General features: G+C 43.3%; 1 protein-coding gene across 1 annotated transcript; it reads right to left on the reverse strand.

Moving 5' to 3' along the window:
- Nucleotides 1–2,534: 2,534 nt before the first annotated feature.
- Nucleotides 2,535–35,846, reverse strand: LOC117528045 (ras-related protein Rab-35-like). Its single transcript, XM_034190564.1, has 7 exons — nucleotides 35,452–35,846; nucleotides 31,694–32,302; nucleotides 26,859–26,909; nucleotides 6,302–6,425; nucleotides 5,837–5,961; nucleotides 3,462–3,586; nucleotides 2,535–3,311 (listed from the first exon to the last, which is right to left on the reverse strand). The coding sequence occupies exons 2-7, from the start codon at nucleotides 31,746–31,748 to the stop codon at nucleotides 3,168–3,170; spliced, it is 624 nt and encodes a 207-aa protein (XP_034046455.1). The 5' UTR covers nucleotides 31,749–32,302; nucleotides 35,452–35,846; the 3' UTR covers nucleotides 2,535–3,167.
- Nucleotides 35,847–60,337: the final 24,491 nt, after the last annotated feature.

Raw genomic sequence — 60,337 nt, forward strand, 5'->3', positions numbered from 1 at the left:
CGTAGCTTAAAGCAGATAACCCGTACGTTGGAGAGGAAATGGCGTCTCACTAATTTAGAAGATCTTCACTTAGCCTGGAAAAAGAGTCTGTTGCTCTATAAAAAAAGCCCTTCGTAAAGCTAGGACATCTTTCTACTCATCACTAATTGAAGAAAATAAGAACAACCCCAGGTTTCTTTTCAGCACTGTAGCCAGGCTGACAAAGAGTCAGAGCTCTATTGAGCTGAGTATTCCATTAACTTTAACTAGTAATGACTTCATGACTTTCTTTGCTAACAAAATTTTAACTATTAGAGAAAAAATTACTCATAACCATCCCAAAGACGTATCGTTATCTTTGGCTGCTTTCAGTGATGCCGGTATTTGGTTAGACTCTTTCTCTCCGATTGTTCTGAGTTATTTTCATTAGTTACTTCATCCAAACCATCAACATGTTTATTAGACCCCATTCCTACAAGGCTGCTCAAGGAAGCCCTACCATTATTTAATGCTTTGATCTTAAATATGATCAATCTATCTTTGTTAGTTGGCTATGTACCACAGGCTTTTAAGGTGGCAGTAATTAAACCATTACTTAAAAAGCCATCACTTGACCCAGCTATCTTAGCTAATTATAGGCCAATCTCCAACCTTCCTTTTCTCTCAAAAATTCTTGAAAGGGTAGTTGTAAAACAGCTAACTGATCATCTGCAGAGAAATGGTCTATTTGAAGAGTTTCAGTCAGGTTTTAGAATTCATCATAGTACAGAAACGGCATTAGTGAAGGTTACAAATGATCTTCTTATGGCCTCGGACAGTGGACTCATCTCTGTGCTTGTTCTGTTAGACCTCAGTGCTGCTTTTGATACTGTTGACCATAAAATTTTATTACAGAGATTAGAGCATGCCATAGGTATTAAAGGCACTGCACTGCGGTGGTTTGAATCATATTTGTCTAATAGATTACAATTTGTTCATGTAAATGGGGAATCTTCTTCACAGACTAAAGTTAATTATGGAGTTCCACAAGGTTCTGTGCTAGGACCAATTTTATTCACTTTATACATGCTTCCCTTAGGCAGTATTATTAGACGGTATTGCTTAAATTTTCATTGTTACGTAGATGATACCCAGCTTTATCTATCCATGAAGCCAGAGGACACACACCAATTAGCTAAACTGCAGGATTGTCTTACAGACATAAAGACATGGATGACCTCTAATTTCCTGCTTTTAAACTCAGATAAAACTGAAGTTATTGTACTTGGCCCCACAAATCTTAGAAACATGGTGTCTAACCAGATCCTTACTCTGGATGGCATTACCCTGACCTCTAGTAATACTGTGAGAAATCTTGGAGTCATTTTTGATCAGGATATGTCATTCAAAGCGCATATTAAATATGTAGGACTGCTTTTTTGCATTTACGCAATATCTCTAAAATCAGAAAGGTCTTGTCTCAGAGTGATGCTGAAAAACTAATTCATGCATTTATTTCCTCTAGGCTGGACTATTGTAATTCATTATTATCAGGTTGTCCTAAAAGTTCCCTAAAAAGCCTTCAGTTAATTCAAAATGCTGCAGCTAGAGTACTGACAGGGACTAGAAGGAGAGAGCATATCTCACCCATATTGGCCTCTCTTCATTGGCTTCCTGTTAATTCTAGAATTTAAAATTCTTCTTCTTACTTACAAGGTTTTGAATAATCAGGTCCCAATAGAGCGCTTCGCTCTCAGACTGCAGGCTTACTTGTAGTTCCTAGGGTTTGTAAGAGTAGAATGGGAGGCAGAGCCTTCAGCTTAGACTGCAGGCTTACTTGTAGTTCCTAGGGTTTGTAAGAGTAGAATGGGAGGCAGAGCCTTCAGCTTTCAGGCTCCTCTCCTGTGGAACCAGCTCCCAATTCAGATCAGGGAGACAGACACCCTCTCTACTTTTAAGATTAGGCTTAAAACTTTCCTTTTTGCTAAAGCTTATAGTTAGGGCTGGATCAGGTGACCCTGAACCATCCCTTAGTTATGCTGCTATAGACGTAGACTGCTGGGGGGTTCCCATGATGCACTGTTTCTTTCTTTTTGCTCTGTATGCACCACTCTGCATTTAATCATTAGTGATCGATCTCTGCTCCCCTCCACAGCATGTCTTTTTCCTGGTTCTCTCCCTCAGCCCCAACCAGTCCCAGCAGAAGACTGCCCCTCCCTGAGCCTGGTTCTGCTGGAGGTTTCTTCCTGTTAAAAGGGAGTTTTTCCTTCCCACTGTAGCCAAGTGCTTGCTCACAGGGGGTTGTTTTGACCGTTGGGGTTTTACATAATTATTGTATGGCCTTGCCTTACAATATAAAGCGCCGTGGGGCAACTGTTTGTTGTGATTTGGCGCTATATAAAGAAATTGATTGATATATATATATATTGGATTATTTCACCTGCTTTAACTCCACCATTGACTTTCAAAATAAAAACAAACACGCACAATAATAGTTTGTTCCCGCAACAGGGAGACGACTCGAGGTGGTAACTGGTTTAATTTGCAGTGATCACAGCTCGTCAATGAGAAAACACTTCAGTACAATCAGGATTTATTGCAATTTATTTGTTACATCAGTTTCATTACAAAAAAAGATAAAAGCACTCAGAACAAACATTTTGATCAGATTGTGATAAAGTTCCACCGACTCATTCTAATGACTGCAGTCATCACATGGTTTAGTGGTTACGGTTTAGTACGAGTTCCCTTCCACAGGTTTCACGCTGGAGTAAGAAAACACTAAAGATTGTCAGCTGTGACAGTGTGAATCACTGAAGTAACTTCAAAGGGACGCACGCGTGAATGAGCGCACCTTCTACGACTGCGTCACAGTGGGAGTGCGTCACACAAAAGGTCAGAGGTCACAGAAACCACAGTAGCTCATTCAAGCTGTACAAAATAAACAAGAGCGCCACCCTCAGGCCAAAATGTCCATGACTAGAACAGGCTTATTTAGTCAGACGTAAAATAAGCATCACACCAAATGGGCAAAAAAATAAATAAAAAAATCAGAATGGTCCTTTAGTTCATTGAGCAAGGCAACTTCAGGCACATTTACACTTAAACCTGCAGTCACTGTGTTGGGATCAGTGAAGCGCATATTTTCTGACATGCACACACACATATGGACTCTTTTGTTAAAGAGGCGGAGGTGGCACTGCGGCGTCTCAGCAGCATTTCTTTGCTTTCTTGCGGCGCCCTCGATCTCTCTGAACGTTGATATTGACTGTGTCTTTCTCTCGTTCCCTCTCAGCTCGGTTCTGACTCTGCTTCTTGGCCCGCAGCACCATGCGAGTGAAGGCCATGAACATCTAAAACAAAAATAAACAGAATTCTCTGATAGTTACGATCATCAGAGGTCACGGAGGAGCATGAACAGGCAAGTGATGCTGCACAGGTGTGTCAACAGAAGGCAAAAAGCTGATTTTAATGTCTCCACACAGCTACTGCTCTGATGTTACCTCTTCTACATTGATGTTCTCTTTAGCGCTGGTTTCAAACACCCGAACCCCAACAGACTCTCCAAAACGCAGAGCATCCTGGGTATCCACCTGCTTCCTGGAAGGGTCGTCGTTCTTGTTTCCCACTGAATGAAATAAATAGAATTATATAAGTATTTTTACTTGTGCACTGCAAGACTGAACAGTGACAGCTAACAAAGACTGGACAGTGCAGTGACGCCCTTAAAGATCTACAGCCCAACTGATGAAATAATAATTCTGCTTGGTTGTCCACAAATTGAAAATAAATAAAATAAACTTCCATGCAAGTATCAATCTTGCTTATTTTTTATTGTTGTATTTGTATCATGAGTGCTTTTTTTATTTTTACTTTTATTTTTTGCACACTAATAAAGTAATTCTGAGCTATTCATAGTGAGTTTTCTTCTCCCCTCCCCACTGCGGTCACTGAGTGCAGCAACCTGGATCTTCCGATCTCCGTTTCACGGACGGTGGGTACCAACAGAGATGGCACAAAACAAAACCAATCAGTCCTCTGATTCGCTGGCTTGTTTCCCGCTTGTGCTTCCTCAACATTCACAAACACACATGGTCAGCTGAAGGTGTTTGTGAAGTTTTCCTGCAGAAATAGTGCTTTAAAAACCTTTGTGTGATGCCAGATATTCCACCAATAGGAGCACCTTTTTTGTGATGGTTAACCAGACCAATGACGTCGAGAGTCTTGCACGTTGAATCATTAGGAGATTCCTGCTGAGTTTTACACAGGAAATCAGTGGAGACGAGGAGAAATCAGTCCGCGTGGCTACAACCGCCGAATTTCAATAAGCAAAATTATCAGAGAAAACAAAGACTGAACACCCTAAACATGAAAATCAGCATGATGGCACTGAGAATACAGTAAAACTCACATATAATGGATTCAGTTGAACCAGTGAATTTTATCTGTTTATAACTGAAATTTACCCTATGTATAAAACACACAAAATCCGTTATGAAATAACAGTGGCTTTTTCGGGATTAATTTGTCCCCCAAACGAGGTCCACTTTATATAATCATCAATCGTACAAACCAAAAGGTACGGTATGTACAATTTCCCTCCAGGAATTGGAGGTTATTTGAGCATTTTTATCTGAAGTGAAGTTGATCATATTTGCGGACTTTTCTGCCAAATGTATTTGATCCATGATCGAAATGTAATCGTGGGCGTACTGTAAAAACTTTAAAAATATGACGGGAGAGGAAAGAGTGAAAGCAGAAAAGTGTCCAATCACAGCATTTGCGGTCGCCGTCGTGCGTCAGGCTCCAGAGAGGGATCACAGCCCCGCAGAGGGCTCTGATCTAAAGCGGTTGTCTTTGGTTTGTCACACCCAGGGATGTGTGTGAAACTTAACACCATATTACAGTGTAGATAGCAAGCAGCATTTTGTTAATAATCAGCGGCCTTGAATTACGTTAGGCACCGGGTGTGAGCACAATTTGAAAAAAAATTAATGCTTAAAATTAACGCTTTTAATCAAGGAAATACGGTACCCACTTTCCTTGAAACTGCGAGTGTCAGTGCTGAACTTCATTTCGTACCTCTGTCACTGGGCACGTCCAGACACTGTCCGGTACATGAGGGGTTTTTAATGGAAATACATTACAATGGGACGGGACGTTTTCCGATGTGAGCAAAAATCCGTTATACAAAATCTGTTATATTCCTGTGTTTATTACATGGAAAACAATACAAAAGCATTGGGACTTTGCTTTTGTCCGTTGAGTGTGAGTATCCAGTTTATACGATGACGGTTTAGGTGAGTTTTACTGTTTGGCACTGTGCCACACTTCCACTGCTTAGGCAGAGACCTGGTTTGTCCCAGGAAGTACAGCAAAGGACAAGAAGACTGATGACAAAGTCTAAGCTGAAACCAAACAGGCAGAACTTCCCGTGAAAGCAAAACGAGCCGACGGCACATGTGAAGCGATGATGGCTACAGGAGGATCGCCAGCAAAGAAATCCAGCAGCATCTGCTGACATCTGTGGTTTCCATCAACAGTAACTCCCAAAGTGTCCATTAATTTACAGATATAGAAACTGAAGCTGAGCAGTCACAGCACAGACGCTGTCACTCTAAAGAATTATAATCCCAAAGATGCGATCAGAAGTTTGGTGCATGTTTCATGTCTCGTTACAAGGTCTGAGTTTGGTCTGCTGAAGGTTTCTTCCTGTCAACTGCACTTTGTTTTTCCTTCATCAGTGTCGATCTTTGTCATGATGAACCCCCTAACACACACACACACACACACACACACACATCCTCAGCCAGTCTTAACTTTTACTAGGTTTTGTTCACACTTGCTTCTTATCTTTTCTAGAATCTCGGTGACTCACCCAGGATTTTGCAGACGCTGTCACAGTTCTGGGATATTTCATTTAACCACCTCTTAACATTTACAAAGGACTCTGGATTGGTGACATCATAAACAATAATGACGCCGTGGGTGTTTCTGTAATACCTGGAGACATAAACAAACACAGTGAAGGACCACTGAGATCCTAATTAAATAAACTAGAAAGACCATGAGACAAAGTCAGAAATAGTCCTGAAAAGGGATGGTTACCGAAACAAGACAAGTAGTCTCTCTCTCACAGACAGACACACACACAGAACTGACGATGGCAGAGAGAATTATAAATGCTGAAAGGTGTGGCTGCACTTGTTAAAAAGTTTTTGATAAGTATTTTTAATCCGGCCTCATAAGCAGTACAGCCCAGGGCAGTAGTTCTGTTAAGATCTTGACGGTACCCATTCCTAACACTGAACATGAACCCAGCTGTGTTCTGTGGATTAGTTACGTTGAGGTGATGGTTCGGAACCTCTCTTGGCCCGCTGTGTCCCAAATCTGCAGTTTGACACGTTCCCCATCCAGATCCACAGTCCGGATCTTGAAGTCGACGCCAATGGTGGTGATGTAACTTCCTACAGGAGAACAGAGAACTGATCATGGTCCAGGAGAACACAGACACGTCTGACCTACTGAAGTACTGCACAGCCAACAGAAGACTCGTGCTCACGTCACGTTCACACTCGGGCACAAACCAATCACAACATGGCAGTACTTCCTAACATGACGTTAAAATACATTAAATCACACACTCTGGAATCAAGACAAGAAAAAAACAGCACTAAGGCCAAAAACACCCCATTAATCAGTCGTGCCCAGTGACACGTTGGCGTCCCTTTGGGCTCTTCCAGTTGCTGGGGTTCTGAACTCTGAGGCACCAGACAACACAGTCAAGATGTTGCAGCTGGCGATCCCTCAAAACATAACTGGAACGCTTCAAGTCTGCCTAATCAATCAATCAATCAACTTTTTTGTTATATAGCGCCAAATCACAACAAACAGTTGCCCCAAGGTGCTCTATATTGTAAGGCAAGGCCATACAATACTTATGAAAAACCCCAACGGTCAAAACGACCCCCTGTGAGCAAGCACTTGGCTACAGTGGGAAGGAAAAACTCCCTTTTAACAGGAAGAAACCTCCAGCAGAACCAGGCTCAGGGAGGGGCAGTCTTCTGCTGAGACTGGTTGGGGCTGAGGGAAAGAACCAGGAAAAAGACATGCTGTGAAGGGGGGCAGAGATCGATCACTAATGATTAAATGCAGAGTGATGCATACGGAGCAAAAAGAGAAAGAAACAGTGCATCATGGGAACCCCCCCCACAGTCTACGTCTAAAGCAGCATAACCAAGGGATGGTCCAGGGTCACCTGATCCAGCCCTAACTATAAGCCTTAGCGAAAAGGAAAGTTTTAAGCCTAATCTTAAAAGTAGAGAGGGTATCTGTCTCCCTGATCTGAATTGGGAGCTGGTTCCACAGGAGAGGAGCCTGAAAGCTGAAGGCTCTGCCTCCCATTCTACTCTTACAAACCCTAGGAACTACAAGTAAGCCTGCAGTCTGAGAGCGAAGCGCTCTAATGGGGTAATATGGTACTACGAGGTCCCTAAGATAAGATGGGACCTGATTATTCAAAACCTTATAAGTAAGAAGAAGAATTTTAAATTCTATTCTAGAATTAACAGGAAGCCAATGAAGAGAGGCCAACACGGGTGAGATATGCTCTCTCCTGCTAGTCCCCGTCAGTACTCTAGCTGCAGCATTCTGAACCAACTGAAGGCTTTTTAGGGAACTTTTAGGACAACCTGATAATAATGAATTACAATAGTCCAGCCTAGAGGAAATAAAGGCATGAATTAATTTTTCAGCATCACTCTGAGACAAGACCTTTCTGATTTTAGAGATATTGCGTAAATGCAAAAAGGCAGTCCTACATATTTGTTTAATATGCGCTTTGAATGACATATCCTGATCAAAAATGACTCCAAGATTTCTCTCAGTATTACTAGAGATCAGGGAAATGCCATCCAGAGTAACGATCTGGTTAGACACCATGCTTCTAAGATTTGTGGGGCCAAGTACAATAACTTCAGTTTTATCTGAGTTTAAAAGCAGGAAATTAGAGGTCATCCATGTCTTTATGTCTGTAAGACAATCCTGCAGTTTAGCTAATTGGTGTGTATCCTCTGGCTTCATGGATAGATAAAGCTGGGTATCATCTGCGTAACAATGAAAATTTAAGCAATACCGTCTAATAATACTGCCTAAGGGAAGCATGTATAAAGTGAATAAAATTGGTCCTAGCACAGAACCTTGTGGAACTCCATAATTAACTTTAGTCTGTGAAGAAGATTCCCCATTTACATGAACAAACTGTAATCTATTAGACAAATATGATTCAAACCACCGCAGCGCAGTGCCTTTAATACCTATGACATGCTCTAATCTCTGTAATAAAATTTTATGGTCAACAGTATCAAAAGCAGCACTGAGGTCCAACAAAACAAGCACAGAGATAAGTCCACTGTCCGAAGCCATAAGAAGATCATTTGTAACCTTCACTAATGCTGTTTCTGTACTATGATAAATTCTAAAACAAGCAACCATTTGTTTGACAGAAGTGATTCCAAAGGTATCCAACAGTACAGAGAGAGAGAGAGAGAGAGAGTACCAAAGATGTTGTCTTTGGTCATTGGTTGACTCCCACTTGAGGTCCTAGGTGATGGTAGTGCCGAGGAAGCGGTGACAGTCCACAGTGGTGATGGGGCTGTTGGTGAGGGCGAGGGAGGGCGGGGGGGGCTGTGGCTTTCCTGAAGTCCACGATCATCTCCACTGTTTTCTGGGCGTTGAGCTCCAAGTTGTTGCTGCTACACCAGGTCACCAGCCGGTCCACCTCCCTCCTGTAGGCAGACTCATCCCCATCCGAAATGAGTCCGATGAGGGTGGTGTCGTCGGCAAACTTGATGAGCTTTATGGAGTCGTGGCTGGAGGTGCAGCAGTTAGTGTACAGGGAGAAGAGCAGAGGGGAAAGGACACAGCCCTGTGGAGATCCTGTGCTGAGAGCCCGAGTGTTCGAGACATTCTTTCCCAGCCTCACATGCTGACTCCGGTCCGTCAGGAAGTCTGTGATCCACCTGCAGGTGGAGTCGGGCACGTGGAGCAGAGAAAGCTTGTCCTGGAGCAAAGCCGGAAGGATGGTGTTGAATGCAGAGCTGAAGTCCACAAACAGGATCCTAGCGTAGGTTCCTGGGGAGTCCAGGTGCTGCAGGATGGAGTGCAGGGCCAGGTTTATGGCGTCGTCTACAGACCTGTTGGCTCTGTAGACAAACTGCAGGGGGTCCAGGAGGGGGTTGGTGATGGACTTCAGGTGGGATAAAACAAGGCGTTCGAAGGTCTTCATGACTACAGACGTGAGAGCCACAGGCCTGTATTCATTAAGTCCAGTGATGCGTGGTTTCTTGGGGACTGGAACTATAATGGAGGACTTGAAGCAAACTGGAACATGGCATGACTCCAGGGAGGTGTTGAAGATCCCCGTGAAGACTGGGGCCAGTTCATCAACACAGTGTCTCAGGGTGGCAGGAGAGACACAGTCTGGGCCCGGGGCCTTACGTGGATTCAGCCTTTTGAAATGTCTTCTCACGTCCTCCTCTTGGACGGAGAGGGCAACGGGGGAGGTGTGAGTCCTTGTCTTCAAAGCGTGAATAGAAGACGTTCAGGTCGTTGGCCAGCTTCAGGTCATCAATAGAACGAGGTGCTTTCAACCCCCTCCACACAGAGGCCGAGTCGTTGGCAGAGAACCTTTGCTGCAGACGTGAACTGTACATGGATTTAGCCTTTGCCACCTCCTTGCTAAATCTGTACTTTTCACCTCTATAGCTGTCTCTGTCTCCTTCTCTGAAAGCCACCTCTTTCTGCTGACGGAGCTGCCGGAGTTTAGGTGTGAACCAGGGCTTCTCATTGTTATATCTCACCCTGGTGCGCTGTGGGATGATGCTGTCTTCACAGAAATGAATATATGACGTCACAGTGTCCGTGTAGTCATCTAGACTGTCTGTTGAAGCCTCAAACATATCCCAATCTGTAGTGCCCAAGCACACGCGTAGCTCCTCCACAGCTTCATTGCTCCACACTTTAGCTGTCCTCACAACAGGTTTAGAGAGTTTTAGTCCCTGTCTGTATGCGGGGATAAAGTGGACCATCACGTGATCTGAGAGTCCCAAAGCTGCACGGGCCACCGCTCGGTACGCACCACTCACTGTCGTGTAACAATGACCTAACGTGCTCCCTTCTCTGGTTGGGCATTTAACAAACTGTTTGTATTTTGTTAATTCCTGACTGAGATTCCCTTTGTTAAAATCACCGAGAATTATAACAAGAGAGTCTGGAAAGTCTCTCTCCAAGCTCATAATCTGATCCGCGAGCGCGCGCTCGGCCTAGTGCACGTCCTCGCTCGGTGGAATATACACAGAGCAAAGTATGAAAGAGTTAAACTCACGTGCAGAGTAGAACGGTCTGCAGTTTATGAGGAGATATTCCAGAGAGGGACAGCAGTGTTGGGAGATCACAGTCACATCGGAGCACCAGGCGTTGTTGATATAGAAGCAGAGTCCTCCACCTCTTGTTTTTCCACCCCAATCTCAGGGTGCTACTACACACTGGGAGCAGTAGGGGATTCAAGACCTTGCCCAAGGGCCCTTAGTGATTTTCCAGTCAGGCTGGGATTTGAACCAAGGATCTTCTGGTCTCAAGCCCAACACCTTAACGAATGGTCTAGTGGTGTAAGTGGTTTTACCACATACAGACATTTCTGATGATCACATCCAGGAAAATATTGAACAGCTGGATCTAAGTCTTTAGTCAGCAAACTCACAATCTGAGACAGTGACTCCTCGGTCGTCTTCCCAAGTGCTCCAATCACAATGTTGATTGATTCCATAAACTTCACAGCATTGTCTTCAAAGTCAAGGTCAGTAAACCGTCTCAATCACAGATAAGAGACGCCTAAACAGCTGGACTTCATGACGCAAACAAAAAAAATGAACAGTGTTGAATCCAAACACATGAAGACCAGAATTAACTGGGAAGAAGTAAGAGATTCCCCCGCAACTTACTGGAAAATCCCAACAGTTCTCAGGTGGTCAGACAGAACGGCCCAATCAAATGAATCAGTGTGTTAAAATTAACATGTGCCGTAAAGAACCAACCATACTTGCCGTTAACGATACTTAAACTAATACCATTTTCTGGAGTAAAGGTGCCCTGACACTTGCACGACTTTCATCCATGCACTTTGATGATCCCACCCGCTGGTTTCCCAGCTGTACGCCGTGCTTTGTTCCACTAGCTCCCACACGCTGTGCGCTGGATGTTGCGTATATAAAATAATTATTTTGTAACACATTTTCTCTGTAAGTTTCCTATTTAAAATGCCTCTAATCGCTTCCGGAATCACAGAGGAGCACTCCAGCTGCTGCTTTTCTCGTGTGTGCTTAATGAGGTGGAGAATGTATTTGGAGCTGTCTAAAAAGGTAATTATTTGTCATGTTTATATTGTAATGGCTTTTTAAAAACAGTTGCATGTTCTTTCCTTCTTGTGAACATCTGTAAAAGTACGCTTATGACAGATTTAACATCTCGTTATAATCATTCAGACAAGCTGCGCTGTGATGCGGTCCGCTGATGCAATCACTCGCAGTGTTTCTGAATTGTTTGCGTGAAGTTCACGTCATTAATGTGTGATGGAGATTTTGAATATTTCAAAATTTTCTTTGCGCATGAAGCTGCACAATTTACACTGGTTTACAATGAGTTTGAGACAAGTTTACTCTCGTGCACGGAGTAAACTTGTGCGTGGCTCAAAGTCGTGCAAGTGTCAGGGGGCCTTAAGTCACACTTGAGTAAAAGTTGCATATACCGGCACATTTTTGAAACAAATTTTACAAGAAACACTGTGGTTCGTCATGGAGTAATGACGACAGACGAACAGACATGGATCTTACAACAGATTAGAAGGGTGTTGGGCCCATCTGAAAAGACAACAGGGTCAGAGGGATGAGGAGGATATGCTCGGCCCAATGGACCTCAAAGGTCTGGTGTGTAGAACCACTTCAAGGAAAAGGTGAAGGAATTGTGTACTTTGGGACATACAAGTCGAACTGGAGTACAAGTCTCTCACACACACATATATATATATATATATATATATATATATATATATATATGTACACACACACACACACACACACACACACACACACACACACACACACACACACACACACACACACACACACACACACACACACACACACACAGTGTTGCCAGTTACTTTGAAAAAGTAATCCAATTACTGATTACTCCTTGAAAAAGTAACTTAGTTACTTTACTGATTACTCAATTAAAAAAGTAACTAAGTTAGATTACTAGTTACTTTTTTGGTTACTTTCCCCAGCTGCCGACAACAACCCTCTGCCACCTCAACATGACAATGATACCTGTTTTGCCAAAACTCACTTTATAGTCACCCTTTCTTGACTTCAATGAAAATAAATACTTGTTTTATAAAAAGTAAAACAAAGACCTCTTTCCTGACCTCATATTTAACTGTTGACAGCATTGTAACAGTAAAACTTTCTAACCTACATTGTTTATAAATTTAACTATTAAATTCATTCTAACATTTTTCTAACATTTAAATTCTCTCTAAACATTTTACTTGTTATTTTAAGTAGTATTAGTAGCTGTAGTAAAAAAGGGCTTCAAAACTGGACCTTTAATCTAGGGGTGTTGTGGGGGGCACATCCTTGCCCCACGCCCCCATCCCATCTGGATTCGCCCCTGCTTTGGCGTTTGAGCACAAAGAATGGATAACATTTATTTATGCAGAAAACAGGACCAGATTTACAGGTAAGAAAGTTTTATTGCGTTTTCACATCATGTGGTCCTCAGAAAGAGACTTTAGGTGCATTTAAGCGGAAAATAGAGTTAGTTGTTGACGCGTCGCGGAGGATCAGCTGTTTTTAGCAGCAGATACAGAGCAGCTCGGAGAACAAAAAGCATAAAAATGTCTTTGTAAAGCTCAGTGCAGGTGTGCTGTTGTCACCGCGCTTTAAGAGGTGAGGACGAGTCGTAGCTGCTGCTGCTGCAGCAAAAAAAACACAGATGAAAAGCTCACAGCTCGCTTAAAGTGGGCAGTTCAGTCGAACCCCGATCCCCTGCCCACGGACCAAGTTTAATGCTGCTATTGACCCACAATGCAAAAATAACAGTAACGCACAGTGACTTGGAGAAGTAACTTTAATCTGATTACTGATTTGTAAAGATTAACGCGTTAGATTACTCGTTACTAAAAAAGTGGTCAGATTAGAGTAACGCGTTACCGGCATCACTGTGTGTGTGTGTGTATATATACACATATATATATATATATACATACATACATACATACACACACACACACACACACACACACAAAAAAAACAAACAAACAAACAAAAAAAAAAACAGGACTTAGATGCTACAAACTACATTAAGTCCTTTATTGGCCCTGGGGTCCAATGGTTCCAGTGTTGATCAGCTGATCAGTGTGACCCAAATGAGAATTTACAACTCCACCTTGACGAGTCTTCAGTCCGTGTAACAAGGAAGATGTAAACATGTTAAAGTAACCCTCATTAAGCTCTTTTTAAAATAAATGAATTTCTCATTTTATTTTCTGCTGTGTTCTATGAAATTGTGATGATGTCTTAACTGAGCAAAGAAATAATTGAATAATCCAATAACAAATGTATTCACAGGGTTATCAAAGCACTGCAAGTACAACCCCTGGCAAAAATTATGGAATCACCAGCCTCAGAGGATGTTCATTCAGTTGTTTAATTTTGTAGAAAAAAAGCAGATCACAGACATGACACAAAACTAAAGTCATTTCAAATGGCAACTTTCTGGCTTTAAGAAACACTATAAGAAATCAGGAAAGAAAAATTGTGGCAGTCAGTAACGGTTACTTTTTTAGACCAAGCAGAGGGAAAAAAATGAGTCAGATCCTCAGAATCACTCAGTTCTGAGGAAAAAAATCATGGAATCATGAAAAACAAAAGAACGCTCCAACACATTACTAGTATTTTGTTGCACCACCTCTGGCTTTTATAACAGCTTGCAGTCTGAGGCATGGACTTAATGAGTGACAAACAGTACTCTTCATCAATCTGGCTCCAACTTTCTCTGATTGTTGTTGCCAGATCAGCTTTGCAGGTTGGAGCCTTGTCATGGACCATTTTCTTCAACTTCCACCAAAGATTTTCAATTGGATTAAGATCCGGACTATTTGCAGGCCATGACATTGACCCTATGTGTCTTTTTGCAAGGAATGTTTTCACAGTTTTTGCTCTATGGCAAGATGCATTATCATCTTGAAAAATGATTTCATCATCCCCAAACATCCTTTCAAATAATGGGATAAGAAAAGTGTCCAAAATATCAACGTAAACTTGTGCATTTATTGATGATGTAATGACAGCCATCTCCCCAGTGCCTTTACCTGACATGCAGCCCCATATCATCAATGACTGTGGAAATTTACATGTTCTCTTCAGACAGTCATCTTTATAAATCTCATTGGAATGGCACCAAACAAAAGTTCCAGCATCATCACCTTGCCCAATGCAGATTCGAGATTCATCACTGAGTATGACTTTCATCCAGTCATCCACAGTCCACGATTGCTTTTCCTTAGCCCATTGTAACCTTGTTTAGGTGTTAATGATGGCTTTCGTTTAGCTTTTCTGTATGTACAACTCCTGGCAATAATTATGGAATCACCGGCCTCGGAGGATGTTCATTCAGTTGTTTAATTTTGTAGAAAAAAAAGCAGATCACAGACATGACACAAAACTAAAGTCATTTCAAAAGGCAACTTTCTGGCTTTAAGAAACACTATAAGAAATCAGGAAAAAAAAATGTGGCAGTCAGTAACGGTTACTTTTTTAGACCAAGCAGAGGGGAAAAAAAAAAAAATATGGACTCACTCAATTCTGAGGAATAAATGATGGAATCACCCTGTAAAAATTTCATCCCCAAAACTAACACCTGCATCAAATCATATCTGCTCATTAGTCTGCATCTAAAAAGGAGTGATCACACCTTGGAGAGCTGTTGCACCAAATGGACTGACATGAATCAAGGCTCCAACACGAGAGATGTCAACTGAAACAAAGGAGAGGATTATCAAACTCTTAAAAGAGGGTAAATCATCACGCAATGTTGCAAAAGATGTTGGTTGTTCACAGTCAGCTGTGTCTAAACTCTGGACCAAATACAAACAACATGGGAAGGCTGTTAAAGGCAAACATACTGGTAGACCAAGGAAGACATCAAAGCGTCAAGACAGAAAACTTAAAGCAATATGTCTCAAAAATCGAAAATGCACAACAAAACAAATGAGGAACGAATGGGAGGAAACTGGAGTAAACGTCTGTGACCAAACTGTAACAAACCGCCTAAAGGAAATGGGATTTACAACCCCTGGCAAAAATTATGTGTCTACTGCATTTAACCCATCCTAATTGCCAGTTAGGAGCAGAAGTCGCCTTTAGGCGCCCGGGGACCAGCTCCAGATGTACTTCCCTGCCTAGGTCAACAGCAGGGCTGAGCAAACCATGACCGGCTCTTTACAGACAACCCACACATAACACACATGAGCCGGCTGTTAAGGATTTTATATATATATATATATATATGTTATCACTGTTAAACATTTGTACCTTCGTCTTCTTTCTCATGAGAACGGTGTTGTGCTGTTTTGCACCTGTCTTAACCAAGCCTGAGAATTCAATTTTGTTTTAGCACTCTGGGGTCAATCTGAGCTGGGAATGAAGGGCTGGATGTACTTATTATTATAATATAACTTTGTTTTCGCAGCCTCTTAACGACTGGGAGTAAGAGAACGTTTTGACTGTTGTGATGTGGTGCTTAGTGTGAAGGAGTGTGAAGGACAGGACACTTCAGGCAGATGCAGAACAGCTGATAACTGCAACAGACGAACGAGATGTGCTGACCTGTGTAAAAGAAAGTGTCCTTCCTTACAGCTGCACTTATTGACGTATGCGTTTATGTTACGGGAAGAAACTTGTCTTGCGTCATCACCCCCACCCTTAGGACAAGTTTTTTGTTTATGTGATGAGGGCATCTCTTAATAAAAAGAGCGGAAAAGCAGGCCAGACTTTAGTGTAGCCTTGGTGTACAGCCTGGCCGCACTCCGCGCGTAAAATTTGACTTTCTGTCTCACTGGTGTTTCTTGACTCTGTTTGTCTTGTTAAAGGTTTTAAAAATGTTTGGAGGAGAAAATACCCAACATTGACTGGGGGCTACGTCCGGGAGCTCAACAATACCGGAGGTGTCCAGCGGAGGTCGTCAAGTCCAGACGTAAATCCTTGGCCAAGGTCTGATCGATTGATCGTGTCTGCCATTGTCGGCCACCGTTGGCATCGTCTGGTTGACGAGATTTTCCCGAAGAAGACAGACAGGAAGTCGAGTCAGTGAGTAGAATTTCTTTGTAAACAGTACTGAGTGAGTGGTGATCAGATCACATAAACAGTTAAATTCCGCAAGCGATGATACAGAATCGTCTGTTAATGCAAAGCAGTTAAACTCTGTAAGGAGGGTGCGGACTCCTCTGTTTATATACGCGTACCGGTAGGGGATAAAAGTGATCACATAAAACAGTTAAACTCCGTAAGCGATGATACAGAATCGTCTGTTAATGAAACACAGTTAAACTCTGTAAGGAGGGCGGACTCCTCTACGGTTGCGAGGGACGCAAGTAGTTAAATTCCGGAAGGAGGATACAGACTCCTCTGTTTTAATACGTAAAGGAAATCCCGGGTAGAAATACGTGCACTGTAAAAAAGTAGTTAAATTTGGCAGGGACGGCGGAGTCCCCTAATGCAGGACATTAGTTAAATTTCACGGGAGGGCGAGCTCCCCTGGCATAAGAATACGCGTACGATTATTAAAAGTGTTTCTATGTGTAAATAGTGTTTTGTGTAAGTGTAAATAACTGTGTGAAAGTGTAATACTTTGGACAACGTTAGTGACAACCGTGCGTGTGGAAGCAGAGGCAAGTGATTCCGCTTCCTACGGGGAGGTGAAAGGAATCAACCACACGACGGCAAATTAATTGTCACGTCCAAAGAAAGTGTGAAAACTTCAGATTTAGAACACCCCAGGTGTGCCCCCGTCTGAAGTCCAAATTATAACAAGGGATAATAAAAATGGGGGGTAAGACGTCTATAAATAAGGAAAATTTATCAACTGACGACTGGAAATTTATGGAAGCAAAAAAAAATCCAAGACCAACAAAACATTGGAGACCTGGATTAATAAACATGACTTTGACGGACGACTGAACCTGATCAGTATACAGAAGCTAAAGAAGGAGTTAGAACAGCAACATAAAGGTGATGAGAAAAAGATGCAGAAAGTAGGGGCAGATTTAGTGGCATTTTGGGAGGAGGAAGCAGAGAACAGACAGAAGGGAGCAGAGAAGCGACGATTAGAGAAAGCAAGGAAAAAGAAAGCTGTAGGTAAGGCAGAAGAAGATGTGATAATTCAGCACAGAGAACCAGAACAGCCTCAACAATCACCGCTGGCTGGATCGTCGGTGACAACAACACCTTTATCTCCTCTACCAGAGGATGACGATGTACCGCCACCACAGTATGATTTAGCAGTAAAACCTAAGGTAAAAAGTGAAAAACCAGAAAAACCACAAACACGCAGTCAAGCGAAAGTGCCTACAGCCCCTCCCATGGTGGAACACAGTGACCAGGGAGGTGCCTATCCTATGATAGAAGTACCAAATCCTCGTGCAGGAATAGCAGGACAGCGATCAACCATGCTCGTATATCGAACATGGAATGCTGATGATATCAAAGCAGCAGTCGACATGATACCATCGCCACATGTCGATATCGAGGGATTTATGCAGGATGTAGAACACATTAGAAGTTCTTACCACCTTAGTGGACCTGAAGTCCAACAGGTGTGGATGAAAGCATGTGGCCCTAAAATGGAGTCAGATACGCGGAGACTGGAATCCTGCAGACCAGGATGGCGTACCATTGACACATGATGATCCAGTCTTGAAAACAAGAGTGGAAGCTATGATTACACGTGCAAAAGGAGTGTTAGGACCAAAGATAAATTATACTGAAATTACCAGGACAACTCAGAAAGAAGGAGAGCCATGGATAGAGTTTAGATGCAGATTTGAGAGTGTATTTAGAGTCCATAGTGGCATATTGCCAGGAACACCAGTGTATGAAAACAAATTGAAAAATATTTCACCTGTGAAGCTGACAATGACCGATTTGATTCATGATGGCAACTCAACAGCTGTCATAACAGTAACAGGTGCCACTGAAGATGTTTTAAAATTGAGATTCACAGGTATGCCATTACATGTGTCACTTTGTAAACCATATTTGACAGAATGGCAAGAATTGGGACTGACAGTCATAACAGCTTTGTCAGCCACTGATTGGAGCAGAGTTGGACCACGAACGGAGTTCAGTCCATCAACTAAATTGTATAAAGTGCCAGTTAATGTCTCATTGGTGCTGACAGCTGGAACACACATTAATGTGTCCACTTCACAATCCTGAGTGTTTCAGTTGAGTCCTGAAGAGGATGATCTTCTCTCTTCTGTACCATCAGGATTGTGGACAACAGGTCCTTCAGACGTAGGACTGATAAAAAATGCACAACCTGTAGTTATAAGACCAAAAACAGAATACAGACCATGTGTAAGACAGTATCCATTGAAACCTGATGCAATTGAAGGAATCAGGCCGGTAATAGAGAATTTATTAACAGCAGGAGTAATAGTGCCATGTCCAGATTCACCATGTAACACACCCATATTTCCTGTAAAAAAAGGCTCCGCCCTCAGTGGGATGGAGATAGATTCAAGATCTGCAGGCAGTAAATGCTGCTGTGATTAAAAGAGCACCATGTGTACCAGATCCGCACACACTGTTAAGCTCATTGAGATTAAATTCTAGTTGTTTTTCTGTAATAGATATCAGTAATGCATTTTTTTTTTTTTTTCTGTACCAGTACACCCAGATAGTCAATTCTGGTTTGCTTTTACCTTTAAAGGACAACGATATACATTTACCAGATTACCGCAGGGTTACGCAGACAGTCCAACTATTTATTCTCAAGTCATGTCAGCATGTTTAGCCAATTTTGTTCCACCGGCAGATAGCCAACTATTAGTGTATGTTGATGACATTCTGATTGCCTCTGACACACGAGAAAACTGCATAACTGACACAGTAGCATTATTATGTTTCTTATTTGATAATGGCCACAAAGTGAGTAAAAACAAAGTTCAGTTGTGTAGGGATAAAGTAAAATATTTAGGACATGAATTATCAGCCACAGGGCGTACGATCCTGTCTGACAGGAAGGAAGCAATTTTGCACGCTCCAAAACCACAAACCAAAAAGCAGATGATGTCATTTCTTGGATTGACAAATTACTGCAGGGCATGGATTCCCTGCTATGCAGAATTGACTAGTCCACTTTCTGATTTGATGTACAAGGATGATATTTCAATGTCAACCGTGTTGGAATGGAACAAAGAAGCTGAGGAAGCTTTTGTAAAAGTAAAACAAACATTAGTGTCATCCACAGTTTTGGCACTACCAGATTATAGTAAACCATTCATTCAAACAGCTGATTGTAAGAATGAGTCCATGACTAGTGTTTTGGTTCAAGTGTATGGCTCAAAATTGAGGCCAGTTGCCTACTACTCATCTACATTGGATGCAGTGGCAAGTGCTTTACCACCATGCGTACAGGCTGTTGTTGCAGCCTTTATGGCTGTTCAAAGTAGCAGTAATGTTGTTCTATTCCATCAGTTGACACTGGAAGTTCCACATGCAGTTTCTGCACTTCTGTTGCAGACAAAAATGAGCCTTTTGTCCCCAGCAAGACATCTTTCGTGCATGTCCTTGCTATTATCACAACCACACCTTACGGTAGAGCGATGTACGACATTGAATCCATCCACATTGATACCCTTACCTGAGGATGGTGAGCCGCACAATTGTCTTGATGTAGCTACGGTCTGTACGAAAGCACGCCCAGACCTCCAGGACACACCCATCCCAAACAGTACAATTGTGTATGTGGATGGTTCTTCCACTGACAAAGCTTATGGACAAACACAATCTGGATATGCTGTTGTCACAAATTCAGAAGTATTGGATTCTGCTTCATTGCCATCGTCATTTTCAGCACAAGCAGCTGAATTAGTTGCTTTAACTGCAGCTTGCTATCTGTTTAAAGGTACGGCTGTATCAATTTATACAGACAGCCAGTACGCTTTCAGCACAGTGCATGTGTTTGCAAAACTGTGGGAGGAGCGTGGAATGGTGACATCATCTGGAAAGCCAGTGACTCATGCCACTCTCCTAACTGCCCTACTGCAAGCTGTGAAGTTGCCTCAACAAATTGCTATATGCAAATGTGCGGCTCACACCAAAGGCTCTGACAGTGTTTCAAAAGGAAATGACGTTGCTGACAAAACCGCAAAGGCGGCAACAGCTCTTTCTATTTTTCTCCTATATGACACCCCTCTGGATATGACCACAAAAGAAACCCATATTGCCAAAAAATATGTTTAAATGGGCAGCTATTATGAGCCATGGCGTGACGCATGTCTCATCAGGGGGTATGATATCGCAATTGCAATCTATTTTTTGTCTTTATGGGTTCGATGCATATGCAAAACAGCATTGTAGAGCATGCATGGCATGTGCAAAACACAACTCACAAGGCAATTTGAGACCCCAAAGAGGCAAATTTCCAACACCACAATATCCCTTTCAAGTGATTCATATGGATTATATACAGCTGAGTAAACATGAAGGGAAGGAATTTTGTTTAGTCATAATTGATGCCTTCTCAAAATGGGTAGAATTGTTCCCTACAAAACATGCAGGTGCACTTACAGTGGCTAAGGCATTGTGCAAAGACATCATTCCATGATTTGGAATACCAGAAACAGTCTATTCAGATAATGGAGCGCATTTTGTTAATACAATAGTGCAATACATAGGAGAAGCGCTACAGGTCAATCTCAAAAATCATTGTGCTTATCAACCACACAGTGCCGGATTAGTGGAAAGGACAAAGGGCACATAAAAGGGCGCAATAAAAATAAGATTAAGGAAATGTATAGAAGAGACAAAACAAACCTGGATTGAATGTTGGACCTAGTAAAATTGTATATGAGAATAACACCAACACCATCAGGGTTAACACCATTTGAGATACTTTATGGACGACCATATCGTCTACCAATTTTGACATGGATACTAAAACAGCAGATGAGGAACAAACATTAGCAAATTTTATGAAAAAGACATTAACACAGAAAGAGATAACTTAAACACATTTACTGCCGAATAATTTTGATCTTCCACAGGACGGCCTTCCAGTAGTCTAGCCAGGAGACTGGGTGTTCATCAGAGTCCAGTCCTCGTTGGGAAGGTCTATACCAAGTGCTGTTAACAACACCAACTGCAGTAAAGATAGCGGAGAGATCAACGTGGATACATCACTGTAAGATACAGCGTGTGTTGGCGGCCTCCACAGTGGAAGGGGAAGTCTGGCTACAAAGGGAGTCTATTTAATTAGCAATAGATTGTCTCAATGCCAGTGAAGCAGGGAGATCCTTGCACTATTAGGTGAGGTGGTTAACAACACTGTATCCTAGCAATCATGACTGAACTACAGCAGACCCCGGAGCGGCGTGCTCAGCGCCGCCGCTGCCGGACTGTTGGTAGGGCAGCCGGTTGCGTTGTGATCTTAGTGTGTTTCGTGCTCCTCGGATTCCTGGCCTGGTGGAATGGAATTACGTTACTAATTGTTATGTTTGTTCACAGATACCTATATCCTCAACACACCCAGCTCTGACGGCTAAACCGTACCCTGCTAGGGTGACAGAATGTCTTATCATACGGATGCATAATCAAACTGTATTTCGGGGGCAGCAGTTCTCAGCAAATCTGATAAGATGTAACACCACTTGCCTCAGTGCAACCACTTATATGATAGGGATTTCAACAGAGGACGTACAAGCGTGCCCAAGTGCTGCTCCATTGACTAGACTGAAGGGAAATGCAAAAATATCATCACGTTAAATTGTCATCACAACGGCCATTCCCAATTTGCTTTTACGGGACAGGGAATAAAAATGTAGGTAAAATTAAGAAACGTCTGTGTACCCAAACGTATGTTTTATCAAATAATTTAAGCCTAACCAAAACATAATATGTGGATGGTACTTATCTTCATCACATTGGACGGGGATGTAATTATACAGGCTCCTGTCCATGGGGAACGGATGAATCATGTGCTTATGTTAGTAAGTTTTTGCTACCACCTATAAATGGTACTCCGGTGTATGATGACATCTATTGGCTTTATGGTTCCAGACTGTACATGAGTCTCCCACCAAATTGGGGTGGTGTGTGTGCACCTACCCAGGTGACTGACCATACATATGTGGTAGGACCTCCACAGAGAAGAATGGCAGCACCAGACGGAGGAGATTGATATACCCAGATGTGTTACCACATGATCACATGTGGGGCTCGGATGTACTAAAGGACCAAAAAATTGTGGTCTGTAGGAGATAAAATAGCACATTCATTGTTCCCCTGGATAGGAGTGGGAAAAAATTCATTAATGATTGAAACTCTGAATTATCGATTGGGTCTGTTCATGAATGTAACTAAAAAAATAGTAGCAGCTCAAAACACTGAAATAGATGCTTTACGTACCATGGTGATGCAAAATCGCATGGTTTTAGACTTGCTTACTGGTTCACAGGGAGGAGTTTGTGTTCTGCTGAACACAACATGCTGTACTTTCATCCCAGACTCCATTCATTCAGTGGATATGCAGGACGCATTGGAAGAGCTGAATAAACTTCGTGATGCAATGCATAAAGACACCCTAGCCGTGAACCGGTGGAATCCCTGGTCCTGGTTGACTTCAGGACCATGTTGGCAGTTACTATTGAAAATGGTGACACCAGATATTATAGTCCTAATTCTGATTGGACTTTGCATGTGTTGTGTGATCCCTTATATCAAAACAATGGTTGGCAAAATGGTGTCAAATACATTTGTACAGTGTAATCTGGCCTTCCAACAAACTATGCCAAAATATCAAGCATTGAAACAGTCAGACCTTAGTGGAGAAAACTGTAATGACTGTACTGAGAATTATGATGATATTGAAAAGCTCACAACTCCAGTTCAAGCTTGAACTGTTGACGTGATGAGTTAACACACTCTTAGCCTATGAAGCTTTAGCTGAAAAAGTAATAAGACAAGTGGTGTAGTCGAATAATACAGAAAAAACAGTTCATTTATACCAGTCAGTAGGAGTGATGTATGGTGGTGGTGTGGTGATAACAGAATCTTTGACAGACTGCCACGAAATGTGTCAGGTTATTGTGCATTAATATCATTATTGTTACCCATGACCCCTGAAGACGTTACGACATATGCAGCCTCTCTTATTCCTGAGGATTGGCAGAAAGGCATAGCCAGACATAGGGTAAAAAGAGATTGGAAAGGAGTAGGAAATCCAACATATATTGACGCAATAGGAGTCCCCAGAGGAGTGCCTGACGAGTATAAACTGGTTGATCAAATAGCAGCTGGATTCGAATCTTCCATCTGTTGGTGGTGTTCAATTAATAAAAACGTGGACAGAATAGATTAAGTTAATAAACTAACTAACTAAGCTGGGTGATGCCTACTGTATGTTTAACAGGTGATAAACAGGTGGGAAATGTTAAGGATTTTATATATATATATATATATGTTATCACTGTTAAACATTTGTACCTTCGTCTTCTTTCTCATGAGAACGGTGTTGTGCTGTTTTGCACCTGTCTTAACCAAGCCTGAGAATTCAATTTTGTTTTAGCACTCTGGGGTCAATCTGAGCTGGGAATGAAGGGCTGGATGTACTTATTATTATAATATAACTTTGTTTTCGCAGCCTCTTAACGACTGGGAGTAAGAGAACGTTTTGACTGTTGTGATGTGGTGCTTAGTGTGAAGGAGTGTGAAGGACAGGACACTTCAGGCAGATGCAGAACAGCTGATAACTGCAACAGACGAACGAGATGTGCTGACCTGTGTAAAAGAAAGTGTCCTTCCTTACAGCTGCACTTATTGACGTATGCGTTTATGTTACGGGAAGAAACTTGTCTTGCGTCATCACCCCCACCCTTAGGACAAGTTTTTTGTTTATGTGATGAGGGCGTCTCTTAATAAAAAGAGCGGAAAAGCAGGCCAGACTTTAGTGTAGCCTTGGTGTACAGCCTGGCCGCACTCCGCGCGTAAAATTTGACTTTCTGTCTCACTGGTGTTTCTTGACTCTGTTTGTCTTGTTAAAGGTTTTAAAAATGTTTGGAGGAGAAAATACCCAACACCGGCCCGTTACATGAACACATATAAAACACATATAAATGCTTTATCTATCCTTATCTAGCCAGAGAACACACACCAATTAGCTAAACTGCAGGATTGTCTTACAGACATAAAGACATGGATGACCTCTAATTTCCTGCTTTTAAACTCAGATAAAAATGAAGTTATTGTACTTGGCCCCACAAATCTTAGAAACATGGTGTCTAACCAGATTCTTACTCTGGATGGCATTACCCTGACCTCTAGTAATACTGTGAGAAATCTTGGAGTCATTTTTTATCAGGATATGTCATTCAATGTGCATATTAAACAAATATGTAGGACTGCTTTTTTGCATTTGCGCAATATCTCTAAAATTAGAAAGGTCTTGTCTCAGAGTGATGCTGAAAAACTAATTCAAGCATTTATTTCCTCTAGGCTGGACTATTGTAATTCATTATTATCAGGTTGTCCTAAAAGTTCCCTGAAAAGCCTTCAGTTAATTCAAAATGCTGCAGCTAGAGTACTGACAGGGACTAGAAGGAGAGAGCATATCTCACCCATATTGGCCTCTCTTCATTGGCTTCCTGTTAATTCTAGAATAGAATTTAAAATTCTTCTTCTTACTTATAAGGTTTTGAATAATCAGGTCCCATCTTTCTGGAGATCTTTCGGTTCTGCTGGAGGTTTCTTCCTGTTAAAAGGGAGTTTTTCCTTCCCACTGTAGCCAAGTGTTTGCTCACAGGGGGTCGTTTTGACCGTTGGGGTTTTATATAATTATTGTATGGCCTTGCCTTACAATATAAAGCGCCTTGGGACAACTGTTTGTTGTGATTTGGCGCTATATAAAAAATTGATTGATTGATTGATCTTATCTTAGGGACCTCATAGTACCATATCACCCCAATAGAGCGCTTCACACTCAGACTGCAGGCTTACTTGTAGTTCCTAGGGTTTGTAAGAGTAGAATGGGAGGCAGAGCCTTCAGCTTTCAGGCTCCTCTCCTGTGGAACCAGCTCCCAATTCGGATCAGGGAGACAGACACCCTCTCTACTTTTAAGATTAGGCTTAAAACTTTCCTTTTTGCTAAAGCTTATAGTTAGGGCTGGATCAGGTGACCCTGAACCATCCCTTAGTTATGCTGCTATAGACTTAGACTGCTGGGGGGTTCCCATGATGCACTGTTTCTTTCTCTTTTTGCTCTGTATGCACCACTCTGCATTTAATCATTAGTGACTGATCTCTGCTCTCTTCCACAGCATGTCTTTTTCCTGGTTCTCTCCCTCAGTCCCAACCAGTCCCAGCAGAAGACTGCCCCTCCCTGAGCCTGGTTCTGCTGGAGGTTTCTTCCTGTTAAAAGGGAGTTTTTCCTTCCCACTGTCGCCAAGTGCTTGCTCACAGGGGGTTGTTTTGACCGTTGGGGTTTCTCTGTAATTATTGTATGGCTTTGCCTTACAATATAAAGCGCCTTGGGGCAACCGTTTGTTGTGATTTGGCGCTATATAAATGAAATTGATTTGATTTGATATAAAAGCACACACAAGGTAAAAACGTGGGATAGAAAAACCTTCATAGCTGCTGCATTACACAGCAGCAATGCAGGGAAAAAAACCCATCAGCACAAAAAACAATGATTACACACACAGACAGGAGAGGAAAGACGACAACCAAGATTTGAAAGTCCAGTTTATCAGAACACCCGGAGGCAGCCTTTAGGTGCCGTCAACGGCCTTGTTCATTTCATTGTGCAGGGAACATGTTCCTATGTGCATATGACAATAAAATTCTTTTGAATCCTTTGAACATTGCGTGATGATTTACCCTCTTTTAAGAGTTTGATAATCCTCTCTTTTGTTTCAATTGACATCTCTCATGTTGGAGCCATGATTCATGTCAGTCCACTTGGTGCAACAGCTCTCCAAGGTGTGATCACTCCTTTTTAGATGCAGACTAATGAGCAGATCTGATTTGATGCAGGTGTTAGTTTTGGGGATGAAAATTTACAGGGTGATTCCATAATTTTTTCCTCAGAATTGAGTGATTCCATATTTTTTTCCTCTGCTTGGTCTAAAAAAGTAACCGTTACTGACTGCCACAATTTTTTTCCCTGATTTCTTATAGTGTTTCTTAAAGCCAGAAAGTTGCCATTTGAAATGACTTTAGTTTTGTGTCATGTCTGTGATCTGCTTTTTTTCTACAAAATTAAACAACTGAATGAACATCCTCTGAGGCCGGTGATTCCATAATTATTGCCAGGGGTTGTAGTTGACTCAAAGAATCTGTTCCTCCTCCAACAAAAAAATAATTAGCAACAGTTATTAACAAAACAACGCGAAATAACAGCAGCTTTCCCCCATAAAACCATAACATGACCCATTCTAAATCTGAATACAATGTGACAACAGTGGACCAGATGAACTGGTTTACTCCTCTGAGATGATCAACAAATGTGAATTTTTGGACTCAACAAATGTACTGTAATTTGTCTTGCAAGTGGCTTGAACTCACCAGAGAAGGAGTTGTCTGCGAAGCGTAGCAACAGGCTGCTCTTCCCCACATCTGTGACACACGAGGACGACACGTGAGTGACTGACATAAACGTGACCACTCAGGAACACACATGTACAGTGCATCCATGTTTTCCACATTTTGTTATGTTACAGCCTTGTTCAAAAATGGAGTAAATTCATTTTCCCCCTCAAACGTCTACTCACAACACCCCATAATGACAACATGGAAAAAAAAATGTTTAGAATTTTTTGCAAATTTATTAGAAATAAAACTAAGAACTCAAATGTACACAAGTATTCACATCCTTTGCTCAATACTTTGTTGATGCACCTCTGGCAGCAGTTACAGCCTCAAGTCTTCTTGAGTATGACGCCACAAGATTGGTGCACCTATCTTTGGGCAGTTTTGTCCATTCCTCTTTGCAGCACCTCTCAAGCTCCATCAGGCTGGATGGGGAGTGTTGGTGCACAGACATTTTCAGATCTCTCAAGAGATGTTCAATCAGATTCAGGACTGGGCTCTGGCTGGGCCACTCAAGGACGTTCACAGAGTTGTCCTGAAACCACTCCTTTGATATCTTGTCTGTGTGCTTAGGGCCATTGTCCTGCTGACAGATGAACTGTCGTCCCAGTCTGAGGTCAAGAGCACTCTGGAGCAGGTTTTCATCCAGGATGTGTCTGTACGTTGCTGCTGCTGAAAAACATCCTCACAGCATGATGTTGCCACCACGCTTCACTGTAGGGATGGTGCCTGGTTTCCTCCAAACATGACACCTGGAATTCACACCAACGAGTTCAATACTTGTCTCATCAGACCAGAAAATTTTGTTTCTCATGGTCTGAGAGTCCCTCAGGTGTCTTTTGTCAAACTCCAGGTGGGCTGCCATGTGCCTTTTACTAAGGAGTGGCTTCTGTCTGGCCACTCTATCATACAGGCCTGATTGGTGGATTGCTGCAGAGATGGTTGTCCTTCTGGAAAGTTGTCCTCTCTCCACAGTAGGAATGCTGGAGCTCTGACAGAGTGACCATCAGGTTCTTGGTCACCTCCCTGACTAAGGCTCTTCTCCCCCAAACACTCAGCTTAGACATGCGGCCAGCTCTTGGAAGAGTCCTGGTGGATCTGAACTTCTTTCATTTATGGATGATGGAGGCCACTGTGCTCATTAGGACCTTCACAGCAGCAGGAATGTTTCTCTACCCTTCCCCAGATTTGTGCCTCAAGACAATCCTGTCTCAGAGGTCTACAGACAATTCCTTTGACTTCATGATTGGTTTGTGCTCTGACTGTCAACTGTGGGACCTTATATGTAGACAGGTGTGTGTCTTTCCAAATCATGTCCAATCAACTGAATTTACCCCAGGTGGACTCCAATTAAGCTGCAGAAACATCTCAAGGATGATCAGTGGAAACAGGAAGCAGCTGAGCTCAATTTTGTACATGTGATTTTTATTTTTTTATTTTTTGTTTTTTAATAAATTTGCAAAAATCTTAAAAAAAAAAAAAACTTGTTTCACATTGTCATTATGGGGTATTGTGCGTCAAATTTTGAGGGGAAAAAATTCATCAATTTTGGAATAAGGGCGTAACATAACAAAATGTGGAAAAAGTGAAACACTGAACACTTACCGGATGCACTGTATCAATCAATCAATCAACTTTTTTCTTATATAGTGCCAAATCACAACAAACAGTTGCCCCAAGGCGCTCCACATTGTAAGGCAAGGCCATACAATAATTATGAAAAACCCCAACGGTCAAAACGACCCCCTATGAGCAAGCACTTGGCCACAGTGGGAAGGAAAAACTCCCTTTTAACAGGAAGAAACCTCCAGCAGAACCAGGCTCAGGGAGGGGCAGTCTTCTGCTGAGACTGGTTGGGGCTGAGGGAAAGAACCAGGAAAAAGACATGTCGAGAAGGGGGGCAGAGATCGATAACTAATGATTAAATGCAGAGTGATGCATACGGAGCAAAAAGAGAAAGAAACAGTGCATCATGGGAACCCCCCCACAGTCTACGTCTATGTATGTACATAAATTCAAAGGGGTTCGACATGTGTGCTGCAGTTTATGTTGCCAATAGGGAGAATCTTTTTCTTTTGGCTCTGCCCATTAGCAGGTCAATACAAAGGATCATCTGTTTTCATCTCACCCTGTCCTCTGCATCATCATCTATCATACCAACCACCAGCATGTCCTCATTCACAACATCCACACACCTCTTCCTCAACCTCAATCTTCTCTTCCTGTCTGGCAGCTCCATACTCAGCATCCTTCTCATTATATACCCTGCATTTTTCTTCTGTGCATGTCCAACCATCTCAATCTCACCTCTTTCACACTCTCGCATGTACTCAGTTTTGCTCCAACACACTAATTCTCCTTCTCTCCAAGGTGTACATCCACTGCTCAAGAATCATCTCAACCAGCTCCCTACAGATCACAACATCACTAAAAAAAAAATGATGGTAAAAAGCCATCACTTGACCCAGCTATCTTAGCTAATTATAGGCCAATCTCCAACCTTCCTTTTCTCTCAAAAATTCTTGAAAGGGTAGTTGTAAAACAGCTAACTGATCATCTGCAGAGGAATGGTCTATTTGAAGAGTTTCAGTCAGGTTTTAGAATTCATCATAGTACAGAAACAGCATTAGTGAAGGTTACAAATGATCTTCTTATGGCCTCAGACAGTGGACTCATCTCTGTGCTTGTTCTGTTAGACCTCAGTGCTGCTTTTGATACTGTTGACCATAAAATTTTATTACAGAGATTAGAGCATGCCATAGGTATTAAAGGCACTGCGCTGCGGTGGTTTGAATCATATTTGTCTAATACATTACAATTTGTTCATGTAAATGGGGAATCTTCTTCACAGACTAAAGTTAATTATGGAGTTCCACAAGGTTCTGTGCTAGGACCAATTTTATTCACTTTATACATGCTTCCCTTAGGTAGTATTATTAGACGGTATTGCTTAAATTTTCATTGTTACGCAGATGATACCCAGCTTTATCTATCCATGAAGCCAGAGGACACACACCAATTAGCTAAACTGCAGGATTGTCTTACAGACATAAAGACATGGATGACCTCTAATTTCCTGCTTTTAAACTCAGATAAAACTGAAGTTATTGTACTTGGCCCCACAAATCTTAGAAACATGGTGTCTAACCAGATCCTTACTCTGGATGGCATTACCCTGACCTCTAGTAATACTGTGAGAAATCTTGGAGCCATTTTTGATCAGGATATGTCATTCAAAGCGCATATTAAACAAATATGTAGGACTGCTTTTTTGCATTTACGCAATATCTCTAAAATCAGAAAGGTCTTGTCTCAGAGTGATGCTGAAAAACTAATTCATGCATTTATTTCCTCTAGGCTGGACTATTGTAATTCATTATCAGGTTGTCCTAAAAGTTCCCTAAAAAGCCTTCAGTTAATTCAAAATGCTGCAGCTAGAGTACTGACGGGGACTAGAAGGAGAGAGCATATCTCACCCATATTGGCCTCTCTTCATTGGCTTCCTGTTAATTCTAGAATAGAATTTAAAATTCTTCTTCTTACTTATAAGGTTTTGAATAATCAGGTCCCATCTTATCTTAGGGACCTCGTAGTACCATATCACCCCAATAGAGTGCTTCGCTCTCAGACTGCAGGCTTACTTGTAGTTCCTAGGGTTTGTAAGAGTAGAATGGGAGGCAGAGCCTTCAGCTTTCAGGCTCCTCTCCTGTGGAACCAGCTCCCAATTCAGATCAGGGAGACAGACACCCTCTCTACTTTTAAGATTAGGCTTAAAACTTTCCTTTTTGCTAAATCTTATAGTTAGGGCTGGATCAGGTGACCCTGAACCATCCCTTAGTTATGCTGCTATAGACGTAGACTGCTGGGGGGTTCCCATGATGCACTTTCTTTCTCTTTTTGCTCTGTATGCACCACTCTGCATTTAATCATTAGTGATCGATCTCTGCTCCCCTCCACAGCATGTCTTTTTCCTGGTTCTCTCCCTCAGCCCCAACCAGTCCCAGCAGAAGACTGCCCCTCCCTGAGCCTGGTTCTGCTGGAGGTTTCTTCCTGTTAAAAGGGAGTTTTTCCTTCCCACTGTAGCCAAATGCTTGCTCACAGGGGTCGTTTTGACCGTTGGGGTTTTACATAATTATTGTATGGCCTTGCCTTACAATATAAAGCGCCTTGGGGCAACTGTTTGTTGTGATTTGGCGCTATATAAAAAAATTGATTGATTGATTGAACATCTGTAAACATCATAGCCCATGGAGGCTTACACTGTGGTCTTCCTCCTTCAGTTTACACCATCTAATCCTGAGTTCATCTCTTGCACTCGTTCTCCTCCACAGTAATTTATAATCTACCATCCAATACCATCTCGGCTCTCTCAACATCCCTCCACTCAGACGTTCTCACGTGCTCCTCTAGCTTCTTAAAATACCACCTGTTTTTCTTATTTGAAAACCTCGTTAGAGCAGTAATAAAGGGAAAGTGTGAGTCAAAATAAACTCTAACCAAATAAACAAACTGTACTAATGATGTGCTGTGAATTAATGTTTTACTGACAAGTGTTTCTAATATTTTGTCCAGCTAATTTCCAGAGATGAACCAAAACTCAAGTGTCGATTCAAAAATACAGCAGTACTGAACTGAATTAACACCCAACATTACAACGATGTTTATTTTCCTCAAATTACTGAGAGTTCAAATACTGAACAGTCAATAGATTCACTTGTCTACACAACTCTGCTGTGTACTCCTCTACAAACAGTGCAATATTTGGTGTGTGTGTGTGTGACATTAATCTTGAATGAGCCTGTTTGACTAACTCGAGTCTCCAATGATGAGCAGTTTGAAGAGATGATTGTAGTCCTTCGCCGCCATTTGGACGACCTCACGGAAAACCAGTTTGACAGGAGGTGATGGTCCTACGATCCACACAAAACCTTCTCAATCCACCTCTGGATCAGAACAGTGCACAAGTTCCTCCAAAAATCAGAGTCGTCTTCACTCCAAAATGTGGACATTTCTAGTTATGTCATGTGGTCTTTCAGATCAAACATTCACATTGTTTTTGGTGTTGCAGAGAGCTTCTGCACCACTCGGCCTTTAGGATTCATGCTGCAACATCATGAAGCTCCACATGGATCCACTTCATTTCCACGGCCACCCAGTGACACTCCTGCAGGCACAGACTCACTTCACGGTTACCGTTCCGTCAGCGCTGCGTTTGTGTGTCACGTCTTCACAGGATGTCTGTGCAAAAACCAGAGTGCAGCTGAGCCGATGCAGTTATGGATGGGGAGCTTTTTTCACGTCTATCTCCCTTTCCAGAAGAAGCATCAAACTTTTATAAGCACCTCCTGAAGTTCCTTTAATTTGACTTCCCTATTTGCTGTGGCGGAGTCTTCATCCTGCTTCTTTAGGTCAAAGGAACACTGAGGAAAAAAAAAAGGAAAATGAAAAAGAAGCAGTCAGGACACTCAGAGGTGATTGTCACTTTTTGACTGCTGAAGGAGAAGCCCAGGGTAAAATATGACTACAGGAATGTTCACACAAATGGACTCTGGTCCTAGACAGGAGATGCAACCTGAAAGACACTGGAAACCGTAAGGTAGTGGACAGAAGAACCAGACAGCATCAGATGGTGGTTTGTGGAATGATTTTGGAGGTGAAAAAGAGGAAGAGAGTGAGAGTTGAACCAAGGATCAGACGGTGGAAGACTGTCATGAAATCCAGAGAGGAGGTGAGAGAGGCAGTGGATGGAGGTGAAGTGATTTTGGACAATTGGATAAGTGCTACAGAAACAGTGAGGCAAGCCAACTTGGAAGGTAATGGATGCTACGTCTGGACAGAGGAAGGAAGACGAGGAGACTTGATGGTCAAAGAAAAATCTAAAAAGGAAGAAGTTGGCAAAAAGAATAGGGATAGTTAGAAAGATGATGAAAGCAGGCGGGAGTACAAGAAGATGCAGCAGAAGGTGAAAAGAGAAGTGTCCAAGGCATTGGAAAACAGCAAGAAGGATATCAAGTTCAACACTAAGGAAGGAAAAAGGATGTGCAGTAGGTTATGGTGATAAAGAAAGCAGATGAAAATCTACCGACAAGCCATGAAAGTGTGTTGAAAAGAGGGAGTATGGACAAGATCAGACAGGAGTCTCCATGGACTATGATGTTTGTAGATTATGGATCTGTAGTGAGAGTAGAGAGCAGGCTGAGTCTGGAGACATGGAGATATGCTCTGGAGAGCAAAGGAATGAAAATCAGTAGGAGCAAGACTGAGTACATGGGTGATTCTTAGACTATGGGCACTTATTATGTCCTTTGATCATATTGTATGAAAAACAGAAAAAAGGGGAAATTTCACACTTTTATAGTTATCTTTACAGTGAAAGTGTGTTAAGAAATTTGTTCTAGTAGTCTATGATGACTTTTTCACCTTTTTTCCAGCATCATTATATGCAAATATTGCCGTTTTGTGCTTGTCCCAGACCCAAACTTTTGATCTTCAATCATAAAAATGAATGGTAAAGAAACGTTTTTCTAATGTTTTAAAATATCTCTGAATAAAATATCAGTAAAATAATCAAAACATAATTGGGGTATTCAATGTCATACAATTGTTGTGATTTTTTTAAACAAAATGTAGTTGTCCCACACTATTGCCGTAATTTCCACCACAACACTGTAATGTCCCTAAACAGTTTGTATGAAAGATTGTTTGGGTAGTTTCTATGGAGATAAACAGTGACATCAGAGCACATGTATATAGCGCCAAATCACAACAAACAGTTGCCCCAAGGCGCTTCATATTGTAAGGCAATGGTGTGGTGGAAATTACATTTACGAGGCCAATAGTGCCCGTAGTTAAAGAATCACCCACATGTGTGTGAATGGGAGGGAGCTCGGTGGAATAGTGCAGTTACAAGGAGTAGAAGTGGTGAAAGTAGATGAGTTTAAATATTTTGGGTCAACTGTCCAAAGTACGGAGTGGCTATACGCCCATCTGTTGGTTCAATAAAGTAAATATGCAAGCATATATGCCCAACCACAACCGAACAGTGAATGCACTTGTAAGTTCACCTCCAGTTTCAACGTGGGGGGGGGGTATTTTCTCACTGGCTGCGGGAGGGTTTGCAGCCCACGGAGGGGCTGTGATTTTAAGCGGTTCTCTTTGGCTCGTCACACCCAGGGAACTGTGTGAAACTAACACCATCTTACAGGCAACAAGCAGCATTTTGTTCATAAAAACTGTTTTGTCGTCGTTAACAGGCTTCCTTTCAAGTTTGCTTAAAAGGAAGTAGTTAGTAGTTTGCTTATGAAGTTTGTCTGCTTTCATCCACTGCAGTGTTTTTTTTCTTGCAGTAATTAAAGACAGCGCCGTAAAAAAAATGTGTCAAACATACGCCACTTTTCACGCCACAATAGAGTCTTAAAAAAGTGATCACGGTTGGGCGAATAAGGTAAGACATTATATTTATCTTCCCAACAGTTGGGCGTGTAATGTTCAATGTATGACTTATCTCCCCAATGGTTGGGCGAATAGCCTTTGTCTCCAAAGTAATGGAGAGTGTGGTAGAGAGGTGAAGATGAGAGAACAGGCAGGATGGAGTGGAGAAAGGTGGAGGTGCAGTAGGTGGTGACTGAAGAATATCAGCAAGAGTGAAGGGGAAAGTTTAAAGACAGTAGCGAGTCCAGCTATGTTGTACGGTTTAGAGACGGTGGCACTAACAAAAAGACAGGAGGCAGAGCTGAAGATGTTGAGATTCTCTTTGGGAGTGACGAGAATGGACAAGATTAGGAATGAACATATCAGAGAGACAGCTCAGATGGGACAGTTTGGACACAAAGTCAGAGAGGTGAGATTGAGATGGTTTGGACATGTGCAGAGGAGTGACCCAGAGTATATAGGGAGAAGGATGCTGAGGATGGAACCACCAGGCAGGAGGAGAAGAGGGAGGACAAAGAGGTGGTTTATGGATGTGCTGAGGGAGGACATGCAGGTGGTTGGTGAGACAGAAAAAGATATAGAGGACAGGGTGAGATGGAAATGACTGATCTGCTTTGGGGACCGTTAATGGGAGCAGCCGAAAAAAAAAAAGAGGAAGATGATTTTGTTTGGGATCAGATGATGATGCTGAGAGACACAACAAAGAGTGATTCAACATTTAAAAAAAACAGGAAATATCAGAAGCATGATCAAACAGTCTGAAATAAGTTATTAAAAGTGGGAAATAAGCCTTTAAAGTTACCGTTTTACTTGTATTTTGCTTTGCAGTTCTGAGCTGAGATTCTTGAGTCACGTGATGAGATCGACCGCCGGACCCGGAAGTGAGTGTGTAAAGTTTGAAGATTTCTCCCAACAACAGAAGACAAAACATAAGATCTGCGCTTTAAGTGAGCAGCATCGTGCTGTCAGGAGACAAACCTGATTAAAGTGTCACGTGTTCCCACCGCAGACTGACGCTGTGACCAAACACCGTCAATAATCAAATATTTGGTTTCTCTGTGAAACAAGCTGAACTTTTTTTTTTTTTTTTTTACGTCCTACAGACTCAAACCTGTGAGTAATCTTTTAAAAGACTCACCGTGGCCGTGGAAAGTGTCGCTCTGTGCCGCTGGAAGGCCGCGGACCAGCTGACCACACCTGTGTCGTGCTGCGTTCAAAGCCCGTGGGAACAACGACACCTATCTCCACGGGCACGCCTGATTTCACCAAACTGCTTTTTCTTTCCTCAGTAAAGTTTTAAGAAAAAAAAAAATCCAACCCGAAAGACACAAACTAGCTCTTTATCTTAAAACGGTGTTTGAAGAAAAAAAAAATCACGTGCCAAAAACGTGCAAAAACCAAAACTAAAGATCCTGGAACCGTCGAAACAAAAAAAAAAAAAAAACTTTATTTCAACAAATACAATAATGAACAAAGCACAAGGCCACAAAAAAAGTCACAGTATCACCGTTATAAATTGAAAGCGATATACAAGAAAAATAAAAAAGAAGGAGTCGAAACAAAAAATGACAGTATTCCGGTTACAACATCTGCACATCATGTGGTTCGGTGTCGCAACGCAGAGGCGGGACGGGGCGTGGCCGCGGGGGACGACACACGTGACTCCTGACGTTTCCGTTGAGTGACGGCCATGGATACAAAAGAAGCTAGAAGGCGGCCATCTTTATTCACCAAATCAAAAGATAATCCACGAGTATTCGATAAAAAAGACAATTAGAACTACACTTAAGATTTTCTTTTTAAAGGACACATTCTTAAAATAACTGCACTAATTTAGGTTTATTACCATTTATATATACAACACATGAATTTGTTCACTCATGTTTTCACATTACTTTAAAAAGGAATAACTCACATCATCATTCAAGGCCAGTATTTCCATGATGATCCAGAATTGGGTACTGTAGACTCATTTGAGGGTGAGCGATAAAGAGGTTAAAAGAAAGCGCATATGATGCAAAAATTGCCCCATTATCATTATTTACATTAAATTTCGCTAAAACTTACCGACACAACCTCTCCCATTTGCCTTGTCTTTCCTTCTCCACTGGGAAACAAACAATCAAAAAAAAACCTGCCACTTTTCACTTCTACTCATCATTGCAGCCCAAAACAAAACAGTACGCCATCTTTCTGTGTGAAGTGATACTGTGTTTGTGTTGCGCACTGGCAGGCAGTCCCCAGAAGTGGTCAAATCCCACAATATCACGCAGGGGTTCAAACGAGGCTGTGATGCCCCATAAACCATAAAACCAAGCCAGGCTCATCAGAGAACCAAGACACCCAGCCCAATGATGGACAAACGGGACAAATCACAGGTTACACACTGACTCGTGTTGGGTAGGGTTTTGAAGAACAGCAGCTGTTTTGGCAAGGAAAGGTTTAATGACCTACACTTGGTGGACAATACCATGACCTTTGTGGACTCAATGGATGCCCTCACTGTAGTACGTGAGAGGCTCAGTGAGGACACGGAATGTCTGGGTTTGTAATTGTCAATGTGGTCAATGGGCCAAGCAGATTGTCGGTACCACTTAAGGTGCTTGAACATTTGCAATCCAGCCTGTGTAGCATGGCCTACACAAAATGTACGATGTCCACCCCAGGGTGGATAGCTGTAGCCAGGTAGGGCTCAGTGAAGGATGACACAGTGGTCATATTAAAAAGAGTATACCACAGTATTTGTCACATAAAGTTTCCTAAAAGGTATAGATTGATCTAAATGTTATGTATGTATGGGGTAAAAACAGCAAAAATTGTGACAAAGGTCAATTTCAGTTTGTACAGGTGTCAAAAGTTACTCCAATTTTGGTTAAAAGTGAAGCAGATTATTGGTTGAGCTCATAGTATTTTAAAAAGCAATAGTTCGCACAACATTATTATGTGGCGACACATCATGTACCTTGTTTGACCACTACTTTGACGACTGAGCATTTAACGGGATTCTACGTATTGCTCAGTCCCCCAAAGTATATGTGATTAAGTCAGAATAGGCTTCTGGCTCCTGGTCTAATGGATCCAATTATCAGTCCACTCTTTCCACAGTGATGGTTCCAGAGTGCTGATTTGCTTGCTCACTCTAGTAAAATAGCTGCAGAACCCCTGCAAGATACCTTCATGATTTCGGTGTAAAAATGTCTGCAGCTCTCACTCCAAGAAAAGCTCTGAGCCAATATCAATCAATCAATCAATCAATCAATCATTTTTTTTATATAGCGCCAAATCACAACAAACAGTTGCCCCAAGGCGCTTTATATTGTAAGGCAAGGCCATACAATAATTATGTAAAACCCCAACGGTCAAAACGACCCCCTGTGAGCAAGCACTTGGCTACAGTGGGAAGGAAAAACTCCCTTTTAACAGGAAGAAACCTCCAGCAGAACCAGGCTCAGGGAGGGGCAGTCTTCTGCTGGGACTGGTTGGGGCTGAGGGAGAGAACCAGGAAAAAGACATGCTGTGGAGGGGAGCAGAGATCGATCACTAATGATTAAATGCAGAGTGGTGCATACAGAGCAAAAAGAGAAAGAAACAGTGCATCATGGGAACCCCCCAGCAGTCTACGTCTATAGCAGCATAACTAAGGGATGGTTCAGGGTCACCTGATCCAACCCTAACTATAAGCTTTAGCAAAAAGGAAAGTTTTAAGCCTAATCTTAAAAGTAGAGAGGGTGTCTGTCTCCCTGATCTGAATTGGGAGCTGGTTCCACAGGAGAGGAGCCTGAAAGCTGAAGGCTCTGCCTCCCATTCTACTCTTACAAACCCTAGGAACTACAAGTAAGCCTGCAGTCTGAGAGCGAAGCGCTCTATTGGGGTGATATGGTACTATGAGGTCCCTAAGATAAGATGGGACCTGATTATTCAAAACCTTATAAGTAAGAAGAAGAATTTTAAATTCTATTCTAGAATTAACAGGAAGCCAATGAAGAGAGGCCAATATGGGTGAGATATGCTCTCTCCTTCTAGTCCCCGTCAGTACTCTAGCTGCAGCATTTTGAATTAACTGAAGGCTTTTTAGGGAACTTTTAGGACAACCTGATAATAATGAATTACAATAGTCCAGCCTAGACGAAATAAATGCATGAATTAGTTTTTCAGCATCACTCTGAGACAAGACCTTTCTGATTTTAGAGATATTGTGTAAATGCAAAAAAGCAGTCCTACATATTTGTTTAATATGCGCTTTGAATGACATATCCTGATCAAAAATGACTCCAAGATTTCTCACAGTATTACTAGAGGTCAGGGTAATGCCATCCACAGTAAGGATCTGGTTAGACACCATGTTTCTAAGATTTGTGGGGCCAAGTACAATAACTTCAGTTTTATCTGAGTTTAAAAGCAGGAAATTAGAGGTCATCCATATCAGTATGCACAAGTTTAGGACATCAATCAACTAATCATTTAAACAGAGCTAAATAACTGCTTTTGTAAACATTCAGTTCAACTTCTCAGAGACAACCTTCCTCACATGAAAAGCTCAATATCATGCCTTACATGCCGCTCCCTCTAGAGCAGCAGCCCAGAGCATTTTGGTCAAACGAACAAGGTACCAATATCTGAGTACAGGATCATGCACTTTGTAACCAAACATATACAGGTATTAATGTCTGGTGGGAAGCCCCTGCTGCTTTTGGCCCCTGCAACCCTGAAGAAGGGGCAAAAAAATGTGCTGGGTCAAACATTGTGGGTACCACATAAAACCAAGTTTTTCAAAATGGGCATACTTCACAGAGTTCTGAATAGACCCTGCCAGACATATTGACCTTTGCGTAAGGGTCGCCAGACCCCCTCGAAGGGGTCCCTAAATATGGGCTGGATTAAACATTGAAGGTACCACACAAAACCAAGTTTAAATGAACAGTTACACTCCACTAAGTATAAAATGACCAATGCCAGACAAATTGTCTGCTGCATTGGCCCTGCCAAACACCCCCAAAATTGAACAGTTTTTACAGCAGTGGTTGAATTTAGCTAGGATAAACCTTAAAAGTACCACTAAAAAGTTATGTCAATTGAAAAGGTAGTTCACACAAAACTCAGAATGACCGTTGCCAGACGGATTGTCCTCTGCATAAGGGTCGCCAGACCCCCTCGAAGGGGTCCCTAAATATGGGCTGGATTAAACATTGAAGGTACCACATGAAACCAAGTTTAAATGAACAATTACACTCCACTAAATATAAAATGACTAATGCCAGACAAATTGTCTGCTGCTTTGGCCCTGCCAAACACCCCCAAAATTGGACAGTTTTACAGCAGTGGTCCCTGCTGGCTTTGTTCAGTAAGAAATCTGATAGGTTGCAGAATACATGTAGTAGGCCTGGGCTGCATATGGTTATTTCTATGTTTCAGGAGGTTAGAATTTGAAAGCTGCAATTTTAATGAACATATTATTAATATGTGTCCTACAGTATTATAATATAGGTCTAGGTTATTTATGCCCCACTGAAACACTGATACCCATCAATAAGGCATACACCTCTTGTATCACATAGGCGAACTACATCATGAATAAAAGATTGAAGATGGGCCCACTTGATATGATATAGGATTTATTTTATATTTTTGCTCTACACTTCCGCTTGAACATTTCCAACTGTGACAGCCACATGAGCCACATATTAGACATAATATTTTAAGCTTAATGATCAGGGTGAAGGAGACAAAAATGTTTAAGGAATGGTTGAGGATTTAGAACAGACAATATTAGAGAACACAAATGAGAGGATGATTTAAAATTGTTCATGCAGTTTTAAAGGAGATATTTTATTTGAAAACTGTATGTGTTTAATACTGGCGTATATATACACATTGCTACTTAATGTTCAAATGAAAATTTGGCAAATCAACCTTTCTTTATATTCAGGTACTAAATGTAGGTCCTGTGGATAAGCCCATGATGAACTCTGAGCATATCGCTACCCTCACTGATCTAGAAACATCTCATCAAATCAAATCAAATCAAATCAATTTTATTTATATAGCGCCAAATCACAACAAACAGTTGCCCCAAGGCGCTTCATAGTGTAAGGCAAGGCCATACAATAATTACGGAAAAACCCCAACGGTCAAAACGACCCCCTGTGAGCAAGCACTTGGCTACAGTGGGAAGGAAAAACTCCCTTTTAACAGGAAGAAACCTCCAGCAGAACCAGGCTCAGGGAGGGGCAGTCTTCTGCTGGGACTGGTTGGGGCTGAGGGAGAGAACCAGGAAAAAGACATGCTGTGGAGGGGAGCAGAGATCAATCACTAATGATTAAATGCAGAGTGGTGCATACAGAGCAAAAGAGAAAGAAACACTCAGGGCATCATGGGAACCCCCCAGCAGTCTACGTCTATAGCAGCATAACTAAGGGATGGTTCAGGGTCACCTGATCCAGCCCTAACTATAAGCTTTAGCAAAAAGGAAAGTTTTAAGCCTAACTTAAAAGTAGAGAGGGTGTCTGTCTCCCTGATCTGAATTGGGAGCTGGTTCCACAGGAGAGGAGCCTGAAAGCTGAAGGCTCTGCCTCCCATTCTACTCTTACAAACCATAGGAGAGAGAAAGATGACCCACCTTATGTCAAAAATTGATTTATGGCCCTGTCAGCCAATCAGAATCAACTACGTCACTAAGCCCCGCCCCCTTATAACGTCACAGCCAATCGGAATCGATGACGTCACTATGTCCCGCCCCTAAGCCCCTTCCCCTAGTCCCGCCTCCAAGCCACGCCCCTATGACGTCACAGCCAATCACAATCGACTACGTCACTATGTCCTGCCCCTAAGCCCAGCCCCCGGCTCCTCCCCTAGTCCCGCCCCGGCTCCTCCCCTAGCCCCACCCCCAAGCTCCTCCCCTAACCCCGCCCCAAGCACCGCCTCCAAGCCCCACCTCCCCTCCCACCCGGGTCTAATATTTTAATGTCATTTTATTTCATGAATTAAAGAATGATTAAAAATACCTAGATCTTTTTAATGTATTAAAGAATTAACTAATTCTGAAATAATTAAACATAAATCAGTGTCTATTATTTAATACCCCTTTAATATTTTTAATTCTTAAATTAAAGCGCCTCCTTTTATGGTTTGTAATGCCTCAATTAAAGAAGGAATAAAAAAATACCGTATCTTATGCATAATTATGGGAGGTTTTCTTCAATTTAGTGATTAAACACGAATATTTTAATACGCCTTTAATATTTCTTAATTCTTAAATTATCGCATTTCCTTTTCTGTTTTTTTTAATTCGTAAATTAAAGAAGGGAAACAAATAGCCGTCTCTCTCGGCTGTAAGTCTTTGCAGCAAGACGGTCAAATACCCACGCCTAGAGCCGCTCGCGGAAACATGACCCCACGGCTGTAATACCTGTTGCAGACGCTAGCTCTGTGTGTGTGTGTGTGTGTGTGTGTGTGTGTGTGTGTGTGTGTGTGTGTGTGTGTGTGTGCGTGTGTCAGGCCAGATGGTCTTTTATAACATAGTAGAGAAGCTTGAATCTTTGGTTCAAGCTTGAATGTTTTATTACATCCGATTTTCCTGAAGACGGGGGCGTTCGTCGCGCTTGTTTGAAGGCTGAAAAAACAAAGCTCCTTCTCACTCACGCCAAATGGTGTTTCTTTTAAGATATTAGCCGATCGATCAGGGGGCTGCAGGACACCCGCTGATAGGAGATGCTGCCCCGAGGTGATGAAGGCGGAAAAAAACAAAGTTTCTTCTCCGTCACTCCCGGCAGGGTGGCTGGGTGTCAGGCCAGATGGTATTTTTAGAGCAAAAGGTGCCAGTAAGTGTTTTTCACAAAAACCTCGTTTGAAAAACAATTTACTCTTTTCAACAATATTATAGGAAAGAACACAGGCTGTATAAGGTTTAGAATATGTGCTTTATTACATTCATTAAAGTCACACACAGAGAAAAAAGCTGTTCATGTTTATTAAACACAGCATACGTGAAGGAAAACATTAAGAAAAAGGTATTTGGTCCACTTACATGAAGAAAAAAGTATACGTTCATGTTTATTAAACACAGCATACGTTAAGAAAAAAGGTACTTGTTCCAGTTACCTGAAGAAAAAAGCATACGTCCATGTTTATTAAAGGGTAACCATCAGGCTGTCGCGGTAAATTAGCTGATAGATGATTATTATGTCTCCAGCTGCGTATAATAAAGTCAAGTCTGCTCAAAGCCACTTTTTTAAGGCAACAAGTTCTCATATTTTTTTTTTTTTGTAAAGTCAACTTATTATATTTTACACATTTTGGGATTCAAACATCAAATCCTTATCTCAACACTTCACGGTAACGTTCACATGCCAGCAGCTTGGATGTTAAGTCCTAAATCTAAACATTTTCTTTGCTCACTTGTATCACTGCAAGTTCCTGCTTTACCACCTCATTCTGACCAAGAAACATCTGAAGTGGGTCAAAAAAATAACTGAAACTGTTCTTGAAAGCAGCTTTCTCCTGGTTAGTTTTTAATACACCCTGAAGACATCAAGATTCACCGATCACATTTCTTGGGAGACTTTCCAAAAGGGAGACATCTATTGTTTTAATATGAAAATCAGCCGTCAGCATTTTATGTCAAGTGTTCCCTGAAAATCACAGATAACTGAATGACGGAGAACTGAAGCAACAACTTTGAAGTTTCAAATAAAACAGGGTTCATCAGCATTTTCTGGTTTATCAGAATCTGAATCAGAACAGCTTTTAATCAATCAATCAATCAATTTTTTTATATAGCGCCAAATCACAACAAACAGTTGCCCCAAGGCGCTTTATATTGTAAGGCAAGGCCATACAATAATTATGTAAAACCCCAACGGTCAAAACGACCCCCTGTGAGCAAGCACTTGGCAACAGTGGGAAGGAAAAACTCCCTTTTAACAGGAAGAAACCTCCAGCAGAACCAGGCTCAGGGAGGGGCAGTCTTCTGCTGGGACTGGTTGGGGCTGAGGGAGAGAACCAGGAAAAAGACATGCTGTGGAGGGGAGCAGAGATCAATCACTAATGATTAAATGCAGAGTGGTGCATACAGAGCAAAAGAGAAAGAAACACTCAGGGCATCATGGGAACCCCCCAGCAGTCTACGTCTATAGCAGCATAACTAAGGGATGGTTCAGGGTCACCTGATCCAGCCCTAACTATAAGCTTTAGCAAAAAGGAAAGTTTTAAGCCTAATCTTAAAAGTAGAGAGGGTGTCTGTCTCCCTGATCTGAATTGGGAGCTGGTTCCACAGGAGAGGAGCCTGAAAGCTGAAGGCTCTGCCTCCCATTCTACTCTTACAAACCCTAGGAACTACAAGTAAGCCTGCAGTCTGAGAGCGAAGCGCTCTATTGGGGTGATATGGTACTACGAGGTCCCTAAGATAAGATGGGACCTGATTATTCAAAACCTTATAAGTAAGAAGAAGAATTTTAAATTCTATTCTAGAATTAACAGGAAGCCAATGAAGAGAGGCCAATATGGGTGAGATATGCTCTCTCCTTCTAGTCCCCGTCAGTACTCTAGCTGCAGCATTTTGAAATAACTGAAGGCTTTTTAGGGAACTTTTAGGACAACCTGATAATAATGAATTACAATAGTCCAGCCTAGAGGAAATAAATGCATGAATTAGTTTTTCAGCATCACTCTGAGACAAGACCTTTCTGATTTTAGAGATATTGCGTAAATGCAAAAAAGCAGTCCTACATATTTGTTTAATATGCGCTTTGAATGACATATCCTGATCAAAAATGACTCCAAGATTTCTCACAGTATTACTAGAGGTCAGGGTAATGCCATCCAGAGTAAGGATCTGGTTAGACACCATGTTTCTAAGATTTGTGGGGCCAAGTACAATAACTTCAGTTTTATCTGAGTTTAAAAGCAGGAAATTAGAGGTCATCCATGTCTTTATGTCTGTAAGACAATCCTGCAGTTTAGCTAATTGGTGTGTGTCCTCTGGCTTCATGGATAGATAAAGCTGGGTATCATCTGCGTAACAATGAAAATTTAAGCAATACCGTCTAATAATACTGCCTAAGGGAAGCATGTATAAAGTGAATAAAATTGGTCCTAGCACAGAACCTTGTGGAACTCCATAATTAACTTTAGTCTGTGAAGAAGATTCCCCATTTACATGAACAAATTGTAATCTATTAGACAAATATGATTCAAACCACCGCAGCGCAGTGCCTTTAATACCTATGGCATGCTCTAATCTCTGTAATAAAATTTTATGGTCAACAGTATCAAAAGCAGCACTGAGGTCTAACAGAACAAGCACAGAGATGAGTCCACTGTCCGAGGCCATAAGAAGATCATTTGTAACCTCCTGCTGCTATAGACTTAGACTGCTGGGGGGTTCCCATGATGCACTGAGTGTTCCCTTCTCTTTTTGCTCTGTATGCACCACTCTGCATTTAATCATTAGTGATTGATCTCTGCTCCCCTCCACAGCATGTCTTTTTCTTGGTTCTCTCTCAGCCCCAACCGGTCCCAGCAGAAGACTGCCCCTCCCTGAGCCTGGTTCTGCTGGAGGTTTCTTCCTGTTAAAAGGGAGTTTTTCCTTCCCACTGTCGCCAAGTGCTTGCTCACAGGAGGTCGTTTTGACCGTTGGGGTTTTTACGTAATTATTGTATGGCCTTGCCTTACAATATAAAGCGCCTTGGGGCAACTGTTTGTTGTGATTTGGCGCTATATAAATAAAATTGATTGAATTGATTGATTGATTGAATAGAGCTCTGACTCTTTGTCAGCCTGGCTACAGTGCTGAAAAGAAACCTGGGCTTGTTCTTATTTTCTTCAATTAGTGATGAGTAGTAAGATGTCCTAGCTTTACAGAGGGCTTTTTTATAGAGCAACAGACTCTTTTTCCAGGCTAAGTGAAGATCTTCTAAATTAGTGAGACGCCATTTCCTCTCCAACTTACGGGTTATCTGCTTTAAGCTGCGAGTTTGTGAGTTATACCACGGAGTCAGGCACTTCAGATTTAAAGCTCTCTTTTTCAGAGGAGCTACAGCATCCAAAGTTGTCTTCAATTAGGATGTAAAACTATTGACGAGATACTCTATCTCACTTACAGAGTTTAGGTAGCTACTCTGCCCTGTGTTGGTATATGGCATTAGAGAACATAACAAAGAAGGAATCATATCCTTAAACCTAGATACAACGCTTTCTGAAAGACTTCTAGTGTAATGAAACTTATTCCCCACTGCTGGGTAGTCCATCAGAGTAAATGTAAATGTTATTAAGAAATGATCAGACAGAAAGGAGTTTTCAGGGAATACTGTTAAGTCTTCAATTTCCATACCATAAGTCAGAACAAGATCTAAGATATGATTAAAGTGGTGGGTGGACTCATTTACATTTTGAGCAAAGCCAATTGAGTCTAATAATAGATTAAATGCAGTGTTGAGGCTGTCATTCTCAGCATCTGTGTGGATGTTAAAATCGCCCACTATAATTATCTTATCTGAGGTAAGCACTAAGTCAGACAAAAGGTCTGAAAATTCACAGAGAAACTCACAGTAACGACCAGGTGGACGATAGATAATAACAAATAAAACTGGTTTTTGGGACTTCCAATTTGGATGGACAAGACTAAGAGTCAAGCTTTCAAATGAAAGCTTGAATCTACACAGACACTGAGTTGGAGCTAGCTCGTAAGCACTACTTTGAGATGGTCCGTTGTGGTAGAGAGTGGGAGGCTGCCATGTCCAAGGAGCTGAGATGTAGGCTGGTGAGGAACACTGTCACCAACATGATTTCTATGTTGAGAGCAAACCAGCAAGCAGAGGAGCTCCATTACCCTCCCAAGCATGAAGTCATTGTCATGGCCAAGAAGCTTGTGGACTATTATCCCATGCTACAGGATAAAGACTTGCCCACTAAATATGTAAGTGATGACATATTTTACCAGAGTATGTTCTTGCGCATCATTTTTTTTTTCCGAAATTATTTCTTTGATATTTACATACACATTTTCAGTAAGTCACATTTTATTCACAACAGACAAGCGTGTACAGTTATCTTCAGAAGAGGATACTGAATGTGAAGTCTCCCCAAAAGAGACAGGGGCCCACACCAGAGAGGGGCCGTTCAAACAAAAGGCGTGCCATTGACTTCTCACCAAGTGACCAGGAAGAAGATTATGATGCAGATTCAAGTGGGCGATCAACAGTTCTTGTGCCTCCTGGTAGCAGCTCTGATGGCGAAAGTTCATGTAAGTAAAACACTCATAACTCTGTGAAAATTACCAACATAAAAGCTAGATATTGGGGTTATTTTTTATTAAGCTTTGATACATCATAATGTGATAGATGGAGCTTTTTTCATTTATATGGCTCTATAAAGTAAAAAATATAAACATATAATAAACAAACAGTGATGTGTTGCTGGCTTGAAGCCATACTGTAATCTAAACTGACATGTATAATTCCAATTACTGCTTAATATACTTTTTTGTAGACATGGATAGTCTAGCAGCACAGGCCTGGCATTACAAGACCCTGCAGGAGATGTATAAGAAGCCAAAACCCAACCAAGATGCTGTCTGCCAAATCCTTGACCTTGAGTTTCAGTCAAGAAGAGCCTATATTGACAGTGATGTTCTGAGAGAAGAGGACAGGCCATCAAAGGTTCTGGAGGCATATCCATGTTTCAAGGAGCTACACAATGTATGTGATTTATTTGTTACCATAACTTCCACAAAGCAAGCATTATTGCTGTATTAACATGTACTTGCACCTTAGGTGATGGATGAGCTGCGCCGGATTCTGGATAAAGGCAACAGCACATTCGTGACTGAGGTCAAGAAGAGATGGGATGATTTCTGTTCGATGGTGCAGTTTTATGGTGTTTGGAAGAAAGTGCTGAAGCCACCCATGAACATGGGTGGAGGTAAGTCATTGTGCTGTCTTTAATAAACCATTTAGTTCGTACAAGTCTTAAAAAATATTTTCTTATTTAAAATGATCTTTTTTTTTTATTTATCTATATATTTTTTTTATGTTTTTTTCTCCTTTTTTAACTGCTGTTGGAATTTTGATTTCCCTGAGGAGTTTGCCAGGGAGATTTATAAAGTCATATCAAATATAATAATTGCAGGATAATTCTACTGTTCATTGAGACAAATCATTTTCTATGACCTTAAAACAAAGATGATAATGAAATTTAGACAGCAAAGACATTACACTAAAACTGAATTTATTCTGTTCTAGAGGAATACACCATCTCTCTCTTCAGAGCAGTCCCCACACTCTTCTCTTCACCATCTGCACCACCAAAGAAGCTTGGACATGCCAGTGAGGCATTACTTCATATCCTTCAGGTCAGAGTTTGTTCATGTATTCTTTACAGTTAATGTATGCTTGAAAGAGCTTTCACTTTGTATTTTCTCCTTTTTTAGTCCCTAAAGGTTCAACTTGAGGGTCTGTTCAAGCATTTATTTGATCTTGTTGTGGAAAATTTAACAGTTTGCCCTCTGGTGTTATTTTTTTGGAATAAAAAAATATCAGAGGTCCTGGAAATTCAAATCAGAATCAGTTTTTATTGCCAAGTACGAGGTCTATTAGAAAAGTATCCGACCTTATTATTTTTTTCAAAAACCATATGGATTTGAATCACGTGTGATTGCGTCAGACAAGCTTGAACCCTCGTGCGCATGCGTGAGTTTTTCCACGCCTGTCGGTTGCGTCATTCGCCTTTGAGTGAGGAGTGGTCCAGCCCCCTCGTCGGATTTTCATTGTCAGGAAATGGCGGAATGATTTGGACTTTTTTTCCATCAGAATTTTTTCAGAAACTGTTAGAGACTGGCAGCTGGAAACCATTAGAAAAATTTATCTGGCTTTCGGTGAAAATGTTACGGGCTTGGTAGAGAATAAGGAGTGTTACTGTTGCTTTAAGGACGGCCCCCAGCGGCTGTGGGGCACGCCGCGCTCCGAAGCCGCCATCGACAGGCTGAACGACCATTTCATTTCTAAACGGATGGCTGTCTGGATCCGTGACCATCGTGTGCCATTTCTCTGGTTATCACAAGAGCTGGACATCAACCATTTTCTGGCAGATTTCACTTTTAACAAGAGATTTTGTCATGGAAAGCTAAGCGGAGGCTTTGCGCGTCACGATGGATTCGCTACTGGAGCGAGACAAAACCACCTCCATTTTGGTCTCACAGGACGGCTTTGAGATGGTGTTCAGACAGCTGTTGGTGGTTTTTCCATTGAATGATTATCTGAGAAATTGTGGATGTGCCTGGACATGCCAGAACATGTCCCATGAGGCTTCGTCATGGCGTTGCTGTGCGCCATGCAGCACCGCCTCCGAAGCCTCCGCTCCTCTTTCCATGACAAAAACTCCTGTAACAGTGGAATGTGCCGTTCATTTCCAAACTGGACGCTGTGTTTTATCCGGGATGTCGTCTGACTAGCACAGGAATTGTGAAAAGACGTGGACATCAGCACTTTTTCGGCACATTGAGACAGATGTGCGGAGGAATTCCGCGCGTCGTGGGGGTCCGACGAGGGGGCTGGACCACTCCTCACTCAAAGCCTGCTCACAGGCGAATGACGCAACCGACAGGCTTGGAACAACTCATGCGTGCACACGAGGGTTCAAGCTTGTCTGACGCAATCACATGTGATTCAAATCCATATTGTTTTTGAAAAAAATAATAAGGTCGGATACTTTTCTAATAGACCTCGTATGCAGCACATACAAGGATTTGATTCTGGTAACTGTTCTCTCTTGTACAAAGTACTAAAGAGCTCAGTACAGTGCTGTCTTAATAAATAACATAATCTACACTTTGAAATAGTTTGCCTTGCCATGATAAAAATGACACCTTAACACCTAAACACAGATCTTTAACAAAGAAAGCATTGTTAATATAAGACTTTATTTGTAATAACCCATTAAGCTAATATGACCTAGTAATAACAATAATAAAGCTATGCAGTGACAATATAGCTTTCTGACACTAGTAGAGCACAAATCATCAGTTTTCCTGATTTATCAACTTAAACGGATTTAATATTCAAATAATTAGATATAAAAGAGGGTACCAAACCATGTAAATAACAGAATTGTGCCTAACAATCACAGTTGTTAGGTAGCAGGTATTTTTGATATCTGCTCCACCCTAACAAAAATTTATTTTGTTTGTTCTTGCTGTTTAGCCAACAGAAGATCCTGCGGTTTACCTCCAGAAAAGACCTCTCTTCAGTCCTGTGTTGCTTTTTGACGGGTCCTGTTGTCTTGTGGCCGTTGGAACCACACCCATCACCATGATTGCCAAAGAAGATCTCAGTCACGGTATGCTCTATCTGATGGCTTACTACTACACCATGCATCTTACCTATCCAAAGTGTGTGGCAACTCTTTTGCCCATCATTCAGACAGAAGTCTTGAAGGACAGTATCCATGAGCGAGACGCCACTGGCTCATAAAAAAAAAGCCATGGCAGAATGGAAAGACTTTGTTGAGAAGTAGTAGTGTTTAAAGAAACACCGCAACCTTTTTGATGTTTTGTGTCTTACCTGAGTCCCCAGCCCATAACAAGCAGGTAGACTCCATTCTTTTGACTGTGATACAGTAATGAGTACCAGACGGACAAAGACATCTGACTGCTAGCTTAGCTTAGCTGAAACGCTGAGAGTATTTGGGTAATTCCTCTACATACAGTCAGATAACTTTAGACGATCCTTCGTGCTTTTTGCTATTTTTATTGACTGGGTGATGTAATGTTATCATTTTTTTTTACTAAGATTAGCATTTTATATTACTTTCTATTCAAATACTTAGGAAATTAAGATGAACGGCTCATGCGCAAAACCTTGATGATTTGCTGAGAATCGCTTCCACTGTGGTTTGTGCATGTGCCACACGGCTTAATTTTGTGTTTCTTTAAAACATTCATTTAAATGCTAATCTAGGTTTAAAAATCGAATGACAGTAGGTAGAGGTATTACACATATACTCAATGTGTTCAAGCTAAACTAAGCTAACGGTCAGCTATCTGTGTCCATTACTGTAATCACAGTTTAAAGAATGGTGTCTACCAGCTTGTCATGGACTGGAGACTGAGGTAATGCATAAAACATCAAAAATGTTGAGTGTTACTTCAAATTGGCTGTGGTGACTTTCATGCCTATGTTTAAGTTTTGACATGACAGCCTGGAAATTCTGTTCAATAAAATGAGCTCCAGTTAACAGTCAAAATGTTTTACGTTTAAAAAAAACATTTGTTTTACGTTTTATGTTGTTGTACCTTGTTGTTTTTTGAATAAACGTTTTGAGCACTATTCTTTGGTTTCTTGAATTTGGAGAAAATGCTAAGTCTTGTTTAAAGACAAAAACTATTAATAAGTATTCTTGGATTCAGAGGAATAATCTTGTAAAGCTTCTCTAGTTTTAAGATTTTTTCACTCAAATTGAGAAAGATACGAGGTCTGTCCGTAAAGTATTGTACCTTTTTATTTTTTTCAAAAACTATATGGATTTCATTCATATGTTTTTACGTCAGACAAGCTTGAACCCTCGTGCGCATGCGTGAGTTTTTCCACGCCTGTTGGTGACGTCATTCGCCTGTGAGCACGCCTTGTGGAAGGAGTGGTCCCGCCCCCTCGTCGGATTTTCATTGTCTGGAAATGGCGGAATGAAAAGGACTTTTTTTCCATCAGAATTTTTTCAGAAGCTGTTAGAGGAAACCATTCGAAAAATTTATCTGGCTTTCAGTGAAAATTTTACGGGCTTCACAGAGAATAAAGACTTTAACTACAGGTTTAAGGACCCCTTTAAAGGACGGTCGGTGCGCCGCGCTGCGAGCTGCGACGATGCGGCACAAACCACTGGATCATTTCTAAGCTGATGGCTCTGTGGATACGAGACCGTCGTGTGCTCTTTCTCTGGTTATCACAAGAGCTGGACATCAACCATTTTCCGGCAGATTTCACTTTTAACAAGAGATTTTGTCATGGAAAGCCGCGCGGAGGCTTCGCGCGTCACGACCGATTCGCTGATGAAGCGAGACAAAGGAACACCTCCGTTTCGGAGTGTTAGAGGACAAGTTGGGACATGTCCAGCTCTCCACAAGTTCTTTTATACTCACTGGGCTGGTAAGCACTGAAAGCCGAGATAGACATGTCCCAACTTGTCCTCTAACACTCCGAAACGGAGGTGTTCCTTTGTCTCGCTTCATCAGCGAATCGGTCGTGACGCGCGAAGCCTCCGCGCGGCTTTCCATGACAAAATCTCTTGTTAAAAGTGAAATCTGCCGGAAAATGGCTGATGTCCAGGTCTTGTGATAACCAGAGAAAGAGCACACGACGGTCTCGTATCCACAGAGCCATCATCTTAGAAATGATCCAGTGGTTTGTGCCGCATCGTCGCAGCTCGCAGTGCGGCGCACCAACCGTCCTTTAAAGGGGTCCTTAAACCTGTAGTTAAAGTCCTTATTCTCTGTGAAGCCCGTAAAATTTTCACTGAAAGCCAGATACATTTTTCTAATGGTTTCCAGGTGCCAGTCTCTAACAGCTTCTGAAAAAATTCTGATGGAAAAAAAGTCCTTTTCATTCCGCCATTTCCAGACAATGAAAATCCGACGAGGGGGCGGGACCACTCCTTCCACAAGGCGTGCTCACAGGCGAATGACGTCACCGACAGGCGTGGAAAAACTCACGCATGCGCACGAGGGTTCAAGCATGTCTGACGTAAAAACATATGAATGAAATCCATATAGTTTTTGAAAAAAATAAAAAGGTACGATACTTTACGGACAGACCTCGTATACTCAGCAAACACTTCCAGGCTTAAGTTAAAGGTAGCTCCTCACAGCAAGTGCCAACCAACAATTTCCATGAACGGCGGTGAGGAGCGAACCAAACAATTAATGTAACACGCTCAATTACAGCTGTTAATTATTAGAAACCATAAACATTAAGGTACCTCAGGAAGTGCGCAGTACAGCTTGAGAACCTCACTTCTCCTCTCTCACAGACACGTGCGTCAAACCTGGAGCGGTCCTCGGCGTCTGTTGTAACGAGGCTGATCTCTCCAAGTCAGCCTCACACGGATGGCACAAAGGTAATCCTCTGGCAAAGAAGCCCTGTATCTTCAGGGCTTAAATCCAGCAGGCCTCATCAGGGAATGCACTCCAGCTGTTCTCCTGTTGATCTGCACGTGTAGACAAGCAGCAGGTGCAGGCAATGAGTGAGGTTCTCTGATCCTCTGCACACTTCACCTCTTCTCAACTCAGGACCAAACGCAAACCACCTGGGGAGACACAGAGAAAGCAGGCCCAGCCAAAGACCCCCCACTCCATGACAATAACCCCCCCAGAACCACCTGGGGAGACACAGAGAAAAACAGGGCCAGCCAAACACCCCCCAATCCATGACAGTAGCCAAACACCCCCCAATCCATGACAATAACCCCCCCCCCCAGAACCACCTGGGGAAACACAGAGAAAAACAGGGCCAGCCAAACACCCCCACTCCATGACAATAACCCCCCCCCCCCCCCCCCCAGAACCACCTGGGGAAACACAGAGAAAAACAGGGCCAGCCAAACACCCCCCAATCCATGACAATAACCCCCCCCCAGAACCACCTGGGGAAACACATAGAAAAACAGGGCCAGCCAAACACCCCCACTCCATGGCAATAACCCACCCTAGAACCACCTGGGGAGACACAGAGAAAAACAGGGCCAGCCAAACACCCCCACTCCATGACAATAACCCCCCCCAGAACCACCTGGGGAAACACAGAGAAAAACAGGGCCAGCCAAACACCCCCCAATCCATAACAGAACATGGTGTTGTGTGGGCCGCTGAAGAGGAGGTACTGCTGGCCCACAACCACCAGAGGGCACCCTGCCTGGAGTGTGGGCTCCAGGCACAAGAGGGCGCCGCCGCCTCACAGGAGCAGCCGGGGTGACAGCTGTCACTTATTACCTGTGACAGCTGTCACCAATCATCTGATCTTCAATCGTATATCAGCAGGACGACATCTCCACTTCTTTGCCGAGATATCGCTATGCTTAGGAGGTAACGAGCTCAGCCAATCAAGTTGTCTTTTCGACAGAAGAATATTGTTGCTTTGTGTTTTTTGACAGCAGACTTTTCGACGAGAGGTGGAGGTGGATTTCCCACCATACGTGTTGCTGGGTATAAACACACCTACATCTAACTGTTTTTGTTCCTCGCCAGCAGTACCAGATCCGACAAGCGGAGGCAGTGGCCACCTGGGAGTTCGGGACTTGGCGGCTCCAGTATTCCCGGGGTTCGGTGGCGGAGGAAATCGTGTGGTTCCGGTTCTGCTTTGGACAGACGTCTCTTATCTTCGAGCCTGCCCACATAACACGTTCTGTAAATTGACTTCATTGCATACTATTGTGACCTGCCGTGTTTGTTGTGCTCATTCACAACAGTAAAGTGTTGTTATTTGACTTCCTCCATTGTCCGTTCATTTGCGCCCCCTGTTGTGGGTCCGTGTTCCTACACTTTCACAACAGGATATCTCGGCCAACGTCATGGACCCCGAGGGGCGTCAATCGGCTGTTGAACGGCCAATGGAAGAGCAGGGCGCACAGGCGTCTGCAGGAGGCATGATCGGTGAGTTGCAGTGAATCCTCACCGCTTTTACGGCTCGGTTGGATCTAATGACCGAGCAGAACGTTCTCCTTAACCGCAGGGTGGAGGCTCTCGCCGCGCAGGTGGAAGCGCGCCCTCAGGGCGCTGCTGCGTCTCCCCCTCCTGCCGATCCTGTGCGCAACAGTGACGTTCCACAGGTCGTTCAACGACCCCTCCCACCTTCCCCTGAAGCATACATAAGCCCTCCAGAGCCGTACGGGGGTTGTGTGGAGACGTGCGCGGACTTTCTTATGCAGTGTTCGCTCGTCTTCGCACAACGTCCCGTCATGTACGCGACTGATGCCAGTAAGATAGCTTATGTGATTGCTCTGCTTCGGGGTAAAGCACGCGCCTGGGCTACGGCGCTCTGGGAACAGAACTCACGGTTGTTATCAGCATACACTGGGTTTGTGGGGGAGTTCAGAACAGTGTTTGATCACCCTAACAGAGGAGAGACCGCTTCAACAGTGCTGCTGTCAATGAGACAGGGACGCGAGAGCGCAGCCGCTTATGCAGTCAACTTCCGCATCGCGGCTGCGAGGTCCGGCTGGAATAACGTTGCGCTCCGCGCCGCCTTCATAAACGGACTGTCGTTGGTTCTGAAGGAGCAGCTGGTAGCTAAGGAGGAACTGCGGGATTTAGATGGGCTTATCGATCTCGTTATACGGTTAGACAATCGGTTGGAGGAACGCCGTCGGGAGCGAGGCGAAGGACGTGACCGGATACGCGCCGCCCCTCTCCCTTCCGGGTTCGAAAAGGGGCTGCCCTCCCCACGCTCCACAGCCGCAGCGCTTTGTGGGGCAACAGCTCCCCCTGCTGCCATTGTTAGGGAAATGCACAGGGCCAAAATGGGGAGGCTGATCCGTGGAGAGTGTTTTCTCTGCAGCTCAACTGAGCACACACAGAGAGACTGCCCCAAATGGCCAAAACGACAACACTCGCCCTTAGAGACTGGGCTAAGGGGGGGTCAAAACATTCAAGTAAGACACACACAAATTGCCACACGACTCCCAGTCACAATCCTGAGCGGGGATTTAACCCTTCAAGCCCGAGCACTGGTGGACACGGGGTCAGAAGGGAATCTGCTAGACAGCAGATGGGCAAGGGAGGTAGGGCTCCCTCTGGTGGCGCTTCCTTCGCCATTGCAGGTGCGGGCACTAGATGGCACCCTCCTCCCTTTACTCACACACAAGACACAACCAGTAACTCTGGTGGTGTCTGGAAACCATCGGGAGGAGATTGAGTTTTTTGTAACTCCTTCTACCTCCCGCGTGATTTTGGGCATCCCATGGATGTTGAAGCACAATCCCCGGATTGATTGGCCGTCTGGGGTGGTGGTTCAGTGGAGCGAAACCTGCCATCGGGGGTGTTTAGGATCCTCGGTTCCTCCCGGTTCACAGGCTAAGGAGGAGGTCAAAGTCCCTCCCAATCTGACGGCAGTGCCGGTTGAGTACCACGATCTTGCTGACGTCTTCAGTAAGGATCTGGCACTCACCCTTCCCCCGCACCGTCCGTACGATTGTGCCATTGATTTGGTTCCAGGCGCTGAGTTCCCGTCCAGCAGGCTGTACAACCTCTCACGACCTGAGCGCGAATCAATGGAGACCTACATCCGGGACTCATTAGCTGCCGGGCTGATCCGGAACTCCACCTCCCCGATGGGGGCAGGTTTCTTTTTTGTGGGCAAGAAAGATGGTGGACTCCGTCCATGCATTGATTACAGGGGGCTGAATGAGATTACGGTTCGCAACCGATACCCGTTGCCATTGTTAGATTCCGTGTTCACCCCCCTGCATGGAGCCAAAATCTTTACTAAGCTGGATCTTAGAAATGCGTATCACCTGGTTCGGATCCGGAAGGGAGACGAATGGAAGACGGCATTTAACACCCCGTTAGGTCACTTTGAGTACCTGGTCATGCCGTTCGGCCTCACCAACGCCCCCGCGACGTTCCAAGCCTTGGTTAACGACGTCTTGCGGGACTTCCTGCACCGATTCGTCTTCGTATATCTGGACGATATTCTCATCTTTTCTCCGGATCCTGAGACCCATGTCCAGCATGTACGTCAGGTCCTGCAGCGGTTGTTAGAGAACCGACTGTTTGTGAAGGGCGAGAAGTGCGAGTTTCACCGCACGTCTTTGTCCTTCCTGGGGTTTATAATCTCCTCCAACTCCGTCGCCCCTGATCCGGCCAAGGTTGCGGCGGTGAGAGATTGGCCCCAACCAACAAGCCGTAGGAAGCTGCAACAGTTCCTCGGCTTCGCTAATTTCTATAGGAGGTTCATTAAGGGCTACAGTCAGGTAGTTAGCCCCCTGACAGCCCTGACCTCTCCAAAAGTCCCCTTCACCTGGTCGGATCGGTGCGAAGCCGCGTTCAAGGAGTTGAAACGAAGGTTGTCTACTGCGCCAGTTTTGGTGCAGCCCGACCCTAGCCGCCAGTTCATGGTTGAAGTGGACGCCTCTGACTCAGGGATAGGAGCCGTGCTGTCCCAGAATGGAGAGACCGATAAGGTCCTTCACCTGTGTGCCTATTTTTCCCGCAGGTTGACCCCAGCTGAACGGAACTATGACGTCGGCAATCGAGAACTCCTTGCGGTGAAAGAGGCTCTTGAAGAGTGGAGACATCTGTTGGAGGGAACGTCCGTGCCATTCACAGTTTTCACTGACCACCGGAACCTGGAGTATATCAGGACCGCCAAGCGGCTGAACCCCAGGCAAGCCCGCTGGTCACTGTTCTTCGGCCATTTTGACTTCCGGATCACCTACCGCCCCGGGACCAAGAACCAGAGATCGGATGCCTTGTCCCGGGTGCATGAAGACGAAGTCAAAACTGAGTTGTCGGATCCACCGGAACCTATCATCCCGGAGTCCGCTATCGTGGCCATCCTCACCTGGGACGTGGAGAAGACCGTCCGGGAGGCCCTGGCACGGAGCCCGGACCCCGGAACCGGGCCGAAGAATAAACTTTACGTCCCACCAGAGGCCAGGGCTGCAGTCTTGGACTTCTGTCACGGCTCCAAGTTCTCCTGTCATCCGGGGGTGCGAAGAACCGTGGCAGTTGTCCGGCAGCGCTTCTGGTGGGCGTCCCTGGAGGCCGACGTTCGGGATTATATCCAGGCCTGCACCACCTGCGCCAGGGGCAAGGCTGACCACCGCAGGGCACCGGGACTGCTCCAGCCGCTGCCTGTGCCTCATCGCCCCTGGTCCCACATCGGCCTGGATTTTGTCACGGGCCTCCCGCCGTCCCAGGGTAACACCACCATCCTCACGATAGTGGACCGATTCTCCAAGGCGGCCCACTTCGTGGCCCTCCCGAAGCTCCCGACTGCCCAGGTGACAGCAGACCTCCTGGTCCACCACGTCGTCCGGCTGCATGGGATTCCAACAGACATCGTCTCCGATCGCGGTCCCCAGTTCTCCTCGCAAGTCTTGAGGAGCTTCTGCCGGGAACTGGGGGCCACGGTGAGTCTCTCGTCCGGGTATCATCCTCAGACCAACGGGCAGGCAGAACGGGCCAATCAGGAGGTGGAACAGGCCCTGCGCTGCGTGACGGCCGCGCACCCAGCGGCCTGGAGTACCCATTTGGCCTGGATCGAGTATGCCCATAACAGCCAGGTGTCTTCTGCCACCGGCCTCTCCCCTTTTGAGGTGTGTCTGGGGTACCAGCCCCCGTTGTTTCCGGTGGTCGAGGGAGAGGTCGGTGTGCCCTCGGTCCAGGCCCACCTGCGGAAGTGCCGTCGGGTGTGGCACGCCGCCCGTTCTGCTTTGCTGAAGGCCCGGACGAGGGCAAAAGCCCATGCAGACCGCCGGCGGACCCCGGCCCCTGCATATCGGCCAGGGCAGGAGGTGTGGTTGTCGACAAAAGACATTCCCCTCAAAGTGGACTCCCCAAAACTGCAGGATCGTTACATCGGTCCCTTCAAGATACTCAAGGTCATCAGTCCAGCCGCAGTGCGGCTTCAGCTTCCGGCCTCACTGCGGATCCATCCTGTTTTCCATGTGTCCCGGATAAAACCGCATCACACCTCACCCCTCTGTGCTCCGGGTCCGGCACCGCCTCCTGCCCGGGTCATCGATGGTGGGCCGGCTTGGTCTGTGCGCCGGCTCTTGGATGTCCGTAGGATGGGCCGGGGCTTCCAGTATTTGGTGGACTGGGAGGGGTACGGACCCGAAGAACGCTCCTGGGTGAAGAGGAGCTTCATCCTAGACCCGGCCCTCCTGGCCGATTTCTACCGCCGCCACCCGGACAGGCCTGGTCGGGCGCCAGGAGGCGCCTGTTGAGGGGGGGGTCCTGTTGTGTGGGCCGCTGAAGAGGAGGTACTGCTGGCCCACAACCACCAGAGGGCACCCTGCCTGGAGTGCGGGCTCCAGGCACAAGAGGGCGCCGCCGCCTCACAGGAGCAGCCGGGGTGACAGCTGTCACTTATTACCTGTGACAGCTGTCACCAATCATCTGATCTTCAATCATATATCAGCAGGACGACATCTCCACTTCTTTGCCGAGATATCGCTATGCTTAGGAGGTAACGAGCTCAGCCAATCAAGTTGTCTTTTCGACAGAAGAATATTGTTGCTTTGTGTTTTTTGACAGCAGACTTTTCGACGAGAGGTGGAGGTGGATTTCCCACCATACGTGTTGCTGGGTATAAACACACCTACATCTAACTGTTTTTGTTCCTCGCCAGCAGTACCAGATCCGACAAGCGGAGGCAGTGGCCACCTGGGAGTTCGGGACTTGGCGGCTCCAGTATTCCCGGGGTTCGGTGGCGGAGGAAATCGTGTGGTTCCGGTTCTGCTTTGGACAGACGTCTCTTATCTTCGAGCCTGCCCACATGACACGTTCTGTAAATTGACTTCATTGCATACTATTGTGACCTGCCGTGTTTGTTGTGCTCATTCACAACAGTAAAGTGTTGTTATTTGACTTCCTCCATTGTCCGTTCATTTGCGCCCCCTGTTGTGGGTCCGTGTTCCTACACTTTCACAACACATGGATTATTTCCATGTTCATGTTGTTTGTATATTTGGTTTTGATGTTTGTTTTATTTATATTTTAATTGTGTCATGTTTTATGTGTTATAGTTATATTCTGCTTTTAGTGTTTTTATTGTACACATTTATTTATTACATGTGCAAATTAAACTTTTATATACATACACAACCATAGATAGTGTATTACTGGACTTCTAGGAAATAAACCTGTTGTGTCTGATGATTTGTGGACGTTCATGCTGCTTATATGGTTGAAAATTAACCTTTAAAATGGATATTTGCGACTTTAATCCAGCATGAACGTCCACAAATCATCAGACACAAGGGGTCATTCCCATTAAAAAAAATAAATAAATAAAAATTTATCAAATCCATCAAATGTGAAATGATAATTCTGTATCAGAATCCACATAAATACTTTCGTATGGTAGCTTAAATTTACCCAGTTCAACATCGTCATCAGTACGCGACTTTCTCTCGCTCTCAGCTAACAGCGCCATTATTGACATCTGCATAGCAGCGCGTGCAGCCGGTCAGGGCACGGAGTAATACATTAAATGTGAAATGGTCGAATACTTTGCGTCCTTACATCTGATATTATAGTCTGAAATCTCACACCAGAAATCTGATTAACCAATCAGATTTGTGGAAAATATGTAATTGGATTAGAATCTGCAATAACAGACTCTCATGTACGTATCTTACATCTTATATTTTATTTATTTTTTACTCCAATGTTGCAATCTGGATTGTTCCAAGAAAGGTTTGTTGTACAACTTGCAGTGATAATAAATACTGCTGTAAATGAGCCGTCTGTTCTTGAGGCAGCTTTACTCACACCCTAAAACTTCTCTGGAATCCGGGATAGGTGGGAGGTGATAGCTTTGCTGGTGAAGATGAAGTTTTCATCTATCAGCCCTATTGACCTCAGACTGGGGTGACGGTTCATCTTTCAGCAGAACAATGACCCTAAAGACACAGCCAAGGTATCAAAAGAGTGGCTTCAGGACAACAAGATTAGCCATATTTCTCTCAAACAGATGAGGTTTCTCCTTCAGCAAGTCCAACAAAGTCCATCCATTCGAGCGTGATCCATCTCGGTTTATCGATGGTGGAGTAATCACGCATCTCAACATAACAAAAACAGCTGAATCTATTGAGCATTCTAATGTCTGGCACTGCTTTAAACCTGATCACCGGCAGTGGAATACTGACCGTCCGTTTGTTCCACACTGCCATCTTCACACACACTTTGACACTCCTTGATGGTTGGTGCTTGATGAAGTCGTGTTTGATGTATGTTGAGGACTGCAACATTTTTCCAGCTCACATGAAGCTGTGAAGTTTACAGCTCTGTCCCGGTTCCAAAATTCTGATGAGGAAATTAA

This window comes from Thalassophryne amazonica, chromosome 16, assembly GCF_902500255.1.
Source record: "Thalassophryne amazonica chromosome 16, fThaAma1.1, whole genome shotgun sequence".
In the NCBI taxonomy this organism is placed as follows: domain Eukaryota; kingdom Metazoa; phylum Chordata; class Actinopteri; order Batrachoidiformes; family Batrachoididae; genus Thalassophryne; species Thalassophryne amazonica.

What these genes read in the sequence shown, in the direction of transcription:
- LOC117528045 (XM_034190564.1), bottom strand. Translation starts at nt 31,748, where the DNA reads ATGGCGGCGAAGGACTACAATCATCTCTTCAAACTGCTCATCATTGGA. An exon ending in GCTCATCATTGGAGACTCGA is followed by an intron (nt 26,910 to 31,693) that starts GTTAGTCAAACA and finishes CGTGTGTCACAG; the next exon opens with ATGTGGGGAAGAGCAGCCTG. An exon ending in AGAACATCAATGTAGAAGAG is followed by an intron (nt 3,312 to 3,461) that starts GTAACATCAGAG and finishes TTTTTGTTTTAG; the next exon opens with ATGTTCATGGCCTTCACTCG.